Source organism: Rhamphochromis longiceps, linkage group LG10 (genome assembly GCF_057381845.1).
Source record: "Rhamphochromis longiceps isolate RC_006_pf linkage group LG10, R_longiceps_female_GT1.1, whole genome shotgun sequence".
NCBI lineage: Eukaryota > Metazoa > Chordata > Actinopteri > Cichliformes > Cichlidae > Rhamphochromis > Rhamphochromis longiceps.
In genome coordinates this window covers 19,925,373-19,991,045 of record NC_140566.1, presented here as the reverse complement: position 1 = coordinate 19,991,045, position 65,673 = coordinate 19,925,373, and the positions used below count along the sequence as shown (strand labels likewise).

At 41.0% G+C, this 65,673-nt stretch overlaps 1 protein-coding gene and 2 pseudogenes across 1 annotated transcript; 1 reads left to right on the top strand and 2 right to left on the bottom strand.

Moving 5' to 3' along the window:
* The first annotated feature begins 3,587 nt into the window (after window positions 1–3,587).
* On the top strand, window positions 3,588–4,947 carry LOC146660756 (olfactory receptor 1500-like; annotated as a pseudogene).
* Window positions 4,948–15,468: 10,521 nt separating this feature from the next.
* Window positions 15,469–16,562, bottom strand: LOC146660755 (zinc finger BED domain-containing protein 4-like; annotated as a pseudogene).
* Window positions 16,563–28,048: 11,486 nt separating this feature from the next.
* ubl3a (ubiquitin-like 3a) lies at window positions 28,049–65,211 on the bottom strand. Its single transcript, XM_085420807.1, has 5 exons — window positions 64,470–65,211; window positions 36,339–36,447; window positions 33,426–33,512; window positions 31,036–31,113; window positions 28,049–29,381 (listed from the first exon to the last, which is right to left on the bottom strand). The coding sequence occupies exons 1-5, from the start codon at window positions 64,494–64,496 to the stop codon at window positions 29,329–29,331; spliced, it is 354 nt and encodes a 117-aa protein (XP_085276933.1). The 5' UTR covers window positions 64,497–65,211; the 3' UTR covers window positions 28,049–29,328.
* Between the last annotated feature and the right edge of the window lie 462 nt (window positions 65,212–65,673).

The following is a 65,673-nucleotide window of genomic DNA, read 5'->3' as shown; positions in this document are numbered from 1 at the left end:
GAAAGAACCATTTCTGATCTGGACTGATCACCAGAACCTGATCCATATTCGTTCTGCCAAGCAGCTCAACCCAAGGCAGGCCCGTTGGGCCTTATTCTTCGAACCGTACAACTTCCACCTCGCCTACCGCCCTGGCTCCAAGAACACCAAGGCAGACGCCCTCTCCCGGCAGTTCACCCAGGACGACTTCACGCCAGACCCTGGACCTATCCTACCGTCTCATTGTTTCGCTGCCCCCCTGCGGTGGCCCTTGGAGGACTCTATCCGGGACGCCCTGACCGCCGAACCGCCTCCGCCGGAGACCCCAGCTGGGCGGCTCTATGTGCCATCCCGGTGCCGTCAGGAGGCCTTGCTCTGGGCTCACTCCTCCCCGCTCTCTGGTCACCCAGGGCCCGACAGAACCCTCCAGCTCCTCCGTCGTGCCTTCTGGTGGCCCTCCATGACTCGGGACGTCCGGGACTTCGTTTCCGCCTGTGACACCTGTGCTCGGGCCAAGTCCTCCACCCAGCCACCCGCTGGCGACCTTCACCCTCTCCCGGTGCCGAGACGTCCCTGGTCCCATGTCGGCCTTGACTTTGTTACCGGCCTTCCATCTGTAGGCGGTCTTGACACCATCCTCACCTTTGTGGACCGGTTTTCTAAGACGGTGCACCTGGTCGCCCTGGCCGGCCTCCCCTCCGCCAAACGGACGGCCGAGCTCCTCCTGGACCATGTCGTCCGGCTTCACGGATTCCCCAAGGACCTAGTCTCCGATCGGGGGCCACAGTTCACCGCCAGGTTCTGGAAGGCCTTCTGCCGCCTGATCGGAGCGTCTCCCAGTCTCTCGTCCGGCTATCACCCTCAGACCAATGGGCAGGTTGAACGGACCAACCAACAGCTGGGGCGCTTCTTACGGTGCTTCGTCTCCGCCCAACCGTCGCTATGGCCTCGTTACCTGGTGTGGGCTGAGTTGTCTCATAACCTTCACATCTCTTCCGCCACCGGTCTCTCGCCCTTTGAGGTCTGTCATGGATTTCAACCTCCTATCTTCAGCCATCAGGAAGCGGAGGTCGACGTGCCGGCTGCTGAACGGATGGTCCGCCGCTGTCGCCAGGCCTGGATCAAGGCGCGGGCTGCCATTTCCCGGGCCAACGCTCTGTACACCCGGCAGCATCGTCGCCGCCACCGCCCGGGTCACCCCTTCCGGCCGGGGGACCGCGTCTGGCTCTCCTCTAAGCACCTACGGCTGCGCGGCGAGTCCAAGAAACTCGCTCCCCGGTTCGTCGGCCCGTACGAAGTCACCGCCCGGCTCAACCCCGTGGCTTACCGTCTCCGGCTTCCGCCCGCCATGAAGGTCCATCCGGTTTTCCACGTCTCGCAGCTTAAGCGGCACATCGCTTCCCCACTGGCGCCCCCCTCCCGGGCCCCGCCCCCGCCCAGGATCGTCGATGGGGGTCCTGTCTACACTGTCCGTCGGATCTTGGACTCCCGTCCCCGGGGACGGGGGGTCCAGTATTTGGTGGACTGGGCTGGCTACGGCCCTGATGAGCGCTCCTGGGTGCCGTCCCGCTTCATCTTGGATCCTTCCCTCGTCTCGGATTTCCGTCGCCGCCGTCCTGGCCCGTCGGGTGCCGGTCCTCGGGGGGGGGGGTCCTGTCAGCCGGTGATCGGCTGTGATCAGCTGATCACGGGGCCGGGGTTAAAAGAGAGACGCCACCCACCTGTTCGCCGCTCAGACATCAGTATCCTCGTGTCACGAGCTCCGAAACTCTGCGACATCAGTCTCCGCCTGATCCAGCAACTGTGAGTTACAACCCCTTTCAATCCTTTTCCTCTTCCCGGCTCCGCTCGCTCTCTGTCTGTAACGACCGTTCCGAAGCCACGCTTCGTGCTCAGGTCATTACTAGAATAACTGCGTGTCTGCTCCAAACCCACCGCTAGCCTTCGCCGCGCTTGGGTCTAGCCAGCACGCCACACGGGCACGCCGAATTACTGTGTGCGATCCGCCCGGCCGTGACAACTATGCTGATTACCTGTTCCTCGGTGCTGACGTCACCGTCCTCTGTTGTCGGGCTGTAGTTAGCACTAGCCACCTGGCTAACCTTGAAACGGGCATAGGACTCTTTCAGCTCATTGGTAAATGCAGAATCGACATTAATTGTCGTGGTGTCCCTGACTTTGTAATCTGCGATGTTGCGCAGTCTATGCCGCATGCTCTGTGTGTCACCATGGTGGAAGTGAGACTCCACGCACTCCCGATACCTGTGTTTGGCATCCCTCACCACTATACAAAGCCACTTTTTAGGCGCTCATATTGCCAGTGGCGAGACCAGCATTGTATGTGGCTGTCCTGGTGTTCACTGCAGTGCGAATCAATCCGTCCACCACGGTTTCTGGTTTGGGAGTATCTTGACTCTTACAGTAAGGATGATCTCCCCTGCTACAATGCTAATGAAGCTAACTGCTACTTCCGTAAACTCGCTAATGTCATTGATAACATGTCCTGGTCTACGTGTTTAAATGCTTTCTGTAGCGTAGCTTCTGATTGGGCAGACCAGCATTTCACCTCCCTCGTGACTACTCATCAATATGTATGTTTTGTTTATACTAAGGAATGAGGAAATGGGGTTGTGGTCAGATTTGGATGTGAAACAGTTTTGTTGCCCTACTTGTATGGCGTATAGCAATGGCCCAAAATTCTTTCTCCCCTCATCGGACACGTAATGTGTTGGTAAAAGTTCGGCATAACTTCTCTGAGGTTTGCTTTATTAAAGTCTCTTGCCACAATGAGGGCTGTACCTGGATCTTGGTTTTGAAACGCACTCAGCATATCATGTAGTTTAGACAAAGCCATACTTGTGTCCACCGTGGGGTGGGATAGGCGGTGGCCAAGGTGAACTCACGACACAGGTAAAAGGGGTGATACTTAATTGTCAAGTATTCCAAATGAGGCGAGCAGTCACTGGAGACAGTAGAAATGCTCCTGGCATTGCACTAATTTCTGTTTACCATGAGAACCACCCCTCCACCTTTGGTTTTGTTCAACTCTCCCATTCTGTCCGTACAGAACACTGAGAATCAGTCCAACAGATTTATGGCATGGTCTGGCACAGATGGGGGTCAGCCCTGTCTCAGTGAAGTACAGAATGTTACAATCCCTCAGGAAAGTAACTCTGGCCCTTATGTTGTTCAGCTTTTACCTACATGACTTTGAAAAGAAGATGTCGCTGGACTCTGCAAATGGTTGTTTTTGTAAAATGAGGTCTGCAAAGCCAGACTGAAAATGATCAAGATTCCTTTATTGCTGCTGCTTGGCCACAACCTTTTCTAAAACCTTAGCAAGTAGCAGTAAATATGAATTATGAGACTGGCATGTAGCTATCGAGAAGAGAAGAGGCAGACTTATTTAATTTTTTTCAAATGGGCCGATAGAAACATTTGTGAACCCAGGCCTGCTTACAGCTGACACAAGGGAAAAGAGCACTGCTATAAGTATCAGAGCACAATGTTGCTCTGCTTCTATTTGTAGATAGCCTTCACAAAATAGAGGCTCCCTAAACAAACGATAAAACACACAGAATTATAGAAGATTAACAGAAGCTCTTTACATGGCATTGATTAACTCAGCTGCTGAGAACAACATCACCTTTGTGCGACCTGCATATTTTATTATAAGTGGTTTTATTGGCATACCTAATATTAGATATTATTTTGTCTTTCTGTGTTTTATTTACATTCTTGCAGTGGTGGGAAACACATTAGTGATGATTGTAATAACATTGGATCACATGTTGAGAAGTCCAAAATATATTGCTGTTTTTAACCTTGCATTTACAGACCTGTTAAGTAGCTCTGCTTTGATGCCAAAGGTTCTTGACATTTTTCTGTTAAACCATTATTATATTTCCTACAATGACTGCTTGACTTTCATGTTTTTCTGCTCTACTTTTTATGCGATGCAAACTTTTAATCTGGTTGTATTGTCCTTTGACAGAGTCATGGCTATCATGTACCCGCTGCACTATCAAATGAGAGTGAGCCACAAGCTCATTTTATCTTTGATCGCTTTTTTTCTGGCTTCTTGCCATAACTCTTGTACTCATTGTAGTTGGCCTTCTCACAAGACTTTCTTTTTGTAAGTCTGTTGTTATTCAGAGCTATTTCTGTGATCATGGTCCTATGTATCGTCTTGGCTGCAATGATATTACCCCCAATCGTGCAATTGCTGGTTTGGCACCAGAGAAAAGGACATTAAAGAAACTGATGGACATTATGAACAATGCTGGGCATCCTCTGCACACGGCCATAAACAACCAGAAGAGTCTGTTCAGTGACAGGTTGCTTCTCCCCAAGACAAGAACTAACAGACTTAAAAACTCCTTTGTCCCACACGCCATCAAACTGTTTAACTCCTCTCTGGAGGGGAGAGGGAGGGGAAACAGGAGGACAAAGGAGGGGGGAACAACTAAGCTGTAGTGCCTCTGCACCTCACTGTACAATACCTTGTGCAATACTTTTTGTAAATAGTCAACAGTGCAATAGACTCAATACTTGAAATGTGCAATTCACTTGTATTTTTATTTTTTTATTCCTATTTATTCTATTTATCCCCTTTGTATATTTTATTTATATTTGTCTCTGTATTTATATATGTGTGTGTGTGTGTGTGTGTGTGTGTGTGTGTGTGTGTGTGTGTGTGTGTGTGTGTGTGTGTGTGTGTGTGTGTGTGTGTGTGTGTGTATATATATATATATATAACAGTTCTGTAACTGTAACTTTGGTCGTTGCTGTGCTTTTTTTGGAAGTCGAATTTCCCAGAGGAACCCACCCGAGGGATTAATAAAGTTCTATCTTATCTCTTATCTTATCTTATCTTAATTCTTCGGTTTCCACTGGCATTTATCGTAGGAAGTTACTGCTTTATTGGCTATTCTTTGTCAAAAATTTCTACATTTAGGGAAAGAGTGAAAGCTGTCAAAACCTGCACAGGTCACCTTTCATTAGTGGCAATTTATTTCCTTCCATTTACTGTAAGTGTCACAGAAATGGCTTATGTATAAAGAAGTTTAATAGATGGTTCCAGCAGTTAAAATGTTCTTGCTTGTACGTTTCTGTGGCCAATATTGTAAGGGTGTGTTTATCTTGTCACAAAGAACAAGTTTTGTTACACCGCTATTATCGCGAGGTTTGGGCGTGATAGTATAGGCTGTGAGCCCACGTTTAATAATCACGCTAAGGAGTTCAGCGAGCTCTCTGCAAAGGCCTGGTTAGTCTACCAGCGGTACAAGGTATTTGTCATTGCCATAACTGTATTGTGATATTGTGAAAATTTGTAATGTATGGTGTTCTAATTATTTTATGTTTTAATTTAGAATGCACAAGACTGTAAAGCTATTCTTCTAGGACCTCCGAAGTGGCAGGCGGCCACGAGGTAATTTTCGTTGTTAAAGCACAAGTGTTAATTTTGATAGACTGAAGCGCTTAAAGTCTTTGTGTTTTATGTTTGTAGTTTTCACGGCGTTCAATAAATGCAGCCAAGCGCCCGTCTTGAAGAAGCCGTGCCTGTGTTGTCATTTCGGAGTTACATTTACATTTGTGTATATCTTTGGGAGTATAATACATCCAAATGCTAGAATCATAAGCCTTTCTATTAGCACTGTATTGCCTCCCATGTTAAACCCGATTATCTATGTTCTTCAGACACAGGAGATCAAAGAGTCATTAAAGAAGTTGTTACAAACTAGAGCGCAGTTTAGAATTGCAGAAAAATACTGATAAGGATTTAGGATTCGAAATGATAAAGTATTCCAATATCCTTCAGTACCACTCTACACATCAAATTTTGAATTTCTGGGTATTACAATATGTGCCATTTAAAGGAGCAGTCCCCAACCCCCGGGCCACGAAAGTTGAAGCTCGGGTGTGAAATTTATGGTTTTCGGGTTTTTTATCGTTAACCCAGTTTTCCTGGTTCTTTCCCCGTGTTGTAGTTGTGTGTCTTATTTTGAAAGGAATATTTACACCTTACCATAGCAACCAGATAGCATTAAGGGGCAGAGAGGTGGACGTTTCTCTCAATGTTGTTGGCGCAGTTCAGGAGGATGCTGCTAATAAAGTTACACAATTACACAGTGAATTTCACGTTTATTATTATATTTACAAAGTACCACAAATTTTGTCTTGGTTGTATCATTTTATTTTGTTGTATTTATCTGTGACACCTTAAAGAAGTCCAGACGCTTTTCTCTCCAAGCTCTTTAGACTACCATGACCTGGATGACAGTTTTCGGCTGATGTAAACCACAGGTTGTTCGATCCCCTTGCTGGGTCGAAACAACTGTCAGCCCTTTGCTCAAGGAATCAGTCTACAGAATGAAAGGGCGATCCAAATAGAACTCTATGAGTGTGGTGTAACCGGGCAGAGGGAGAACACATCTGCAAACTACGGTTGCAATCCAGCAACATCTGCTCTCTGGGCTGGTGTGAGATGGTTCTCACAAAGGAGCGAGGATGGAATAGTTAAATATGTTAACTCAGGCCTGAACTCATCTTGATACCAGGCCTCACGAGAAGTAAGCAGAAGTTGTTGATTTACCAGTCAGTCTGCATTCTTACCCTTGCCTACGGTCACAAGCTCTAGATAATGACCAAAAGAATGAGGTCATGGCTACAAATGGCAGAAATTAATCTGCTTTGAAGGGTGGCTGTGGTCTTCCTGAGAGAGAGAGAGAGAGAGAGAGAGAGAGAGAGAAAACCTTGATAATGTCTTCTGGGAATCTCCTACTGCGAGAAGGCCCCAGGGCAGACCGAGGACTTGCTGGAGAGATTACATCTCTCGGCTACCTTGGGAAAGACTGTCCCCGCAGATGTGCTGGAAGTGGTGATATCCATGAAAGATGAATGGATGGTTTGCAACAAGATTATAACATGATAAAATGTGGACCAAGTGAGCCGTACAAATACTTTCTGGATGCACTGTAATCTTTTGCACCAACACATCTGCTTCCTATATGGACTTTTCTTTTGCACTTTTTACTAATATATACATGAAGCAAAGATCAAACGATATATGATTCAACGCACAAATGACTGGTCTATGTATACACACTGTCAGGGCTCTGTGTGCGGGCAGGTGGAAATGTGGAACCAAATGCAGGACTCCGAGACAAAATGTAACTGAAAACCACAGCTTTTATTGCTGGCATGAAACAAAAACAGAAACCAAACCATGAAACCAAACAGGAACACACAGGCAGGATCTGAGGGTATGACGCGACAATGAGCACAGGAAAACACAGGGCTAATATACACAGGGTGGTAAACATTTTTCATGACATTGGATTTACAGCCAGAGGATGTCATATTCCACACAGACAGATGAGGCAAATTCACAGGTTACTTAAACTAAATTAACTTCTGACTTGAAAAGTGTTGATAATGATATTTTATACTCAGAAGGACAAACGGAGGTGGTGAACACACAGTTTCCTCAATACAATTACATGAAAGTGTAGTGTTAGGAGCACTTAACCAATCGGAATTATGGTGATTGGATAGTAAGTTTACTGGCAGGAAAGTGGCTTATTTTACAAAAAAAGTTCATACATTTTCCCCATAGTATATGTTTATGTTAAATGCATACAATGCTGATTAAAAGCTGTGATGCGTGTATGTGTGTGTGTTTACCTGTTTGCACTGCACGGGAGTTTAGTATTAAAAGCATTATTAAAATGCATGAGCTCTTTAAGCCCTTTAGTCAGTAAGATTGAAAAAACCTACTATATTAATAAAGTTTAGCTTACTTCAAGCCAGTAAGGAGAGCTGGCAAAAATGCTGTGTGAGTTGACAGATTTATCACAATTCTCTTATTGAGACATTGGCGAATCTGACAGATTATTATTAGTATTTCATTAAATTGATGTTTAAACAACAGTTTTAGTCTTTTCTACCTACTGCCGCAATAGCATTTAACCTTAATCTGTCTGCTAATTTGCCGTATGGTCAACAGATTAAACTAGAAATCTACATTTAGAGAATTGTTGGCTTTCTCTAAGAGCAACATGACAAAATTAGAGCTGTCAGCGTTAATCTCGTTAAAATGACGTTAACACCTTAACCGCATTAATGCGGCAAATCTCTGTTAGCGAGTTACCACGGATCGCCCTGTGCGTGGGGCTGCACGTCGTCAACACGTTAACGAGCTAACCGCATATTGCGTTGACACTGTGCATCCCCACGCCTTGCTTTACAGGAAACTGATGGGCAATATTTAGCATTTTTCATATTTTAGGATTATATACTGATGTATATAATCTGGAAATTGTGAAGCTGTTTGCAGTCAAGTCAAGAATAAAGTCTAAGAATCTTTATTTATTACCAATGAAAAACAGGGAAAGACAAAGGAACTAATCCTGATCCTTTCTCAGAGATCTGAGGGATATTTCAGGAACTGTGACTCAATTTTCCTAAATGGTTATTAGGCAGTGATTTCATGATTGCTGATCTCTTATCCTGAACATATCATACCACTTCCATGTCCTGAGTGCTAAGGCTAGTTAAAGTAGTTTGGGTGGGTAGTTCAGGGGCTGAGGGTATCTCAGTCAGAGGGACTTTTAGAGGCAAATATAAATAATTTTTTTTAGTTTTTTTTATTTTAAAAGGGTAAAATACTCCCAAACTTATGTTACTTGAGGCTAGTCAGTGTGGATTTCCTGATTCATCTGAGGCACCAGAACTTCCATTTTGTGCCAGAATACAAAACATAAAACTAATGGTTTGCTGGTTTAAGTAATGTCATCTAACACTAAAATTTGATTAGATGAAAACACAGAAAACACAGGTTACAACTTTGTTAACTTTGTTTTTTGTTTATTTTTTCATTCTGACTATTGCGACTGATTAGATCAATTACCAAAGAAAGAAAGAAAAGCACCAGGGTAGAAAAAACATTCACATACAGTACAGTTCTTATACAGCAATGCCAAAAAGAAAAAGAAAATACTCCAGAGACTATTAAATCTCCAGGGGCTCTAAATTCAAACTATTACACTGAATATTATCCAAAGGGACATATTAATAAGCTATTGTTGCCAAACAAAAGAAATTAGTTCCCTGGGTATATTAGAGATGTTCAGATAATCCCTCAGAGAGAAATAACAGACTGCTTTAGGCCTACAGGAAACTGATCTACATTCTGTAGCGTTGTGTTGTAATCAAAATGATTTCCAAGAAAACTGAAACAGCACTGTGGTTGTAACTTACACTTAGTTTCACAATATGTTGGACAGTGTTTGGAGTTTTGCCTCTACGCATCACCATAATAGATATTAAAACAGTCAAGATATGATTCAAATGGAGAGTTTAAGTTTTCATTTAAGAGGTTGTATGAAGTGTTACATTAACTTTTCAGGTATTGGAGGCATTTTTATGTACTCCTGCTTAGATTTAACCTGAATGAATGAGCTCCAGTCACTAGGAGTGCAACGATGTACAAAATTCACGGTTTGGTTTGTTACGATACTTTGGTGTCACGGTTCGATATTTTTTTGATACAAAAAAAATGTTCATGCCTTTTTTAAGTTATTCAAATTATAAATTATTTCTTTTAACTCAAAAGTATAGTTTCTAAATTAAATGTTGCTGAAACAACAAAATAAAAAATAAAAATTATCTGATGGAGAAATCACTCATCTGTGGAAAAGAGTTTATTACAGAGAAACTGCTCTTTCCAAAATAAAAGCTATTTTGTCGACAGCAATAAAAGTAACAATTGCCCTGTCTATCTCTTGCCCTCTTAGAATCATGTGCTAACGGCTGTCTAAATAACTTGGGTAAAGTTTGTAGCATGCGTGTTTATTGTTGTTTTTGTCTGCTTCCACTTGTCTTTGCATTAGCGTGATGTCAGCGTAAATGTGCAGTCATATTCGTTGTGTTCCGACCAATGTAATTGAGCATTGCGTGGCACATTCGACATACTGTTGTACTTTTGTCCACGACGTGCTGAAGTAGAGTCTTACTTAACATGAAAACCAAAACGGTTCCAAATGCCAGATCTGAATGACGGTGGATGAGGTTCAATTTTGGGTAGCGTTGAGGCAGTTGCCATGCTAACTTGAGTGAATGCATATGGGCGGCGCTCAGTGGATCTGCGCTCGACAATGCAGCCTAGGCGGAGTAATCAAACGCAGATCCACTGATCCCTCAACACAGACGGCATCATCAGAAGAAAAGTTGATCAAATAAATTAAAAATTTTATATTGTTCAATACATATGCGTACCGAACCCAAAGCACTGTATTGAACGGTTCAATACAGATACATGTATTGTTGCACCCCTACCAGTCACATATTGATTTATTTAATCAACTGTGGTGACGTAGAGACAAAACTGTGTGTATTTGTCTGATGAATTTTGGGCCTAATTATTGATCTGTGATTGACTCTTTCAGTGAGTTTGTTCACCAAATCACTTGGTATAATACAGTCCCTAGGCCTGAGTTGCCTGAATAATAAGTGAAAAGGCCCTAAAAGATTACAGGTTTACAGAATTAGCATGATCTTACTTTCCATCCTTACAAAGAGGTCTGTGAACTACTCTTCAGGCTGATCCCAGAGGAATCCCACCACAGTGCCACTGTATCTTCTCATTTTCCCCCCACAAGAGGCCTGATCTGTTTTTCTACTCCTAATAGGCTGTTCCTTGGAGGACAACACTGTTGTCTGCTAAACTTGTTATGACCAAACTGACTAATTGATCCTGAGAGGCTTCAGAGAAAAACACAAATATTTATCACACAGATGGCTCAACTTATAATTGTTCAAGAACTTTTTGTTTTTTCTAGTCATTTTAAAGGTGCATTCAGATGCTTCCATCACAGGGGTCTTTCTTACACATCTGACTATGACATTTTGGTTTTTGAGCTTATATCTTATTTATTATTTTTGTGGATTTTTGCTCTGGAACAGAAAAAAAGGCAGAATATAGCAGGTAGTGTTCTTTCTTAAAAGAGAATTTTCATTTAAATTCTTTTAAATAATAGAATTAGTGACTTTTAGATGAAAGCCCGTGCTTCTCTGCACAGGGTCTACAAGGCCTGCAGCAAAACACACAGTCTTGGTAATGTTCATTATGTGGCCTCATGTAGTGTCTTAATTTTGAAGCCAATCCTCACATTAAATCAAAACACATGAATTCCCTTCAGTTTATCTCATATAACTCACATAATATTATACTCACTGACTCAATGCTTTGTAAGGGTCACAATGATCAATCCACTTCTTCATTTTGGGTCCAAAGACCATGGGCTGGCGGGGGCCCTGCTGTAACAAAATGGGAATAAAATTCAGACTTTCCAATTACGCCAAAATGTGCAATACATCAGAGTTTTATATGGTTACACATTAAATCAAGATAAAAGGTGTGACACTTGACTCCACTGACCTTTACGTATTGTGATAGGCCTTGGTATAGGCCCCATTTGAAATATAGTCAACTGCCCCAAATAATTGATGGTAAATTACATTTTCAGAATCAGAATCAGAATCAGAAATACTTTATTAATCCCGAGGGAAATTAGGGTTACAGCAGGCAGCACGCTAATGGCGCATGCGCACTTACAAAGGAACCTTCTGACCAACTTTACACAAACATCACATTGGGCAGACATGTCAGAAGGTAGGCTGATAGGAAAAAACAACGAAAATCACAAGGGGCAAAGAACAGTATGAAAGAAGGGCTTATATGGCTTCTTTTACATGTAGCAGGCTGTCTTGATAAATAAATAACCTTTATAACTGCCACAATTTTGCCTTTAGGCCTAACTTCATTCTTCTTCATTAAACAAGGTGCTGTAAACAATCTTCGCAGATTTTGGACACATCATTTGCAGTTGCTGCAGATTTGTCAGGTGTGCATGTCCTGCGCACTTGCCAGAGATGCTTATTGGACTGTCATCTGGTGAAATCTGGTTTCTTGAACATGACTCTTTGGCATGTTCAAGAAAACAGTTTGAGATGATTTGAGCTTTGTGAGCTTTGGGTGGTACGAAGGGCCCCAAAGTGTGACAAGAAAATATCCCGGCACAATTACAGCACTAGCAGCCTGAACCATTGATACAAGGCAGAATAGATTCATGCTTTTATGTTGTTTAAAAAAAATTCTGACCCTACAATCCACATGTCAGAGCAGAAATTGAGACACTGAGAAATTGAGATGTTTTATAAACACATGTGCATAAGGACATTTATTTCAACTTTCACACTTATCAGGATCATTGCATAATTTGCAATTATGGTGTGATGATGACCTGGTTTGACCTCCAATGGAAAGAAAATGGTTCAGGCTGCTGGTGCTGTAATTGTCCCTTGAACCAAACATGTTGAAAAACAGCTGAAAGAAGCCTACACTCATAACAGACTTGTGTGCTTGATTTTTGTAGAGGGCCTGTCTGTGTGGCATACAAGAAATGGAAGATGTGTTAAAGATGATGAAGTAAAGAAAAAAGGAAAATAACGGTTGCCCTGAGGGTAGTGGGAGGGATGAGGACAGAGTGTGTTAGAAAACTGAGACAAAAATAATATCACAATGTAAAGTTTTTGTTTTAAATACCATAGAAATCATAAATTCTTAAATAAAAATGAAGAAACTGATGAACATTTAAGGCTGATAGCTGAACTCTTTTAAACCATGAAAGTAATTGTAGACTACAGTATGTTGAAAATTAAATTGAATTGTGCAGACTTATAAGCATATTTATGAAATGTGGTGTAATTGCTCAGTTTATGACCACTAGGGCTGGTCCATATTATAACGTTCATGGTAATACCGGTACAATGTTTGGCAACGATAAGAAAATAAAATATTACGATAGAATATGGGTAAAACGCGCATGCGCAGTGCTTTTGTTTTCATACGCACATGGCCAAAAAAGCAAGGCGGCAATGGAGAATGAGAAGGGGGAAAGGGGATTGTTGAGTGAAACGGATGAACCAGAATTGGTTTGTAAAAATGGTGCAACTTCAATGATGTGGAACTGCTTTGGTGTTTGTCTGTCAGATACCCACCAAAGCACATTTTTTTGTGGAAGATGCAAGCGGGCCGTCGTTATTGCCATATTTGTCGGACTAAGGTGCTCGTAAATCTGGGAGTAATCTGGGTCCAAAACGGTCTGAAAGGTCTGAAAATGGTAACTGGTAAATGGCCTGTATTTGTATACTGCTTTACTTAGTCCCTAAAGACCCCAAAGCACTTTACACATTCAGTCATCCACCGATTCACACACACATTCACACACTGGTGATGGCAAGCTACATTGTAGCCACAGCCGCCCTGGGGCGCACTGACAGAGGCGAGGCTGCCGGACACTGGCGCCACCGGGCCCTCTGACCACCACCAGTAGGCAACGGGTGAAGTATCTTGCCCAAGGACAGAATGACCAAGACTGTCGGAGCCAGGGCTCAAACCGATTGCAAGACGAACTGCCAACTCCTTAGCCACGATCGCCCCAAAACTGTCTAAATTCTTTCAACTTTAATAAAATGACCTGCTTTACCAGGTGTAACACGTAAGTTTAACATCCACGCATCCGTGAAAACAGAATTCATTACATTTAACGGAGTTAGAAGTTAGTAGGAAGTTAGCTCGCTAGTTTCGCTAGTTACCTAAGCATGATATACCATGTTCTGACGGAGAGATTTCTGAAAAAATTCAAACGTACGGCTCTGCTATCACTTCCAACATAAATGAAGACAGGAAACTAAACAGCAGTGACGTTTGTAGGGTTACTGAAGTTGGGCTAGGTGGTATATAATGATGACCAACTTGAACGCTAGCGAAACAGCTATGTTAGCATGACATAAACAGTGAAGCTGCAGGATGAACGCTAACACTTTTCCACTCGATAAAAGTTAGTGTGAGGGTTCCTGATGGTTAGAGACAAATGCAATTGCATGGCAGGGTGCTGTAAACGGACCAAACTTCAGTCAGAAGAACAACTGAGATAATCCATTCATAGTACGAAGTTAGTCATTAATATACTGCAACAACATGAGAATAGAGCAGCTGTGACAGAATACAGCATTTTAATGAATCAATGGTACAGACGTGGAGGAAGCAAGAAGAAAGAGTTGAATAAAGTTTGATTTAAGCTAAACAAAGCAGTCAGATAATGTGCCTTATAATCCCGTGCACCTTATGGTCCAAAACATACGCATACCTCTTTTTAACTTCAGTGGATATTATACATGGTTATGCTCAGGATATGTCAGCCCATTTCTACTGGAAATGCCTTTTGGTTAAACTTTCAGCAAGAAATTGCATTTGCACTTTTAATATTTTATATAGCTTTAATGCACATGAAAAACAGCTGCTTGTTTAAGTGAAAATAAATGGATGGGTTTTTTGCGCTAGTAAAGTTGTGGAGTTGTATTTTGTCTGGCATTAGTTATATCGTCAGCTATAATGTTATCGCAAATTTTCAAATATATATTGTGAGAAATATTTTTGGCCATATCACCCTGCTCTAATGACCACTGCAGATTGTTGAGCTTAATTATTTATTTAAAAAATGAACAGGGCCCACATTGACTTCTTGTGTACAGTACAGTGTGCATGCAAAATTCAAAACTGGAACAAAGTCGCGGGCTAACGTTAATATTTATTGAAATATATTTATTCCTCCAGATATAAGAATGAATCTTTTCTTATGGACTCAAACACGTTTTGCTGAAAAACTGAATATGGAACAAGCAAAGCTTAGTACTAAACAATATATATATTAGCTGTATAATATAGGGATGGCACGATTCCACTTTTTTATGTCCGATACCGATACCGATATCATAAATTTGGATATCTGCCGATACCGATATAAATCCGATATATCTATTTTTTAAACTGTTTTTGTATAAGTTCAAAGTCAAATTTAAAAAGACAAAACACTAAAGCTATTCTCTTATACTTGCATGCAAGAAAAAGACTGCACCCAAAATATTGCTCACTTCAACAATGCATATCTCTTTATTTAAACTTTAGCACTGTTTAGCTGTCACCACTATCAAAATATCCATCCTGAAAGTGCGCAACATAATGCAGAACTTTAAATGTCGAAGTATTTAAAGTAACATTCATCAAAATAAAAGTGCAACATAATGCAGAACTTTAAATGTCGAAGTATTTAAAGTAACATTCATCAAAATAAAAGTGCAACATTATGCTGAACTTTAAATGTCGAAGTATTTAAAGTAAAATTCAAGTAAATAAAAGTGCAACATAATGCAGAACTTTAAATGTCGAAGTATTTAAAGTAACATTCATCAAAATAAAAGTGCAACATTATGCAGAACTTTAAATCTTGAAGTATTTGAAGTAAAATTCAAGTAAATAAAAGTGCAACTTTATGCAAATTTCAAAACCCCTTTGGTACTGAAAAAAGGTGCAATTTTAGCAGAGCAAACAACATTCTTGTAATAATGCAGTTGTAACTTTTTTTTTCACTTTAACATGAGAGGTAGGTTCTTCTTCAGAAAGATCAACATTTCAACCTTCTCAGCTGTCAGCCTGCTTCTCCTTTCATTAATGATAATGGAGGCTGTACTGAAGAGTCTCTCACTCTCAATACTTGTGGTAGGTGCACAGAGAAATTTAGCTGCTGTAGAAACCAGAGTGGGAAATCTAAGTTTGTTGATTTGCCAGTACAGCAGTGGATTATCTGAGCATTGAATGGTCGGCTCACTAAGGTAAGTTTGCACTTCAATGCGTGCACTTGTCGTGGCTAACTGAGGAACAGGATCTTGAGTGTTTTCCTTCAGGATTTCATCAAAAACACTTTCAAGTCTTCTTTGCTGGCTCCAAGACTGCTGATGTCCCCTCTGCTGGCTCTGAGGAGTTTAATGTAGTTCTCAAAAACTCCATCTTCCTCACCTCTGCCATCAAAGCATCTTTAGCTTGTTTTGAGGTTTCTACACTCGTGAAGTACCTGAAATGAAAAAAGTCCAAACTTGAATATTAAACAATCATTAAATTTATCATTAGTATCATTCAGCAGTGTGATTAAACTATCATTCCTCATTCTTGCTATTTATTCCATGCCCATTATAAAGACCTCAACATACTTTGCTGTACTACTCTGAATCAGACAATACATGTTATAATGCGCAATGGTGGTGTCCTGACTGAATGACAAGTCTATCACAAGTAATCTAGAATGTCCTCACCATTTTCTGACACACTCTCTCTAATGCACTTACACACACACACACACACACACACACACACACACACACACACACACACACACACACACGCACACACACACACACACAAAACAAGTTGATCTGTTAAAATAACATGAGTGAAGCCTTACATACCTGTCTTTATATCTTGGATCCAGCAGTGTTGCAACTGTGTATAGTGGCTCGGATTCCACGTCTCTGAAGCGTCTGTTAACCGCTTCGAGAAGAGTGCCTTTCATTTTCTTTATTCCATCGTCGGCCTCATTTTCTTGGGAGAGCACGCGCTTAAGGACGCAGACAATAGGGATGACATCAGATGCAGATGAGGATGATGCGCTTACCTCCTTTGTTAACTCCTCAAAGGGAGCTAGAGCTGTCAGGACCTTTTCCAGTAACCCCCACTGCTGTGCACTAAGTGTGGCAGGCAGATCATACTCTGCAGAATATGCACACAAGGCTCGCTTCTGTTCTGTGAGGGTCTTGATCATATAATATGTGCTATTCCATCTTGTTCGCACATCTTGTATCAGACGTTTGGGTGACATGTTCAGCTCCATTTGAATGTCCTCCAAACGCGAATATGCCTGTGGTGAGTGTTTGAAGTGACCCACAATTTTTCTGCCCACTGTCACAGCATCACATACACCACGTTGTGCAAGCAGTCCCTCATTCACCACAAGTTGCAAACTGTGCGCGAAGCATCCCAAACTTGCAACACCTAGCCGGTCCATTGCCTTTTTTATATTGCTGGCATTGTCTCGCAAAACAACGTGGACTTTATTCTTCGGAATTTTCCACACATTTAACATTTCCTCCATAGCTGCAGCGATGGACTCTCCTGTGTGTGAACCACGAAACTCTTTGGCCTGCAACACTGCTTTTTGCATTGTAAAACTCGAGTCTATCCAGTGTACAGTCAGGCTTAGCAGGGACAACGGACAAACGTCCGAGCTCCAGATATCAGTCGTCATGCTTAACGTGGGAATTATTTCCAAACTTTCGGAGATGAACTTGCGCACCTGTTTGTACTTGCCTGGGATAGCTTCCTCCGAGATGAAATGCCGGTTTGGCAGCATGTAGCGAGGCTCTAAATGCTCAATTAAGCGTCGAAAACCATCATTTTCCACAACGGAAAGGGGCTGGTCATCAAGCACAACAAATTCAACTATTTTCTCCGTTATCAGCTTCGCTCTATTGCTTTCCGGAGGGAATTTCTCACGTCTCTGAATATTTTCCAAAAGCGTTTGTTGATATGGTACACTTTTCTGCTTAGCTTTGGAGGCCAGGCTAAATTCCGCGTACTCCTTTGCGTGGTGTTTCTGTAAGTGTTTAATCATGTTTGTGGTGTTAAAATTCCCCACACTGCTACCACCTCGCGAAACACTTGCATCGCATAAATTGCATTCGGCAGTCTTGCTTTTTTCGTCTTTTAGTTTGAAATAAGTCCACACTGATGACATGATGGCTCTGAGCTCTCCCACACGATAACCGCTCGATCACGTGACGCATACTGCTCTGACGTGCTAAGGTTATGCATGGTTATACCATGTTAGCGAGTTTTTGAGGTGCTTTTGTGATATTCACTGGATCGGATAAAAATTTTAAATTTCTCTCCGATATCCGATCCAGTAATTTACGTCAATATCGGACCGATACCGATACTGAATATCGGATCGGTCCATCTCTAGTATAATACCAGTAGGCCAGCTCTGATAGTAATTTGGTATGGCTTCGCGGGCCAAATGTACACTCAACAAAAATATAAACGCAACACCTTTGTTACTGCTCCCATTCCCCATGGGATGGACGTAGAGACCTAAAATTCATTCCAGATACACAATATAACCATCCCTCCCAAACAGTGGTCACAAATCAGTCCAAATGTGTGGTAGTGGGCACATCTGCCATATTGAGATAATCCATCCCACCTCACAGGTGTGCCACATCAGGATGCTGATCTGACATCATGAGTAGTGCACAGGTGTACCTCAGACTGCCCACAACAAAAGGCCACCCTGGAATGTGCAGTTTTTTGCGCTATTGGGGGTCTGGGGACCCAGAACCGGTCAGTATCTGGTGTGACCACCATTTGCCTCATGCAGTGCAACACATCGTCGCATGGAGTCTATCAGATTGTCAATTGTGGCCTGTGGAATGTTGGTCCACTCCACTTCAATGGCTGTGCGAGGTTGTTGGATATTCGTGGGAACTGGTACACGCTGTCGTATACGCCGGTCAAGCACATCCCGAACATGCTCAATGGGTGACATGTCCGGTGAGTATGCTGGCCATGCAAGAACTGGGACATTCTCAGCTGCCATCTGCCCTGAACAATGTGAACCATGATTCATCCGTGAAGCGCACACCTCTCCAACGTGCCAGACGCCATCGAATGTGAGCATTTGCCCACACAAGTCTGTTACGGCGACGAGCTGGAGTCAGGTCAAGATCCCGATGAGGACGACGGGCATGCAGTTGAGCGTCCCTGAGACGGTTTCTGACAGTTTGTGCAGAAATTGTTTGGTTGTGCAAACCAATTGTTCCAGCAGCTGTCTGGGTGGCTGGTCTCAGACGATCTTGGAGGTGAACCTTCTGGATGTGGAGGTCCTGGGCTGGTGTGGTTACACGAGGTCTGCGGTTGTGAGGCCGGTTGGATGTGCTGCCATATTCTCTGAAACGCCTGTGGAGACGGCTTATGGTTGAGAAATTTAACATTCAATGCACGGGCGACAGATCTGGTTGACATTCCTGCTGTCAGCATGCCAATTGCACGCTCCCTCATTGCTTGTGGCATCTGTGGCATTTTGCTGTGAGACAAAACTGCACATTCCAGGGTGGCCTTTTGTTGTGGGCAGTCTGAGGTACACCTGTGCACTACTCATGATGTCAGATCAGCATCCTGATGTGGCACACCTGTGAGGTGGGATGGATTATCTCAATATGGCAGATGTGCCCACTACCACACATTTGGACTGATTTGTGACCACTGTTTGGGAGGGATGGTTATATTGTGTATCTGGAATGAATTTTAGGTCTCTACGTCCATCCCATGGGGAATGGGAGCAGTAACAAAGGTGTTGCGTTTATATTTTTGTTGAGTGTAAGTAGGCTGCGGGCCAAATTTGGCCCGCGGGCCACAGTTTGACACCTATGCTCTAGATGCATTTTGGAGATTGATTGTCAGGACACTGACAAGACGACAGAGGATGGTGGAGACAGGGAAATAGAAACAACTGGCAACAAACCTCAGAGCCACAATAGTGGATTTATTTGATCTAGAAATGTGATCTAATTATCTCTGGCTGTTAAAATATTGGGGGAAAAAATGCCAGGATATGTTTTAAACATTTGTTTTGTTTTCCAGTTTTTTATTTCGTTGATTTTCTCTTAATACAGATACTTTGATATATGAAAAACATGTTTAACTCGAAGATTTACATCAACACAGTGTCCATCATAATAACATCTATAGTATAATATCAACTGTGTCCATAATCTTAAGGTATTATATGTGTTAGTATGTGTCTTGACAAGCCCAGTGCTAACCCAAACTCTATTTTTATGCAGAAGGATAATTCACGTATTCGGATTAATACCTATGATAACCTAAATCTCAGAAGGTCAGGGCCCACATATGAATTGTCTAACTCCATCTTCTCTAGTTACTTTTCTTATTCCATCTCCATTTTCCTCTAGGCCTCATCACATGTTAAAAGTAACGTGTTACTGTAATCCAATTACTTTTTCTAAGTAACAAGTAAAGTAAGGGATTACTATTGCAAAAAAGCAATTACATTACTGTTACTCTCCTGTAAGAAGGCTGCGTTACTGCGTTACTAAACCGTGATTTCGTTTGTGAAAGTGTCTGATGACAATGATGTGTGAGCAGTAACAGATGTTTGTGGATCAACAATGGGTAATATGGAGTGTGCGAGAGTATGACCGTGCAGCGTTTAAATGCGCACAAGACCGCTAAACAAACAAAACTGAACAAAAAATTCTTCAAACTTCATGTAATCGGCTAAAAAGGCTGGTTATCTTCCAGAGCTATTACTGACTCCAAACACCAAGTTTCACCACGCTCTGATCAAAATTCACTGAATGAGCCGCCCTACTTTGGCAAAACGTCTTACCGTAAATAGTTTATGCACATTTCTGCTGTCACAGAGTAATTCTAGCACAAATTTAAGTAGGTATGACGGTTTGCCATTTAATGTTGCCCATCAGAGTATGCTTGTAGCTAGGACTGGGCAATATGACCCAAAATTCTTATCTCGATATTCTTTAGCTGGGTGGCGATATACGATATATATATCTTGCTATTTGTTAAAGCCATAAAGTAAGAACAAAAAGAGAGCTGTGTCCCAAGAGCTAACGAGACACAGAAAGCAATGCAGACTAAACTCAAGACACGTAAACTTAACACAGAGACATCAGACATGGCAACAGGGAGGGAACATAGACACAGAACAGAAGGCGGTCAGAACACAAAACAGAAACCAAACCCTAAGAACAAGACAATCTTAAGAATTAATCTGAAACATAAAATAATAGTATTCAGAATCAAAATCACTAAGTCAACAGACTCAGGACCGTGACAAAAGTCGTCAGATATCCAGTTAGAATCATGCCAGAAGCTACCAAAGTGTCTGGTTGTGTCAGGGCTCTGTGTGCGGGCAGGTGGAGATGTGGATCCAAGTGCAGGACTCTCAGACGGAAATATAACTGAAAACCACAGCTTTATTGCTGGCACCAACAAAACAGAAACCAAAACATGAAAACACTAACTGGAACACACAGGCAGGATCTGAGGGTACGACGCAACACCGAGCATGGGAAAACACAGGGCTTAAATACACAGGGTAGTAATGAGGGAATGGGCAACAGAAGGGAGACACAGCTGGGGGAGATCAGGGCTAACGAGACGGGGGAGCTAAGCTGCACACACTAACATAAGACAAAGACTTCCACAATAAAACAGGAAACAAGAATTACTAAACCAGATGCAGACATGACACTGAGAGACAGACTAGACACTGAACAGAAACTGTAATACACATGAGAACCCAAAACCTAAGAACTGATCCCTCACCAAGAATAACAGAAACAGATCTATAATGATAATAATAAACAAAGCACCAGAACATCAGAAAACAATCCATAATGCAAAAATAAACCAAAACATAATAAACTCAAAATACTGGGTCCAACGGACCCAGAACCGTGACAGGTTGTGTGAGAGGGGGGCAGAGGCCTGTACAAGAACTGGACTCAAGTGCAGGATTGAGGTGCGGAAGCATAACAATTTAACTAAAAAGAAGCTTTTATTTACAATGACATTGGATTGAAAAGGCAAAACAAAACCTAGAACCTTGGCTTGATACCTAATATGATACTAGTAAGGGAATACTAGCATGGTGGCTTGAGGTATGTTACATAATGGGTGACTGGTGGAGTGGTGCTCAGGGGGCACACTGAAGAGTAAGAGAAAGAGTTAGTGGGTGCATGGATTGGGCCAGAGGTACAGTGGATACTGAGATGGAGTGGCTCACTTTAGCAGGTGAAGGCTAAGGCTTGGAGGGGGAGGTCTGAGTGACTGGCAGAGGAGCGTTAGATGTTCTGACCTGAGTTTTTAAGGATCTGCGTGAGTGGTGGTGGCAGGAGGGCAGGCAGGTTAGTGTGATTGGTAATTACTTCCTGGAGTGTGACTGAAATACTATGAGGGTTGTGATGAGAATCCAAGAGGTGAGTTTTAGTGGTGTTGTCGTGACGTAGCGAGCCAATGGAGCTAGGAGCAAAGGAGATAAGGTAAGCAAATAAGAACTTGGCTCTCGAGCTAAGAGTGTGAGCCTGTTACCAACCTAGGTGGGTTGATGAACTTGCAGTGAAATAATGGTGAAACTGGCCATAAATACCCTCCGCTGATTGCCACAAATTAAGTCCAGGTGAGCTGCCCAGGTGAGAGAATGGCAGGCTCGACCCGAGACAAGTAGAGGAGGCAGGGATCCACACAGGACACTCCCAGCTGCTCATATTGACCAAGACAGGACGATGCAAAAGTTGTTGAAGGACATCAAATATTAGTGAGGGTGCATGTATAATTTTCAGTCTGTTTGTGTACTTTTAGGCCTGCGTAGATTAGCGGAAATCCAAAATCATTTTTAATCATTCCACCCTGGAAAAATAACTGTTCAAAGAAATAATAAAACACCACAAATCAAATCAAATCAAATCAAATCACTTTTATTGTCACATCACATGTGCAGGTACATTGGTACAGCACATGTGAGTGAAATTCTTGTGTGCGAGCTTCACAAGCAACAGAGTTGTTCAAAATACAAAAATATAAACAAGCAAAATACAAGAATGGCTACATCTGAAACGAATAAATATATGTACAATATATAATAGTATATGCATTTCTGGATGTGTATACTAAATATTTTCCTACGTGTGTGTGTGTGTGTGTGTGTGTGTGTGTGTGTGTGTGTGTGTGTGTGTACACATATTTTACAAATTAAATAGAGTAAACAATAAATAAAATATATAAATATACAAAATATAAAAAATATACAATTACCATGACATTCAGCTCCATGGTGAGTGGATGTAAACTTTTGACCACAATCGTAACCATGACCTTTGGAGAGCTGAGTTTCACCTAACCTAAGGTGGTCTTTGATATTTACAGCTTGTATATTAGAATATTACAGGCTCTTTGCATTCACGCCTTTTATATTATTCATGAACTTCTATAAAAGTCTTTTCCCCTCTGGGCAGAAAGAAGATCTTTAGCTGCCACAGAAGTGCCATCTGTCGTCGACAACTTTCCTTTCTGCTTTACATTATTCTTCCAAATTTCTTCTTACCTGATAATAACCCTAAATATTTTATAGCCACCAATCTCTTTTCCAGTGTTTCCAAATGAGTCAGATAAATGGATTAATATTTGAGCTAAAAGAGCAACATGTCTATGAAGTATGTCCAGCAATAACCAAATCAAACATCAAAAGCAACATTATTATTGATTGTTCACTTCCATTGAAACACATTGAAACATTAACATGAAAAATGCATGACATGAATGTTACTGTGGCGACCTCTTGTGAGGGAAGGGAGTAACTGAAAATAGCTTTCTCTTTATTGCATGAATTTTACCTTTGTGATATATGGGTATGGAGGGCTTTGAATGCCAAAATGAATGAATAAAATAAATAATTATGTCATGGTCCTTAGTCTGACGACTCAGTGTTTTGTGTTTCTTTATATCATCCTATGTTCTTGTTTATTCTGTTATGTCTTTTGTTTAGGTTTGCTATGTGTTTGGGTTTTGTTTTATGCCTGCCTGTGTCTGTCCACGGTGTCTGCTTGTAAGTCTGTTAAGTTCAGGGTCTTGTCAGGTCCTCTGTGTCTGTTAGTTTCCTGTTTTATTCTGAAGGTCCTTGTCTCATGTGGGTGTGTTCAGTTTACGTTTCCCCTGTCTCGTCAGCTGTGGTTTGTTCCAGGTGTGTTCCCCTCCTGTCTCCCATCCTCTGATCACTGCTGTGTGCATTTAAGCCCTGTGTGTTCTCCTGCCTGTTGCCGGTTCGTCTGCGTTCATGTCCTCCGTCACCCTGAGTGGTTTCCCTGCGTCTCTCTGTCCCTTGCCGTCCCTCTCCCCGTCCGGTTATCATTTCAGGTTTGCTTTTTAGTTTTCCCAGTTTAGGTTACTCTGTTCTGTTTCTTGCGCATTAGTTCCACCTCCTTCAATAAAGCCTCCTCACTTCTGAAGTGCCTGCGTTTTGGGTCCTTAAATAATTCCACACGACTGCTGCCCCAGCCGTGACAAATTATCTATTAATTAAATGTGTCAATAATTAATGCATTCATTATATAAATAATGAATCAAATATGTCATTATTTCTTGCAATTGTAAATAAATAAATAATTTCTTAAATGTTTTAAATGATTTGACATTTAATTAATTATTTCTATATTTAATTCATGAATTAATTCAATTTTACTTAATTCGTGACCCACTTAATTAATTATTTAATTATGTATTAAATTCATTCATTCTGGCACTCGAGGCCCTCCAAAGACGGTATAGATGCAGTTGAGTTTTATTGTTAAACAACATAAGGTGAGTGTATAAATTTAAAGCAAATGGTAGTGAGAAAAAAAAGAAGTTACCAAAGTGTACCGTACAGCATGTTCATCAGAGCTGATCTTAAAACTCATCCACCAACCTATAGTTATTTATATATATAAACACACACACACACACACACACACACACACACACACACACACACACACACACAATAAATAAATACTCAAAGCTAACAGACGACATGTGCATTTATAGTGTGGAACGATGAGCTGTCATAGAAGTATTCTGCCAGAAGATGGCATCATCCTCAATCTTTACTGCAAACAGAATTCACCCGCTGAATTCAGGCAACTCCTGCCTTGCAACTCTGTTTGAAAGATCTTTTTCCATAATTTTATTTTTTCCCTTATAATCGATGTAAGCACAATAAAGGAATGCTGAGAGAAGCTTCATGAGAAGATATCACTGCACCAGGGTTTTAACCCTGTTGTTGTGGTCTGAAGTAAGCATGAGAGATATGTTTTATTAATGTTTACAGCCAAGCTCAACACTTAAATGTGGATTTGTATAGATCACAGATATTTAGCTCATACTGCAAATTATAAGGAGTTCTTACGGAGACTCAGATTTCCTTGGGAACACTGATTTGTATAAATACTGTTGGTGTATTGTTTGGAAGCAAAGCAGAAGTGATGCTGGCATGGTTAATGCCTCACACGCACACACAAACACACAGAGAGTGGTGCTTTTCACTACTGTAACCACAGCCCGCTCTGTCTGTACCCAGTCTCTTCGAGAAAGAATAGCTGTATTCATGTTAAATGTGGCCCGCGTTACTGTGACACAGCATGGCTGCAGGGAGGAGAGGAGGGACAAAAACTACACAGGACTCCACTGGTAACACAGAAACAGTCAGCATCTTCAGTTTGAATAGCTCTTTATGCTTCTCTTACACTGCACTGCTTTACACCTAGTGATATTCTCAGACACATATCTTTTATTTCTTTAACCACTGAGCAAATAACACATGTAACATATTTTGTTTGCTCAGTGTGTGGTTAGTAGACGAGTACATGACGTTTAACACGTTTGCAAAACTCTCCCAGGGCAGCAGGCTGGGTTGTTCTCTGTGCTGCTCCTCCTGCTGCACTTTGGTCTACTCGATGTTGAGCAAACTCGACAAGTGACTCAATGCCATCACGTTTTTGTTTTTTTTGTTTTACAAATCAGAGTTTATTCTTTCTCGCTGTGTACGACTGTATCGGTAACTTTGAGTAAACATTCTGACTTACTTGACGTGTTGAACACGAGAAACAACACAAACATTAATCAGGGGTTTTTATCCAGTGAGAAACTGTTGACTGTCACCTCACAGGAAGCATACTCCTGCACACAGACATGCTTAGTTGTTGCATCTGTAGTGTTTTTCTTTCAGTGTACCCATACTCATTTTTGAAGTGTCATAAGATGTACTGTAATACTTAATAATACTTAATATTTTGTACACAAAAAACTGCAGTACCCCTCACATTTTTAAACACCTGAGATTTTTAAACGCAGCAATAATTGCGCATCATTACTGCGTGTATCAACTATAAATATGTTATTATTCATATTTATAGCTGATACTTCATTTAAGCATTTAAGTTCATTTAACTAAAACAAGTAAAGGAGGAAACAACATTTCGATCCTGTGTGTGCGTCCTGAACAAATTGCAGAGTTGACAATAATGTTGAATTTGAAAATATTGCTTTATAGAGTGCATCAATAACTTATGCAGCAATCTTACACATCAGTTGAAAACGTCTTTGGATCATTTACTGAAACAACAACTTTCAGTAAAACAATAAAATTCTAGTGTCAGCGGCACTGCTATTATATTATTAGACTTTTTGCATCATTTTGAATAATCAGCTTTGTTATTACAAGAGTGTTTTTACAAATTTAAGTAAAATCTATTGAGTTTTTTTCTTATTTGTGTAGCACAGCCTTAAACACTTAAAACATCTCTACCACTGCTAAAATTGGTGGATTAACCTCCCACCTGATGTGTTTTTGTATATTTAATGAAGCCGTGCAAATTCTGTGCATCACAGCATACCGCAAGATGTTTCCCACATACTCACTTACTTTTTTTTCCCCAATGTGTACTGTGATAGTGTTGCTTCCTTGTTAGTTTGTACCGCCTGTCTGATTCCACCACCAGATTGTGATGATGTGTAATCTTGGTACACATTCATCTTTTCTACAGAGACATGAAAATAAGGAGCTTTCAGCTTCAGGAGGTCTAAAGTGATATCTTGATATGACTCAGAAAACAGATAAAATCATTCAGGCTCCCGCTACTGGTTTCTACTATTCTACATCATACAGTCATGTGAAAAAGTTTTCATAGCGCTCTATGGAGTCATCTGAAGTACACTCCTACTGCTTCCATAAGGATAAGTAGCAGCCAGCTGCTTCTAATTAAATGGACTTGTTTAATTGATCATCAGCAAGTGTGAGCACACCTATAAAAACAGAGGTTTGGACAGTTTGCAGATCTGGAGCATTCAGCTGTGTCTAAAGAATTCAGTTAGCACGTTAAACACTAAATTTCATGGCAGTACAATTAGAAAAATACTATGGGGCTTGTTTTTTTTGGCCAGTAGAAATGCTTTTCTCTCAAAAAACAAAAAACACAGCAAGATGGTTTAGGTTTGCAAAGCTGCATCTGGACAAACCAAAAGACTTTTGGAGCAATGTTCTTCAATGAAAATCAAACAGCATATCAGCACAAACACCTCGTACGAACTTTCAGCATGGTGGTGGAGCAGTCATGATTTGGGCTTGTGTTTATAGCCACAGGACCTGGATACTCTGCAGCTTCTCTGTTAACAGCACCATCATCCCAAATTTTACAGTTTTGTTAAATTATTGTGATATTGATGCTCAAAAGAGACTAAATGTGTTTTACTTGTTCCAAGAAGTTGAAGAATCTAAATTTAAGCCCACCTCTATTTACAACACTAACCTGTGAGTGATAGTTTCAAGGTGAAATTCAACATACCAGAGTCACTGTAACAAGAAAAACTCTTTTTAGAATAATTTGCTGAAGTTGTTAAGATGAAGATTGGAGTCCGGTGTCTTGTTCAGCCCTCTGGTTAAAGTCCCACAGACTGTGAGCTAAGATGCTGTTAGAATGATTAGTCAGTGGCGCTTAAAACATTACAGTTCACGTGCAATAAATCATGACAACGAGGTAGCGCACTTCAATAACTTTTATTTAGTTTACAGATGTATTCCATTTTGAAGTTTGCAGGGGGGGAGGGGAGAGCATTAGTGCTATTTACAATTGGTTTGAAAACATGTATCTCTGTACAGATTTGAACCCTGATCAATATAAACAATATTTTTTTAAGACCTAGTGCTGTTACAAAGCGATTCTTTAAAGCAAAAACAACAAAACCCCACAAAGAAACAGGATTATATTACTTTATAAACAAATGAAAAAGAAATGAATAATAAAAGAGAAAGAACAAAAGAAAGAAAACAAAAATCCATCAGTCCATAAATGATTAGGGAGGATTTGCTGCTGTTAAGCACAAGACATTGTCAGAGAGTGACTGTGAACTGGCTAGAAGCTAACCGTATACACAATCATAGACTAAACACCAATATAATGTATATCACCAAGATCTAAAGTCGTCATTTTCTATATAAGATTCATATTAAATATATTCTACACATGTTACCTTAGTTTGGAACATTACTTCCACTGGAAAAATATAAAATAAAACAAAGCTTTTTATACATTTGTTTTAATCTAATGAAGGAGCACATGCTTTAGTTGTGCAAACTGGACTTATTAATGCAGATTTAAGAGGCAAATTAAGACAAATAAGGACCCTTTTCCTTCTGAGTTAATGTCCGTGCTTACAAAGCAACTGTCTGAGAGATCCTTCACAATACTGCTATAAAAATAAAGGGAGGGGGGGGCACAGTGAGACAGCGACGGCGTGTCACGGAAAGAAAATTGGCATGATGTTTCATTAATCACAACACTAGTCGGTCGATAATATGAGTGGACTGTCAAAACACAGTCACCAAAAAAAAAAAAAAATCATGAACAAACAAATATCGAAAAACAAGACCTTAAAAAAATGGTTGTTTTCTATTTGTTTGCTTTTTAGGCTTCGTTTGGCTAAAATACAGCGGACTCAAAGGAGTGGGATGTGTCGCTCTCGACATAAAAAAAAGGGAATCGTTTCTCTCTTGCGACCTTTAAGGGCACATGCAGAGGAGGGCAGTAAAGAGGGCACAAACGTGTGTGTTATTATGTGTGTGTGTGCGTGTCATGTTTTGAGTTCTCTGATCAGGCACGTCTGCGCTTTGTCTGCCGCACTAAGGGGTATCACGCAAGCACGCGCGGCTCGATGTGGGGACAGGAAGTCGGAGCGTGCGCGTTTGTTGGTATGCTGATGAGCTGTTAGTGGTTAAAATTCTCAGCGGTCTGTATGAGAAAACAAGGCCACACGCACAAATTTGGGCACTGCATTACAATGACAACCGGCCAGAGTAAAGAGCCAGTTAGAAAGGTGACTTGTAAGAGACCGCCTGAGGATGGCTCGACAAGGTGTGTGTGTGTGTTTACTGCAAATGTGTGTGTGCATGCATGTGTATGGCAGAAGGCTTCAAAAGGATTTCATTAAGAAAGAAAGAAAAAAAACATGCAAATCCAGTTCCTTCTCATTTTCAGTTATGACAGCAAATCAAGTACAACAAAGGAATCAACTCTATCTTTAATCAATTTACTGCTCTCCAAGTCTGTCCTGGATCAGCCTGAGCCTGCTGTCCTTCTATGCATGTGTATGAGGGAGAAGGGGAAAAACAGAGAAAGTGCGAGTTTGTTTGTTTCGTTAAATGTCTCTATGAGTATTCGCAGCGTAGACAGGCTACAGGACAAGGTACAAGCTCATTAGGTCCAGGACATGGAGGGCGAGAACGGATGCAAAGGATGAAAGGGGGTGGCGATGGAGGTGTGTATTTACAGAATGACACAGCAGTTACTCTCCCCGGTCTTCTCTCTGTTCCTCTGACCTGGACACACAGCACACAAACGTCATGATTAAACAAACACCCACACAGCACTGTCACAGAGTTACTCAGCTCAATAGTCAGACATCACCTCAAAAGGACAGATTTAGAAACATACTGGTAGGCCAAGTTCAGATACAGCAACACTGCATGGAAATACTTTTGATATACTACAACCATATAACATATGTAGCTCATAAATGTTCTAAAGAAGGTCTAAATCTCCATCTCCTACAGCTGAGCAGCATTTTGGGATTTCATGAGACTGGATCTGTTGCTCAAACTCTTTGAGTTTGTTACATTTCCTAGTGGTACCTGAAGCAACATTGCCTCATTTTTTTTTTTTTTTTTAAATGTAGACTCTTGAAATCTACACTTACAGTGTTGTGTAAAAGTCTTAACCCATCTCTCATTTCTTTACATTTTGTTAAAATGGGAAATTGGTGCTGCAATTTACTGAAATGTGGAAATGCAGCATAAAAATCTTGAAAATCGAGATTTGGTATGACCACAGGCTTAACTTTCTTAGGCAGGATGATCCAACACTGCTTTAATAAGGTTGGGGAGGCCAATTCATGAGTGATAGTGCTCCTGACTTTGTGTTTTAATGCTTTTCCTGCTTTGGCAGTGTGTTTGGGATCATTGCCATGCTGAAAATGTATTAAATGTAGTAAGTCAGATGCTTTCCAGTTGGTACTTCATAGTGGATCAAAATCTGATGGCACTTTTCTAAGATCTCCAACACCACTGTCTGAAATATAGCCCCAAACCATGACACAGCCTCCACAGTCATCTAATTCTACAGATGCTTGGAGATAGTCACTGTTGTACCTCTCTCCTGACCTCCAACGTACATATTAATACCAATTTGAACTATAAAATGTCACATTTGTATTCATTACTCCATTGCCATTGGTTTTCAGTCAAGATCTTGTGCAGTTTGGCATATCTCAGCCTTTTCTCCCTGTTTCACTTTCTTAAAAACATCTGCCTAACAGCTCTTTGGGAATCAACTTGTTGGTGCAAACATGCTATTTTATGTCTCTCAGACTGTGTTGTCTTTGAGATTTTTCATAGATTCAACTAAAGAAACGCTGGCTCATTCTTTAAGGCTTGATAAACATAAAAAACATTTCTCTGAAAATGGTCAGGTACAAGGACTGGACTGAAAAAGCAACCAAACTTTAAAAAGCCTAGAGAACTGCTGCTCAAGAGCACTATAAAAAAAACATACAAGACCAGAAATTAAAAAAAGAGGGGCGACTCAGGTCTTTTGTACAATTCACATAAAGAGTACTTCAAATCTAACTTTGTAACTGTTTCTCCACATAACAAAAGTTCATTCAGATTCATTCTTCCTCACATGGGCTCACAGATACCCAGTATGAGAACTTGATGTCCATTTGAACTCTATTCGCTTGTCATAGTCATAAAAAAATGAAGCAAATCTTCTGGCATGATTTATATTAGCTATACTCTACACAGTGTGTTGTATCTTGGGGATACACTTCAAGGAGCCAATTATTTGCACTAGTGGCTGCTCCTAAAACAGAAGCCATGTGCAGAAATAAATAATGGCTGGGAGCGGAACATTTAACGTTGTTCAGCGTGTGAAAAGCCTCCTGAAAGGAAAAAGGGGAGACGGGGAGCTGGTTACCTTGGGAATTTGGCTCAGGCAAAGTCTCTCTGGCAACTAAATGCATCACTGTGGTCTTCCCCAAGGGCAGTTTGAGAGCTGAGAGAGGGAGAGAAGGAGGGAGAGGATGAAAAGGTTATTCAGTGCGCTACATTATATTTGCCTGCACAGTGTCACTCAGCAGAAGTATAACATGACTTTTTAACAGCTTTCTGAAACTGAGTGTAAATTATAGATTGGATAATGCTGAGCTACACATAGAGAAAATTAAATTGTCAAATTATGCGATTAAAGTGGGATTGCAGAATAATAATCACTTGAAATTGTTGGCAATCTGAATCCATATGTAACTGAATCATTTAAAACACTGTTCACAAGCGGCTCAAGGAGCGGCTAGTTTCTTGCTCTTGAATAAGACGACCCGGTTCCAAGTTTTATTGTTATTTGCAGATAATATTGCAACATAATTACCAGTAATAAAGGTGCAAATTAAACGATACTTAACACTAAAAAGGATTAATTAAAAAAGAAATGCACAAAATATCTGACACACGTGTAGAGTGTAGTATGTACATGCACATGTATACAGTGGATTCAAGTTCAACGGGATTAGTTAGCAGACAAAAGTGAGAAAACACAAATGTGGAGGTTGCAGAGCGCCCTCTGGTAGACATGCTATGTAACATGTTTGAAGGGTGTTTTTCCCCATTTCTTCTTTAGTTTTTAAATTTTAATTTACCAATACTGATATATTAGCTACTATAAGCCAATATATCTGCCCTGCCAACATATCAGTTGAGCTTTATTGTTTTTTTTTTTGGTTTTTTTTTTGTTTTGTTTTTTGCCTGTCCCTTTATTGGTAGGCATTCATGTTAGTATGAAAAATAATGGAAAGCAATGGCTATGAGGAAGGCAGGTGAAATATCAATAAAAAAACAACAACTTTGTAATACCGAATAGACCAAAACCAATAGATGAGCTGCTGGATACCCCTTAAAGAGATAATATAATCCAACTTGGCGCCTGCAGCCTGGGTCAAGAAGCCAAAAGGAGTAAAATCAGAGGTCGATCAGTGCGCTTGAAAGTAAATCAGCAACATCAGCAAGGAAAACGCAGCCAATAAGATTGTAAAATATTATTTTATTATTGTCTCACAGCACTCTAACGAACCTAAAAAACAAAAAAAACACAACCCACCCACACGCCTTGGAACAACCCTGCAGGAAGGTGAGGCACCACCGGATTTTGTATGAATGCAGCATAAATGCACGCTTCATCCTGTCTACTGACGCCACTCGGCCCTGCATGCGTGTGTGTGTAGCACAGCCTCGCCCTTGGCCACACAAACACACAGACCTGCTGCTCTTTTTAAAATCCATGACACAGACACCAGAGGAGAGAGATGGAAAAGGAGCACATTCAGTCTGAAATGGTGCCTCCAGGTTCATCTAAATGTTTCCATGAGACGCTGTGGTATGCCCTCGCCTTTGGTAGGTGTGTCAGAAGTGCTCGTCAGCAGTAGCAAGTTGAAAAGGTAGCGCTCACAACAGACTGCCATAGGTGCATAACATAACAGGTTGTTCAGTGCAACCCTGCTTCTGTTTAAATAAGAGTTTTGCTACCTCGTTGTTGGAGCTGGGCACAGTCTATTTCAATAGGTTTTTACAAAGTCCTCAGACTACACACACAGCTGTAATTGGCATGGGGTTAAACAACCACTGCCTAAAGGCTGGAGCCCAGAAATGTCGTGAATACACAAAATAAGAAGGAAAATTTGCAGGATCTCTCACCGCTTCGCATAAGTTCATATATAGTTATAACTTTTAAAACTACACACTGCTGTTAACATGTAATAGTTGGCAACTTGTGTGTGTGCTTTAAAATGTGTGTGTCTGTACTCAACAAGGATTCTGTGTTAATGTGCAAACATGCTAAAAGATAAGGGAATTATCAGATGGATGGCAGATAGAAGACTGCAAAAGGGTTAGGGTGCGCTGTAACACCGTTAACCACAAAGCACCAGTCAAGTCTAAATTGGGTTAGGCAGATAAAAAGCCTAAAAGCCAGAGAGAGTGAACTGGCCTTCCACAACAGAAGACGTCCTTTTCTGCCTTTCACTCTCGCTTCCTTTCTCTCTCTCCTTTGTACCACTTGAGGTCTCCTTTAAACGCCAGTCTTCCCTCTTTCCTGACCAGCCTCTTTCCCCTCTTTTTCCTCTATTTCCTCTCTCCTCCCTCTTTCCCTGTCAAAGCAAGCTTGTCCAGAGCACTGAGGTACCTCTGTTCTGTGACTCAGGAAAAGGATGAGAACAGCAAAGAACTTTCCAGCAGCGCACGGCTGTGATTTTGTGTGCATGTCTATGAGCGAATGAGCCATTTTCTCTGGGTGGTGTAGCTTCAGTGTTTTCTCACCTCCTAGTGTTACGTTGCCGTGTAGAAAACGTCCCTGGTAGATGAGCCTCAGGATGTTAGGACTGCTGACCTGCTCTTCCTCCCAGTCTGTAGGAAAGCAGAGAGAAAGGAGGAGACAGTTAAAGAGAAAGGAGCCCTGCTGGTTCATTTTTACCTCTTATTTTACTCGTTTTCCATGAAGTATTAATTTGACATTTCACAAGTACAATTTAATGTACTTCAAAAGCCACATTAAACAAGAATCCTAAAGCTGTGTATAAAAAGCTGTCGTGTCGGCGTGATGAAAATGCTGAACACAGTGTAGTGAAAAGAAATCAGTTGCTGCCTGGTAAAGAAAAAAAAAAAAAGAAGAACCACAGACAACCACACTGAAGATATTTTAAGACATTTAGGGCCTTTATTTTAAATCCTTAAAGGCAGAATGTATAATATTTGGGCTTTGCGGGATGCCCTACAGAACGTGAGAAAGAGCCGAGGCAAAAGAAGAAGACGAGGTGTGGCTCGGGAAGAGCTAAGGACAAAAGTGAACGCATTAAATGAGAGAGAAACGAGAGTGCGGAGTTGCGCAGCAACAGAGTCTGGCCACCAGATGTTTGTCTCTAGCTAAGCGCAGGGTGTTGTTGCTGACTGAGAGCCTGCTCCGGGTCTCTCAGGGTTCAGATGGGTTGTCTGGGAGGAACACAGGGTGCTCCCAACACTGACGGGATTGAACGGAAAACTTCTGTTGTCGAGGAGAATTTGAGTCCAACTGTGTAATTTGTAGTTTTTCATGCATCGTGGAGTTCTCTTAAACTGGAGTACATTAGCGGCACCGTGGGAAAAAGCTAGAGTTTTGAAGGTGACGTAAGGTGGGCAGTATCAAATGAATTCTAACCCTGGTGCACAGCAGCAGCGAGGCAAGTGGGTGTATTACAGAAAGGAAGCGGCTGCACTGTGATCCCACATTCCTGTATGCAATGATAATCAGGCTGAAAGGAGTTCATTCTAATTACCCTACACCAAAGATATGCACATTCCCCACACTGCTATATAGACCTGCATGTAAGCAATTAGCAGTTGGTCTGACAGCAATAAGTCTGATCAAGTAGTTTCTAAGTAAATTAACAAATATTTGTTTACAGTTAAATTGTTTAATTAGAGTTTTTACAGAGATTCGGTAGCTGTGCCTGCATAATGATAATATTTATTAAACACCACATATTAAATGCAAAAATGTTAAAGAATATAGAACTGTAAGTAAAACCAAAGCTGATGCTAAAATCTGACATGTATAAAGCAGATGTGAAAACCCAGATCTTTCTCATGTAAATCAAATAAATAATACAACTGTGTTATAAGCACCTTTGTAATGAGGTAAGAAAGAAAGTCAACTCTAATGCTAATTTTGCTGTTAACCTAAACCTTGAACTGTCCGTTAATCTTGTTTGCACATTACAAGCTAGAGCAGCTCCACAATCATCCACCGTCTTCGCTAGCTCGTTGCTGACTGTTTGGTGTCGAGCAGGTACATTTTCCACGTGTTATTTTTTAGTTTTTAAATGTCAAACATGAAAAAAAAACTTCCAATACTGAAAAAAGTGAACTGAAAAAGTACAACTGCAGGCTGGACAGGTAAACAATGATATTTTTCTTTTGCTACAGATTACTATTATAAGAATATATATTTAACCTGCTTTTTCACTTTTAAAAAAAGTCAATCAGCTTTGAAAATGTGGTTACTGTAAAAATAAGTTTGTAGATGTCTGTAAGAATTAATCAAATATATGAAAAGCTATATCTTAAAGAGGAAAGAGAGAAAAAACAAGTGTGCCCTGACTGCTTCCAGGAGTACCCTTGTACTGCTGTATGGATCATGAGTGCATTGCCACGTCCATAAAAACAAAAGTCTTGGCAGTTTGTTGGTGAGGTGTGTATTAACACAAAGCCACAATCTTCCCAGGAGGAGATGTCCCAGAAGGTTCACCCCAACGTCAGACCATGCAAAAAAAAAAAAAAAACTGTACAGAACCCGAGAGCTAAATCTCATACTCTACAGGCCTCAGATAGCATTTTAAATGTCAAAGTTCACAATAGTACAGTTTAAAAAGGCCGAACAAGTATGGTTTTGTTTGAAAGGGTAAACAGGAAAAAGCCTCTTCTCACTAAAAAGAACAGGGCAGCACAGACTAGCTTTGCAAAGCTGCCTCTAAATGAGTGGAGATGTTTGTCTACAATAGAATGCTCCGTGTTTGGTGAAAACCAAAAACACTATATCAGCACAACTACCCCATACCCTCTATCAAGCACAGTGGTGGAGGGCTTAAGAGGTAGGCTTATTCTGTAGCCACAGAACCCAGGTATCAGGTCATTGAGTCACTGAGTCAACCATGCACTCGTCTCTATACAAAAGTATTCTAGAGTCAAATGTTAGATCTGTCTGAAAGCTGCACCTTAGCTGAAATTGGGCCATGCAACAGGACGATGATTCCAAGCACAGCAGCCAATCTGTAACAGAATGGCTGAAAAAGGAAATAATCGAGGTGCTGCAATGGCCTAGTCAAAGTCCAGACCTCAAACTAATTAAAATGTTGACAACCTTAAAGAGAGATGTGCACGAATACCTTTAAAGCTCAACGTACTGAAGCAATGCTGTAAAGAAGAATGGGACTACAGTCAAGCAGAAAAATGATTTGTGTTATTGCTGCTAAACGTGGCTCTACAAGCTACTGAATCTTGGGGTGTGCTTAGTACAGTGAAAACCTTTTCACTGTACTGTAAGCGACTGCCTTAGACCACAATGATTTTATTCATAACGTAGGAACTTGTTATTGCTTTCATATTTATATTGCACATACATTTATAGCAGACTCATACCTCTGCATATCGATGCACATGTATCTGATGTGAATAGCAATACATAATTGAGCTACTCACCCATTGGCCAGTTGTCATAAACGTGTTTGGCGATATCTGCTGCAGAGTCGTTGGGAGAGAAGAGGAATTCTTTCGTCTTTCCACTGACCAAAATCAGCCGCAGGTTTATCTGCAACACAGGTAAAAGCAAAAAACAAAAAACAAAAAAACAGCATTAGTGAATGTGAGAAACAAAAAATGAAGACAGAGAAAAATGCACATTCAAACAAACAGCTGTCCCATATGTCAGATTATAGAGCTGGGTCAGGAAGCACACGGTTTCAAGTTAGTAATTTAATAGGAAACAGAAGAAGGATATGAAGACCCTGAGGAACATCCTTCCGTTGGATGAACTCCCATCAGTCTCTCCAACTTCCTCTTCAGCTTTCTCAATTCCCTCAAACTGTATTTCTTTGTCTTTGGTTCCCAAGTCTGAAATTGAATGGAAGTTTGTCTCTCGCTTACCATTCCTCATTTTTTTGTCCCTGTAGGTGTTTGAGCGAGACATTTTTCAGGCAACTAAAATTAAAGATTTTCTTAAACCTTTACCTGAAATTAGAAATGCTGTATCCATGTTTGTTTTGTACTGTAGTTTATGTAGTTAGTCACCTGTGTTTTTAATTACGTTTCCACAGTCATGTCATGTATGTATTTTTTAGGTTAATTTCCTGGATTTGTGTGTAGAATTTAACCCCTCCAATGTGCAATCACTGAGTAACTTTAGATTGATACTATTTATAAATCAGATTGTGAAGCACCTTAGTAACTTAAACACTACCACAGCACATGTTGACCTAAACATTTTGGTTTTAACAGTCTTAGTTATTGTTGTTGTTGTTTTAGTTGTTTTAATTGACTTATTTTATTTATTTATTTGTTTTTTCTCTATATTTTACTGCATCATTGCAGTGCATTTTATTTATTTTAGTGGCATTTTACATTGTTAAGCACTGCAAGCAGCATGGACTGTTTGGAAATGCACTATCTGAATAAACTTGACCTTGACTACCTAACTTCACTATTACTGAATACAAACTCTCATTATGTGTACTGGATAATTCGGCTGACACATTACAAAAATACATCCACTGAATTCTTCTGTACTGAAAAAAGTACATACTTGCAGTTTAACAGAGAGAGAAAAAAAAAAAACCCTCAGTGGTGATCTCTGCCCCGCGTAGAGACAAGGTCATTATTCACCAATGTGATTGTGCATCTAAAAAAAACCACATAAATGAGAGGGACACACGTGTTTTGCTTCCAGCCACATGATTTTGTTTCTCTCACCTTAGATCACCAGCTCCCAGCGAGAAAATATACACAAGTGAACTGAACACACGTGGGGGTGTACATTTAGAACCGTTAATTTGCAGAGCAATTAAACTGCCGAGCACTAGGATGCAGATGAGAGGCCTGATATGTGTTTAGCAGTGGTACAGTGTGCCTTTAAGAGCAGAACTCAGTGGTGTGTGCTTGCCTTTGCTTACTGTATTTGTGTGGCTGGGCCCCTGTGTGCGCATGGCACGAGCACGTGTGTCATTGTTGTCAGTGTGTTTCCATGTGCCAAGTATCTGTTAGCCTTCTACACCACACCCCGTGTCCTACCAAACCCACTCTGCTGAGTGCCACACACACACACACACACACACACACACACACACACACACACACACACACACACACACACACACACACACACACACACACACACACACACACACACACACACGGAGCCGGGTGGAGTGATGTAACAGAGCTAACACCAAAGGATTGAAACTGAGATCTCTTTAAGTACGTAACCAAATCAGCTTATAGGTTTAAGCATGGACGAGCCATACAGAAGCATGTGTATATATATATGACATACACAAAACATCACGTACAATAAACATAATGAGCACAAACACAGGTAAATGTGCCTCTAAGAGATTAAATCAACTTAATAATGAGATAAGATAATTTCAAGCTTCAGTTGTGTGTGTGTGTTTTTTTTCATCTATTTGCAGGTGCACTGTGTACAAACACATGCATCCAGGCAAACAGACTCACACAAACACACCTTTAACGACTGGGAAACGCTAGAAATAATTCACTGCTGCTTCCGGCTGTGATTCACAAAATATACCTTTAACAACTTTGATGACACAGATCATAAAAGCATGAATTTGCATCAGCTTTTGAGCAGATGCCTGAAGGTAAACATGCACACTGTTCCATCTGTTTGATTGTTATAAACACAAACACCTGAACGTTACAGGCAAATGCATAAAAGAAGCAGAAATGAGCACAAAGTGAGATTCAAAGGAATCCCCTTTGCATACGAGAGGTTTTGCTCCTTCCTAGTAGAACACCTGGTAGTTACCATGGTGTCACCATGGCGACAGCCAGTGGTGAGCGGCTTAACCTGATAACACCTACAGGATAGCTTCACTTCAACCTCCCACCCCCAACCCCTGCCCATTTTCCATTGCTGTGTCACATCAAACCATCTTCCCATGCTTGCTGCAGTCTCTGCATCACCTCACTCACTCTGTCTCTTTCACTGACTCCATCAATCTCTGGCTCTGTACAGCGTACAGTGGAGAAATGTACAAGGCCGGAATAACAAGAAGAATTGAGCTAGCCTGGGTTAAACAAGGCAAACTAAGCCTTTCTTCTTATATATGTCAGCACAAGGGTGAATTTCTGCCTTTGCCTCTCTTCTCTGTCTCTTTTTCTTTGCTTTCTCTATTCTTACAAGTCTCTTTCTCTCAGTGTACTTCCTGGAAAATGCAAATTATTAGAAAAAATAAATGCATGACAGATGCAGATGTTTCCACTCCAACTGAGAATGTTTGAAATGGTTTGCGTATCAAAATTATGCAAAAATCTCATGCTATGGCCAGTGCAGCCGCCAGATTTCCACAGAACTGAAATTCCTGCAGGACTTGTGAACAATGTGCAAGCCACCTGGAACATCAGAGCATAAAATTAGAAGAAAAAAATCTTTACAAAAGACTCGTGTGCACTTCAGGGACATCAATGAAAAGTACCAGTCCTTGTGTTCTGGTGGCTCATGGTGGTGTAAGACCTTACATTGAGCTATGCTGCTACAGATGAATTTCTCCCCTTTTCCCTCTCTGTTCTAATTCTGATTTCACCTGAGTCGAGATCTCAGCTCTCCCTTGCCATTTTTCCCTTCCCTGCCCCCTTTTCCCAGAGGCTCACTTCGCCTTTCTCTCTTCCGTAAAAGGGCAAGGTAATGAGGTTGCACAGCCAGCTCAGGGAAGTATATTCAATTACAGTCTATTCTCTCTAACAAATACAATTGCTCCAGGTAAGGGGAGGAAAACAATTCATGCGTAATCACAGTACAAACACATATCTCCAGGCAGACTGCTAGTTACTCATGCATACAAATACTACATCCTAACCCACTGCCAGACGCACTCTGAAATGCCAGAAATTAGCACTGTGAACATTTCACTAGCTTGCAGAGCTTGTAGAGCTGCGAGAAGAAGAAGAAGTCATTTAGCAAGTGTTTGCAGAGCTTGCAAACACTTTCATGCCCTCCCGTTGGAGACGCGAAAGTGTGCAAGCTCCAGTAACAGAATGCGGAAGCATCCTTGCTCCTATTCCTGGCTGCTTCTGAAAATAACACAATAAAGAAACAGGTTACTTATGTGGAAAATTGGTGACACAGCTTTTTGCCTGTCGAGCCTCTCTGCTCCACTGCAGACCAGACATTCACAAAGTCTAACACTAATGTGACCCGGCTGCCAACAAATGCCATGCCGTAAACATGTGAGCAAGCAAGCCCTCTTAGCTAAACACCGTTTGCACACGGAGGAGAGCAGGAAACTCAATGCCATCTATAATTATTCCTCCCTGAGCGCCGCTCTCAACTCTTTCTCAAGGCACTGTTGTGTGTGCATATGCACGCATGTGTCTGTGTGTATGTTTACAAGTGCATTAAAGAGTATTGCTGCTCTTTAGACCCTCTGCAGCAGTCAACAAATTACAGAGTGGGAAGCCATCCTGTGGGAATATATTAGAGCAGCTTTATATGTAGTCTGCGCAATAAGGTTAGCTGCTGCTGTCAGAGCGGATTCATAACTGCATGAATGAATTTAAGAGAGGACATGGGTGATTAACCCGGCTGTGGTCTGTTTAAAGCGAGGCAGCTGGATCCAGCAGCCAGCTCGCTTTGACTTGCCCGTTAAATCTGGAGAAAATTCGGCTGTAAACCTGAGAAATGTAGCTGCACAGCACTTTAAATACTAATGAATTCTACGTCAGTGATTTCACAGACAATTGCGGAGAGGTCACTTTTCTTTCTGTCACTGCTCTCTGGCTGTAAATATTAAATGCTACAGAATAGGCCATGTTCTGGTAACCTGTAACACATTTGTTGCATTTTTTAAAATGACTTAAAGACGTGTGAAAAAGAAACAGCGTTGCAAGCTCTCAGTAATTTTCCAAAGACACAAAAAAGAACCACAATGTTAGTCTCCATTATCGTATAAATTATGCGCAGGAGCCTTTATTTTCTTTAATTAAAAACACGCTGAAAAGGGATAGCGCTTTTAGAAAATCACTGTGCATATTGGAAGTGCTGGTTAAATGCGTGTATTAAAAGCCGCGAGCTTCATCTGCGCGCATGTGCAAACTGTAAGCGAGCGCATGGGAAAGCAAACTCTTTCGATTTGTCAGAGAGCCTCATTTTGAGTTTGACATAATTCAATATTCTACACAGAGGTATTTTATCGCTTGCACGAGTTCCCTCTGTTACGTTCACACATACACACAAACGCAGTCGTTACGTAACAGTGGCTGACTTATAAATGTGTGATACAAAAAAGCAAAGATTTGTAATCTTTGAGTCTCTGTGGGCATGTGTGCGTCTAGCAGCGTTCGGGGGGGGGGGGGTAATGCTCTAATCACATTAAACGTTAGCTTTTGCAAGCTTATCTTTCTTTCCTCCCTAAAATGTGCTACCTCTAATCTTTGTTTTCAGACCTGAAACGTTGCAAACTGAAGTTTAGCAGTTTCAAGCAGGATCCTTGAAATTATGCTGAATTTCAAGGATCCTGCCCTCGGTTGTGGGCAAAAGACCTGCAACTGACAAATAAAGGCTATCTCATCTCTCATCAAAGGGTGTGCCAGGCAACAGATTGGTGAACCAGCTTGTTAGGTGCACCAATAGCCAGGCCAACTTTACTTCTTTATCTTTTAATGAATGGGTGACATGCAATGACTTCTCCCCACTAAGGGAGGTGGATAAATTGCGATAAACAAATGTGGCTTTATTAAAAATAAAAACAATATGTGAAACAACAGGAGATGTGGGCGTCTTTTGTGTTTTGCATTAACCAGTGTCAATGAACTTCTTTGCTAGTGATGCGATAAAAACAATAAAAACTGTGGCGTAATCGTGACTGGATATTTAATAGACTAACTGACTGCATTTTAACAAAATGTTTCCCTGGCAAAGCAATGATGATGTGTTTAAGTGAAAAGGTGAAATAATTAGGCTCAGGGACAGAGAAGAAATATGGATTAACATAATTTTTAAGAAATATTTTTAAGAAACAGTGCAACACTCATGCACATTCATACAGACATGACTGTGCAGATGATAAATTTGGATATCAGCATGTTCACTGTAGGAAAAGAGAGCAGAAGGACCTTTACCCAGTTGAAATGTTTATTATTAACTTTGCTATCTTTATAGACCACATATCTACAATTGCTGGTGTGTCATGCTTTGTTTTGACATGGCTTTCCAACAAACACTAGATAGGTATTGTTTCCATGAAACAGAGAGAGGTCAGACGAAAGACAGTGGTGCTAAGGTTAAAGAAAGATAATTTGACAAGAATATACACTTTGAAAATAAATTAAGCCAAGAAGAAGTCATTATCGTTACATGTTTACATCATGCCAACAAGATGCAAACAAACTGGCAGAAAGGGGCCGAGGGAGAATCTTTCAAGCAGTTGCCAGACTGAGAGGAAACCTAATCTTCCTCCAAACTTTTAATGTTAAGAGAAATTGTCGTCTTTGCTCTTGCAACAAGAAAGCTCCAGCAAAGCAGTCTGGCTGGTCAAAATTTATTCCAACACTGCTGATTGTGCCTACAGTAGGGCTGAACGATTATGGAAAATAATCTAATTGCGATTTTTTGCCCCAATATTGCGATTGCGATGCGATATGCGATTATTTTTTAAGGTCTTTGTCTTCTGTATTATTAAACAAAGACAAGCAATACATCATATAGTATGGCCAATACTATATTACATTAATTTTAAACTGTTCTTTCCTGGAAGACAGACCTCTGTTATGATGACATGAGGTGATGCATGAATTGATGACTGACATTTTTATTTAACTTCTTCAATCACAACAGTATATTTGAACATACACAATAGTTTATTTTTAGCTTACAAACATCTGAGCATAAAGTGCTGACAAGGAACCCTGGTGTAAACATTAAAATGAAAGTCAGTACAATGTGCAGATTGCAGAAATATACATAAACAAAATCAGTGGCTTTACCACACTCAGTTTTTCGACATCTGTGAACTACTAGACAGTCATTCAATTAAAAAATAATATTAAATAAATAAAACTAATAAATAAAAAATACACACATCTTACTGATCTCTGCAGTCAGTAACATTACACATAAAGTGCAAACATAATAGCAATTGTATAAACACACACACAAACACGCCTTTAAAGTTTAAAGGCGTGAAATTGGACGGTCTAGTTCTGATTAGCGTCACCGCTGTCTCGGTGGAGTTTAATAAACTCGGCCGTCTGCTTCTTGCTATCTAAAATATAACCAGACACTGGCGTAAATTCTCGACTGTCTCATACTTCTGTTTAATAAGTTTTCTGTTTGACGTTTAGTCAGCTGTGTGAAAACCAAGGAGGAACCCACCCGGGGGATTAATAAAGTTTTATTTTATCTAATCTAATAACTTTAATCTCAGCCAAACCGATTTACTCACGAACAAACAAAACACTGAAAAAAGCCCAACAATAACATTTTTAGGTTGTCTAAGTGACTTATATATTACGTTTAACCCGAGCAGCGAAACTCCGCGGTGATCTGAAAATGATGTGCCGGGAGTTGTGCCGTTCTCGGCCGCATCAGTAACCCTCGAGCTCCCGGCTAGCTGTCGAGCTGGTGGGTAGCAGACGCCTCTGAAAACGTCGAAGCACTTTTGCAAATATGGGATATCTTGATAAACCGAGCAGATATTTGATGTTTACACAACTACTTTCTCGCCTGAAAATATGTTAAAAGTTTATTTTGTGACCCAGAAAGATTAGTATGAGTAATTTTAAAACTTAGTAGCGGCCGCCATTGCTGGAAACTGGAGTTTGGCTGGGCCGCGCTATGAATTCTGGGATATGGTAGTAATTTGGACAGCCTTCGGCGCGTCACTGTGACGTAATCGGTCTACAAATGCGGCCTCAGGAGGATGCAGCCCATGAATTTGGACATGTCCAGAGTATAATCGCAGCCTTTGCGGTTAGAAAATTGCACTTGATCATGTCGCGATATTATCGCAAATGCGATATATCGTTCAGCCCTAGCCTACAGCCATGCTATGATGGCTGCTATGTCAACACTTGTGGTAAACAGGGGCCTTGTTAGTCATCTGTGCTATTTTGTTCTGTTTTTCTGGATATATGTGAGCTCCTCTCTGTGATCATGTAATCAGTGTACAAAATAATAAAAACACCATCTGACTGAAGTCCTTGCAGACTCGAAGCTGGAAGTTAAATGTGGCACATGCACTTAGTTTTGTGGTGCTCCTCTTCTGTGTTCGAACGACAAAAATACTGACCAGGATGCACGCGAGCTACAAAACGCAGTCAAGTTTGTACCTATTTAATACATAGGAGAGTTGGTTCTCTATGGTTCTTGAAGCTTGCTCTGTTTCTTTTCTCACGTTGTATTGACAAAAGTATATGGACATTACACCTACAGGAGCTGCTCGGCCCATATCCATACCAATAGGCGCTCCTGGTGCGCAATTTCTGTCCTGATGTTAATGCCAGAGGAGGTTTGGGGCTCTGCAGTTAGTCAGGAGCGCATCAGTGACTTTTACAGATGCTCAGCGACCTTGTAACTTTATGTGGTCTGCCACTTTGAAGCCGAGTTGTTGTGGCTTCCTCTTTGCAATAACACCACTTACAGCTGATCGAATATCTGAATATCTAGGACAGAAGAAATTTCACAAACTAACATGCTGCAGCAGCTGCATCCTGTTACAGTATCACAGTACCAGGGAGCGCTTTAGAACGACCCATTCTTTCACAAATGTTTGCAAAGGCACGCTGCATGGACAGGTGCTACCTACCTGAATTCACAGTTTAAGATCAGTGTCCTAAACCTTTCGCCCTTTTAGTGTACTCGAAGCTCATGCTTTATGGTTCTTGAAGCTTGCTCTGTTTCTTTTCTCACATTTGTTTAGGTAATTTGCATATTTGTGGTCTTGAATACTGAATGCAGTAAGAACAGAGAAAGAAACCTTGACAGTGTTCAGCCTTGCTTGCATTTCCTGTTTTAAATGGAATTTTCAGACCTCGCTTTATTTTTATTTTTTCCCACTGTAGCACAACCACAGGAAGGAAACAACAGGGCAACAGGTGTTTATTTTTATTTATAAATAAACAGGTGTTTATTTATTTAATGACCCTGACGGTGCTGAGTTTTATTTTGCTGTTATTAGTTAGAATAGAATAATTTTGGTTATTTTTTCCTTTTGTGTCCCGATTGCTCCTTTAGCTACATTTTGCAAGAACACATGTTTAGCACTGCTGCTGTGAAATAAATTCATCTTTTGATGAACAGGGGACTTGTGATTTATCCTCTGTTATTTATCCTTTCAGAGACTCTTATCCTCACAGTTTTTCAAACAGCAACTAGCATTTCCCCTCCCCTGTTATATGTCTCCACAGACCAGTCAAGATGCAGTTTACCTCTGTGTTACATTTGACAGTTTAATGTAGCTGTTCCTCATCTCAGTAGAGGAACTATGGGTCGTAGATTTTGTTAGCTGTGCAGCTGTGCTGTAAAGTCCCGTCAGCCACTCTTCTGATTTCTGATATAGATGCAAAATATATTAAAAATATATTTAAAAAATCATTTGACTTGTTCTTGTTTTGCTTTGTGTCTTCTGTGTTTTTGAAAAATTTAATGTGGGAAAATAAAAAAGAACGGTTCCACAACAGCCCTGGTTTCTCATGTGACCCCCAATCCTGATCTGTACTTTCACCATAACTTCAAGGTGTACCCCAAAGATTATTGTGGACCAATCAGTATCCAACCTTGCTTGTTTCAAAAATAAACTCAGTTTCCGAGTTACGTTGTTGAATGTAATAAAAGAGGTGTTTCCACTGAAAATTATGGTGTCTTGGGTATGAAAAGGGAGCTATCTTGTCATAATCCCACCCATTTTGTTTTCCTCAAGACAATGTGGGAAGGGCTGTACCCAGTGACAAGACCAGCTTATCACAGGACTAGCAGAGGGAGACAGACAACCATTCATACTCACTCGCTTCACTTATGGACAATTTAAAATTACCAGGTAACTTAACCCTGTGCATGTTTTGGACTGTGGGAGTGTGCCCACACAGACACCTGGAGAACATGGAAACTCCCCACAGAAAAAACCCATTTGACTGGATTCAAACCCAGGACCTTCCAGTGCTGCCCTCATCTTTCCATAATTAACATATAGAATCCAAACATATGGACAAGAAATTTCATCATCCTTCACCTCTGAACAACACAATCAAATCTCTTCATCCTTGACTCAAACTGTGTGCCAGATGCACAGAAATACCTGAAATACATTGTGTTAAAAAGAATGAGATTGAAGTGAGGTCTCACAGAGACCTTGACCTTTAACAGTCAAAGTCTAAAGAGTTACTTTATGAATCCAAACACATACATGCACTAAATGTGAAGAATTCCCTTAAGGAAAGCATTTTAGGACATCCGGAGCCATGAACAGCTATGCCATTTTTAAAAAGCATCATATATGTTCTCAAATCTTAACATAAATGAACATGATAACAAGCTGATAATTAAGTGTTTAGAAAATCATACATCTCCCTGCCTCAATATAGGCAGAAGCTTGTTCAGTGACCATAAAACACCGCCCTATTTCCTGTTGGACTCTATTAGGGGACATTAATCATTAAATAGAGTATCTACTGTAAGAGCGATTTTAAAAGCACCACAGACCTTTATCAGATGCCCTTTCTTAGGCTGCTTCCTAACTTCCTGTAGTATAGGCAGCTAATGGCTGCATTACAGTACTAATAGCATTGTAATAGTGTGCTTTCTTTCCTTCGCAGCATCCTCAAACTTTCTACAGCAGTTTGATTGGGCAAAGTAAAGACACCCTCTGCTTAGAGATCATCTGCAAAGGCTAAAAATTCATAAAGGTTATTCCATGATCATTGTATAACACTGAAGGCCTTTCTTCCCTGACTTTAGCGCTGACCTTGTGGTTTGGATTTGCATCTATGGAGCTTCACTACACCTCCAGGTTTTGAATCCAAGGGTAATCCAATCCAAGAGAGATGAAAACTCGCTTTTTCGGCAGCTCCCACTACTACCAGTCACATGTCTGATTACACAGTTGCCCCATCATGCCTCGCATCTCTCTCCAAGCCCTTGTCCCTTTGTAGTGTCATTCAAAAAGACCCATCCTTTGACATGACGACGTCCTCATCATAGCCAGAATCTGCTCTGCTCCTCTTTCTTTTTTTTCTCTGTCCCTCTCCTTCCTGTCACAAGCAAGATCAGCCGTTTCCTGTGCTGTACCTGACAGCCTTTAATCCATCAGCTGCTTCTCTTCTCTCCAGAAACAGGCAGGGCCTTCTTTTCATGCTGTCATCATACTCCTCCCAGCCTTCTCTGAAAACCTGCTTTGCTCGACACACACACACACACACACACACACACACACACACACACACACACACACACACACACACACACGGCTACATTCCTCTCTCTCTTATAGGCACCAGCTACATTCCTCTCTCTCTTATAAGCACCAGGTAGGTGCCTTTGTTCACACATTCCTTCTATGCTTTCTCTGTGTGTTCGGAGCTGTCACACAAAGGTTTACTTCTTGCGGCTTTCTCCTGCGTCCCGTGTGACTGTTAAGGACTTCACACTTTAAAAATGGCTGTTCAACACACCAGGAACAAATGAATTAGCATGACAAATGTGCACAACGCTATAACCGAAAGGCAGTGAGTTACCTGCAGATAGCCCACACTCTAACAGGCTACTGTATGCTGAATGTGAAGCAGAGAGGTCAAAGAGATCTTTATCCAACAATGATATAAGAGTCAGAAAATGTTATGGTGATGGTGTAAGAGCTGACAGACAGGACCATGCACCTGATTTATCAGCCAGGGTTCAAAATTTCCCTGTTTATAGTTTACTTTTGGTAAAAAGATTCAAAGAAAACAGCTTCATAACCAGCTGTATCAACTGATTATAAAGACAACATGGTTTCTACTGTAGTGAGGCTGAGGGTACAGGATGGCTGTTATATGCAGGTCAAAGGTCACTTCATGCTCTTTCCACAATGAAATACACCATGTTGATTTTTTTAAAAACAATAATAAAAGTGTTTTAATTAAAAGTGCGCAACACACCTCGGGGTTAAAAAATTGCGTGGAAAAATTTTACGCATTTAATAAACAGAAGAACGGAGGAGACTGTGAAGGGCGGTACGCAGAAACATTAATGAGAGAAAAACGATGACTGTTTCACAGAAATATCCGAACAGTATTTTCAGTGTCACTTCCCAGTGTCTGTGAGCATCTGTAACAGTTTAGGGCTCTGTAACAGCCCTATCCTCACCCTTCATCCAGGGGAGGCTCCACTGTCATCATCTCAACAGGGAAAACAAAACTCCACTAAATACTTTTAGAAAGAAATGTAGGAAAAAAAGACAAAAAACACAAACAAGTTGTCAACTGGAAGAAATTTTAAAGCTACAAGAGAGAAAAAGAGGTTTGCAGAGTCCTGTATCCCACAACATTACCAATATGCAGGTCCGATGCAGTGATGACAATGACAAGTCAGAAGCCACAGCATACATAGGAACCCCTGACACTTATAGTACTGAGGAAATGAGACAGTGTCACAGCAAAGACAGAGAGGCCCAAAGCAGGATCAACAAAGGTGAAATAGAGGCAGTAAGAAGAGGAAGCATGATGGTGAACAATGAGATAAAAAGGACTTTCATGTATCCACCACTAAAGCATATGCACACACATGAACATACAAACATTTGTGTGCGCATTCAAAATGACTGCTGTGGGAGCTGGCGACGCTCCGGTTTTAAAAATGTGGGCAGAGATGTCAAATTACTCTTGTACGCTTCAATCGATTCTTCTCTGATCCACCTGTGAACCTCTCGACTATCCATTTCTCACTTTGTGGGTAAATTTGAGGCAAAGTGTGACAGAAAAAAAAGAGATTACAAGGTACAATGTTTGATAAAGTGATAAAAAAATATATATCACTGGTTGCGCAAAGCTGTGATGAAATTATGCTTTGCGTGGCTGAGAAAGAAGTTGAAAATGATGCGTCCGGAACTGATAAAGAGTTCACCAAGACATTTGTTTGCCCACGTGTACGACTCGCTCCCGCGTGTTGGGTTAATACACATCACCTATTTCTGAAGTGCTTCTGCATGAAAGCAAAAAGAAACTGAGAGCTATTTATAACTTTCCTCCGGAAAAAGGCTATACGGTAGGTGCAATGCATGCTTCATCACGAAACCTCAGAAACCTCTCTTCATAAATCTTGCTCTTATTGGGTTTTTTTAAATACTGTCTCTGTTACTCTCCTTGTATAAAGGATTGCATTTCTAGGAAATCTATATCTATAAAAACATGCATCTTTTTTCTCTCCTACATGAACTGCATTCAATTTGCACAACTTATTTCTTTCTTGAAATGTGGGCTTTTGGAACAACTAACCACCTCTAACTTCAGTCTTATCTTACCCAAAGAAACCACAACCTTAACCCTCTTAACAGGTATACGCACAGTTTCCTATCCTCTGAATGTCAAGTGAATTCCTCTAAAAGTTACAGTGTACTGCCTTATTGTCTTTTTCTTGGAAACCGTTGCTGAAGAGGCTCAAAAAAAAAAAGCAACAACAACAACAAAAACTATCAACTTGTTCACCAATTAATGCTGACAGAAAAAAAAATTTCAAGGTTAGTGTTTGTAATAAACACCATGAACAGAAGTATAAAGATTTTAAGGTACAGAATTACAAAAAACAAAACAGCAGTAATAATAATAATATAATAAATGGCTTAGTGAGCAAGAAACTAACTTATCTAGCCTCTATTAACTGTAAATTTTATTGGAAATTGAGATTTCTGTCTTTTTTTATTCCACAGCAGGTTGCAGTGTTATAGCATCACACTCAGTTCACATTGAAATGCACAGAATTCAAGACAAGCAACACATTGCTGCAGAAGTGATGACGCAATATCACAACTACACAGTCACATTCAACTACAGCGCAGCCCACCTAGACCCTTATTTGTTTGTTTGTCAGTGCAGCTATGTCACGTCGTAACTGACGGTAACTGACGACTAAGCTAACGACTCTTGTTTACATCGCAGTCAAAAAATAAAAGGTTGAAGCTAAAACTTTAAGAGCAGTCTCAGATATGAGCTGTGTGTGGGTTACTATTTGCCTTTTGTGCTCTACTGTAACCTAAACTGGTGTAGGTAATGAGTAAATGGTCACAATGCAAGTACATTAGGAAACACTGACACCATAGCACGAAAAACAGCACGGAAAACACTGGGTGTTGTCTCCTTGTTTTGGCTCCCACTAAGGTTTTTCAGGGTTTTGTTATCAGTCAACAACTCTCAAGGTGTGCTTAAAGAACAAAACCAACATTTGTGTGTGTGTGTTTCCTTTTTTTTTTTTTGCATTCAGTGTAACTGAAAGCTACAGGTGTTGAAACTGCCTGGAACAACAGACTCTAGGGACATGTATGACTTACATTATCTTTTACATGTATACTATAATGTGTGTGTATACATGGTTGTCTTGTTTTGAATCAGCACTGGATTCTGTTTGGATTTTTTCCTTTCTTTCACTCTAATTTTCTACACATGCAGGCGTGTCGCTTCTAGAGTGTGAAAATTTGGAGGATTAAGTGAACAAAATAAAAGGAAATGGCCATCAACAGATTTATTGGCATTCCTCCTTGCAAAAATCTTTTTGGCGGTATTTGCAGGCAGCAGATTAATGCAAATCAGTCTTGTCTTGAAATTAAAAGTGCATGTTTATGAAGTAAAGGCTTAGCGGGAGTGTTAAAGACCAACTGATATAACATGTGAGGGGGGGACAACAGAGTCGAGAGTAGAAACGGCCCAGAGACAGCAGTTATATCCACGACACTGCATTTTCTTTTCTCCTTCAGAAACAAGCACTGCCCTGTAGTCACGACTCACGTGATGCCGAGTGTGTGTAGAGGAGAAACTGTGTGTCTGTGTGGATGTGTCTGTGTGTATGTCTGTGTATGTGTGTGGGTCTGTGTGTTGGAGGGGAAGAGAGGGAGGCACACACAGAGACATAGCTGGCAAGCTAAAATGCCCTCTGTGCAGGAATTCACCAGATGGTACTGGACAGAAACCAGGGCTATGACACACACACACACACACACACACACACACACACACACACACACACACACACACACACACAGTACATTATCTGAGCCTATTTGAGAATGAGAATTAAAGAAAGTTATTAAATTCTGACACAAGATTATGCAGTAAGAAACCAAAGAATTATTAAAATGAGCCTAAAGCAAAATTTAACTTGAGGTCATCCGGCTGTTTGCAATTAAAAACAGACTATTAGGCAATCACAATATTAACAATGCAACTAGCACTAAGCCTCATAAAGCGAGACAACAGACAGAGGAGTGCAAGATTAGGCACATTAGAGATTTCACCATACCATACAATCCTGTATAACATAATGCAATCTAATGAAATGGCCTTACAACAAATCAATGGCTCTGCGATGAATGTTATCTCCATGATGCTCATTTGCTGTTTGGGGAAATATCTACATTTATGTCTTGTTTCATTTCTTGAGAAGGGCCGTGGTGTTGTTGTGTTAAATAACACTGCATCGGATGTTACAATAGCTCACCGGGTTGAGAAGGGGGGCCCAGAGGCCATAAGGCTATTGCAGAGGCGTCTCTTCCCCGGCTCTGTCTCCCAGCTTTCCTCGCCACTCTCAAATGCCCTGTCATAATAAAGACTAAAAGTCCCCCCCCTTCCCGCCCATTAACATGATGCATTTACTTGCATCACCCACACAATAGCCTAAACGTTCCAAACTTCCAAAAACCTCAACAGAAATCTCCTACAACTTCAATTAAGTGATAATAAAAAATGTATTAGTTATCTGATCAAAACAAACATAAATTTAGCACGTCTTTGTGTCTGCAGAATATAAGACATGCACCGGCAGTTTTCATCATTGTTTATTTATTTTTTCATTGTTCTGGTTAAGGCTTTTAGCCTCCGATTATGCTCGTTTGTACACAACAGGAAAAAGGAAGCCTCTGTGGGGAGACAGTGGAGGCAAGCAGTTACACAAGCAACAACAGGAAGGCACAGGATAGCGACAGAGGGGGGAGGGGATTCATGAGGTTTCATATTGTTCCAATACGATACAGACGCCCGAGTGAGGTTAAGGGATGTTGTGCTGCTTCTGTAATGTAAGCAGAATTGAGATGATGGCACACACGTGTCACAATAAAGGAATCTGCGTCACACATAACCACCTGAGATGACAGAAGTGGCTGAAGATGCAGAAGTTTGGTTAACCATTTCAGAACGAAGCACAGCACGCTTTCACAAACAAGGGTGCTTTTTATACAATGTTGTGACCTTTAGATTAAAAATTAAACAGGATTACTGTGCCTCTCAGCCTTAATGGTTCGTCTGAGCTTTAAACTCCACTGTACCAACATCAGCTGACTGAGGAATCTGTGCTAAATGAAAGCCAGCTAAACTTAGCTGAAATGTGCCAGCTTTATATATACAGACACACACAAGCATCTGAGCTTCCAAATGCCACTAGCCTCAAACACTAATTTAGGGCCCACTGACTGGTTCTGTAACTGTATATCTGGCACACGGGAGCCACTTCACAGAGATGTGTAATTAGCCTAAATCATGGTTGATATCTGATGTCTTCTATGTAAGTCAAAGTTCTGCCATTTCCCCCCGACATAAACGGTTGTTCCTTATTACCAGAAACTGAGAAAAACAGTTCAAAAGCCTTCAGTCACGTCAGTTCAAGGTCTAATGCTTCATTGCTGCTAGCTAGTTTAGATAAGAACACACACAGACACACAAGTGTGCACACACAAAAGCCCTGCCAGGATCATTAGAGATCTTCATCGAGCGCTCCATAGCATCTAACATGCAATGACAAATTTGTGCAAGACACCATGAAGGCCAAACATACCCTCTCTCTATTCCCCATATCAACCAGCATGCATGCACACAAACACACACGCACTCTCCCTTTTTAACTCTATGACCTCTGCCTCTTGATTCCTCATTGCCCATTTCCACCACCTGTGTCTATGTGAATATATTAAAACCAGAAAGACAGGAGAAAGACTCTGATTATGTTACTCTTTAATTTGACATCATTACAACCCAAAACGAGCCAAAAACACACCCTGCCAATTTTCTGTTACATCCTGTTCGGCATAAGCTTGACATTACTTCAGTATTAAGAACACATCCCGTACACAAACACACAGGAGTTTCTTAGTAGGCTCGGTGCGAGGACTCACACAGCAAACTGAAGTTGCACGGAGGGGATTTTCAGCGGCTGAGGCAAAAAAAAAAAAAGCCGGAATGCTGGTGTGACCGTTCTCAAAGTGGCAAAACGGAAATAAAGTTGGATTTGATTCTGGCCAAATATTTTCTTCTAGCTACAGCCGCTCAATTTTTTCTTTCCTGTGTTTATAATCACACAAATATCATGTTCTGAAACTCTTCTGAGCTTAGGATTTTCAAATAACATAACAAAGTGACTGTTTAATAAATGAATCAATTATCAAACAATCACAGCAGCAGAAACGCTTACAGAAACAATTATCAGCTGTTGCCTCTTCTAGCTATGATACAATTAAGACAAGTCAAAGCATGGCATGGTGCTCATCATCTGATGATTGCAGACAATAAACATGATATCATCTCCTTTTCAGAGAAAGCCATTACCTTATCATTAACTGTGCTATATGTAACTATCTAACCCTGTTCTCTACCTACCAGCAGACTGACCATGTCACTGTTGTGCCAGATCTCGGTGTTTTTCAGAAGCTGGTGATGGGATGGGTCTGCTCTACAGGGGATACCCTACAACCTGGAGGACCACTCTAACCAGCACCTCTACGACACCGTGAACTAGGTGACTGCCAAACAGCCACTACAGCTGCAGTAAAAGATGATGATGCTGAAGTCCACATCTAAACTCACAGCTAATCATGAGACCTAAATCTGTTGGGTGAATCGTGACTCATATCTTGGATCTTGGTCATACCACATAAAATCATCTTCATCCTCATAATCATGATGTGGCTAAACTGCCCTCCCCAAGCTGCTTCTGAATGACACTAGGCTGGGTTGATTTAAAAAAAAAGAACAAGAAGCTGTGTCAGACTTTTTACATTTTGAAAACACAGAGAGGAAAATCTATGACTGACAACCACAACGGAGTACAAGTCTAGTTTCAAAGACATGTGTTTGATGACCTGAGGTCAGCGGATCCTTTTGGAACATCCAGTCAATGAGGCTTAACCTTTGGATGACTGCTCCATGGCTCACACCTCCCCTGTTTGGGGCCCAAAGAGTTTCAACGCTGACCCTCTAATTCTCTCGGTACGTGCTGTCTGTCTGAGTGCTCTGGCACAGGGTGTCTGAATATCAGGACAGATTTAAGCACTGATGTAGAAACGGCAGCCTGTCCAGAAATGTATGAGAAAGAGGGCTATTTGATTCATGCCCGGTTCTATTCAATTCAATTTATTGTCATCACACAAAGCCGAGCCAGTGCAATGAAATTTGCAGCATCAATCAGGGCAGCACAACGACACGACAAGTGCACAGATTGAGACCTTCGCTGGCTCAAATAGAAGGAAGATCAATACAATGTTCTCCATAGAATTACCATACGATAACATGCATGCGAGTATAGGGTAAGATAAACAGCAGATTAACGAGTTTATTAGTAACCTGTTATTACTGATAAAGTGGCAGAGCATGGCAGTCTCTGATCCAGTCATTGTGTTGTTCCATAACATGAACAGCGCAGACACACACATATACATAGAGCCTGTCCTGGCACAGCGAAGCTTTAATATAAATGTCCCCTCAGCTGGAAATTGTTTCCAGCGTAGCTGAAAGACCGCTTTTATTGAGCTAGTTAAACACCCCCACCCCATCCCCCTTTTCTCCTACACACAACCAGCACACACGCTCCTTTTTTATACTCGACATAATACTTCTAAAGAAACACAAGGTATTTTTCTGCATTTGTAAGCCTTTTTTTAGATTTACTTAAATTATACACCGAAAAAACAACAGTGTCACAGTTTTAAGTAAAGTCCTCATCGTGTAATGTCGTTTGAATGACATTAAATATAAAGCATGACATTATAAGAGGACCCAAAAGTCTGCAAATGTAGTTAATGCCTGGTGTAAACCTGAAATAAATGCATTACTCATTTAGAATGAACATGTTTGTGCAGAATTTTCATCAGCGGGGGGGGGGGGGATGGAAAAATACAAAAGCGTCCAGTTTGCATTAATGATTCACATTAGTTCACATTGCCGGTTGGGGAAAAAAATGACAATGAGCAGCATATTTAATGACGCTATCATACCCCCTTTGCACAAGTGCCTCGGGTGGTTGAGAAAACGATATAAATGAACAAAAGGTTTTCACTCGGTCTCCTTTTGGAAAACAAGACTTTCTATGTAAAGGACATTATAATGAGCTTTTGTTAGACTGCTCATCTTCCTTTTCACGTCTAACTCTGTGGCCCTTTCTCAACTCGTGTTTCTCTTCCTCTTTTCATCTTCTTAATTCAGCCGGCTGAAGCATGAATTTAATTCCTTTAGTATTAGGTGGCAGCTCAGCTTCTCCTTATCTCTCTTTTACAGTTAAGCTGCTGTTTTCTTAGACGTTAACTTAAAATACATTGTGGTCCTGTCTTTGATTATATTTCTGGGTTTATGGCGATTTAAAACAGATGAAGAACAGTGTTGGGATTGTGCATTTGGGTGTTTTTCTGCCAGAGATATATTTGCGCCATCATGGGATGGGCCTTTAGCTACGTCAAGTTGGGAGATTTACAATTTACAGGAAACATAATTGAATGTATTGGTGACATTTGCGTGATTATAGACTCACAGTGTCTTTTTGTATGGCTAGCCAGTGACATAAGGCGTTAAATGATACAGTGCCAGCAGCACAGGAACAGCATCATTACATGCAAACAGCGGCTTTTTGAAGCCAGTCCAGTTTGTCCTGGGATCTGGAGCAAAGGTGAGCTGGTGTGGGTGTTACTCCACCGGCAACACCAACAGCAAATACGTCACATTTAACAGCAAGAAGAGGTTGTGCGTTCGCTGCTTCCTTCATGCAAATATGCACATGCTCACATTTGTCAAAAAATAAACATGCACATCGACATTAAAAGCAGCTGCAAGCGCACGGGGATTCATTTGTTGAGTGTGCGAGCGCTTGTGTACGACTTACATTCATACCCCCTTATTTAAGTCATGCTTGGACTGAACCATTTGGCACAAAAGCCTAAGAGTGTCCTCGGGTTACTTTTGTCCTGAGGTGTTTTGTGTCCAGCATCTACTACTAAGAACATTTCTGTTTTGGAAGAGCTCAATGCCAAGAAATCACAGTTGTCACATCACTATTATTGCTCCAAGGACACAAACATTTACAACTACAACCTGAATTTTAAACAGTTTTGTATTTTCAACTGAGTGTAGTTATAGCCGTTTAAATTCACTTTAGCTTTTGTCATTTAAAAATGTTCTGTTTTAGTTTCAGTGTTAGTTAGTAACTGCATGCAACAGCTGCCTGTCTACTATTAAGACTATTAAGAGGATCAGAATCAGACGAGTAGACCAGTTTCATCTTGAATTACCAGCCCCCACTCGCCCCCAAAATGATGAAGCAGTTCAACGCATTCCTCAGCCTGTGCAAAGCCATACCTGCCAACACCAACTGCTGAAAAGGGGAGGGTTTTCTAACGTAATACGTGCTTATCCCAACACAAGCACAATCTGTCTTTTTCCTTGTAATTCCTTGGGGTGACTTAAACAACTATTCCCTCTTTTAATAAAATCTGTGACAATCCTGAAATTCAAAAATAGGAAAAAAAAACTTTAACTTTATTATAAGGATCCAAACGAGGAAGTAACACTTTATTTATACTCCACAGTATTTGATTGTGGAGTTAATGTTTAAAAGCACCTGTAACAGCACAGAGGCTGAAGGGAAACCTAAATTCTGCAGAAAACAAATTGATTATCATTATTGATGTTTACTGTTTTTGCTTTGGGGAACTTAAATATCAATGAGATTGCTTTTTTATAAGTGGAGTTTTTTTATTCCTCCACAGCTGCTCCATATGTTACTCATTCTTCAACCATAATGTTTTACTTTGGTTTGGAGCAGCCAAGAAAAAAGAAACAAAAAAAGCAGGTTAATCATCAACTGTATATAAAAGATGGCCCCCAGCTTCCAGGTCAGAAAAGTCTGCATTCTTTCCAAAGGCCAGTCCTTTTTTATGTTCAGTTTGTCAATTATTTTCCCACAGGGAGAATAACAGTTTATAAAGGATGGCATGGAAAAGGATGGGTGGGCAATGTCCAACAACTGCAGGTCCTCTAGGTGTCACTTGAGGCTGGCTCCAAAAGACACCCAATCCCCAAAATGAATAACTTAACAGCATTAGAAAGCATGGTTATGGCCTGGTCCAAAAACAGTTTGAACCTTTATGGACAGTCTATGGACAAGTCAACTCCCTGGATAAATTCAGGGCATGGCTAAATTGTTTTGACAGGTATCCCAATAATGGCACCGGATTAGTGTCTGCTAGGCTTCATCCACATCCTTCCAGTAACTAAACTGGACCTGTTCACTCTGTGTGTGTGCTGTTGGAGCATTTTTAAAGTATTATCCGTCTAATTTTCTTCCTTGTTTTCTACTACAGACCAGCCTATACGTTTGTGCTTTAATTTTGGTGACTGATATTCAGTATTTATTAGTCTGTCCCTTACCACTAATTAGCTGATATGTGCATATCTGCACTGGACAGTTACAGTTTATCAATGCAGCTTGCTAACCAAAGCTTGTCACCTTTATCACTCCACCCATAAGACAACGTCCGGCGTCAACCCCCCCCCCAAAAAAAAAACAAAAAAGAACAAGGCGTCCCCCAAAGCACTAAAGGTTAGATTTCAAAATGCAGAGTTAGAAGTCAGTGATCATGTTATCGATGCTACATCCATCTTTTATACTGCATACTGCATGCAAGTCCATCAGTGCATCATTTACGTACAGTCTATGGTTGAGCTGAATGTAAACACGGTGTTCACTTACAGCACTACACTAACTCTCCAAGCACGATACCATACATGTATAGAAGAAAACTTGCAGCTTCTTAAAAGGTTATGTTCATGAGGTTCTAAAAATTCCTATTTTTTACATTAACAAGGACAACACTGCTTAATAGAACAACACGTCAAAGGAAACAGACAAGCTGGGAGAAAGAGATCAGGGAGAACTAACAAGTACGTAGCACTACATATTTGCAGCACATTCACAGGATGCACATGCCCAGACACAGGCCACAATGAAGAACATGCAGACAAACGTAAGCAAAAAACAGTTACATAACCAATCGATAGATGACAGCTTCTCAGTTGGACTTCCTGTTGGTGTTGTTGACATGCATCAATGCAATAAAATTACCTCTATACAGAGGACTGCTGGGGATATACATTGACAAGAGCTTTTCTAATATCATTAACTGTAAATACAGCTTTGAAGAGCAATACAGTCCATTTTGCAGCGACAAAGCATCCCCTCACAAATTAACTATAAATACAGCCACACAGTCCACAAACAGATCATAAAAAACTTGACAACTCTTTTTCTTTTCCAATCCCATCAATCAAAATATCGGCTAAATGTATTTGGTTCATTTATGTTTGTTAAAATATTTATATATATATTTTAGCTGCTGTATCTATTCGAATCTCCTGACTGGCTTGAAATTAATAGGAATCAGGCACACAGCTCCTGCACCTTCAGAACTACCATTAGAACTTTCCATGGCTCTGCGAGGCCTGCATGTGACGATGCCAGAGTCAATATGTCAACTGCTGCACGGGGGCAAGATGACGTAATCCTGATCTGTGACTCAAGACCGGCAGTACATGGCATTGGTAGCACACACATATCCAACGACATGCTTTCTCCAACTGGCGCTGTCAGGCTTCAGTCATGTTCTCGCTCCCTCTGAAAGTGTCAATCAAAGCCTTGTTAGCATCTCCAGCCTGAAGCTGACAACGCCTGCGGATCTGTCACTGTGGCATACGTCCTGAGCTAAGCTCTAGCTGGAATCAGAACATCAGAACCGGTAGTGTTGTTTTCTGCAGCAAGGATTCCCCACCCATTGTTTCTTTCATTCCTCATCTGCCACCAACACACAGTGGCCTCTGACCCTGACCTTTGACTTCTTTTGTGTGTGTGCGTGCGTGTGTGTGTGTGTGTACCCAAACAAGTCACTGCGCTGTTTTCGAAACCACACACAGAGTAGATTTATCCAGTCCTAATACCACTAAACAAATCTGATATACAGCATTTCTTTTGCTTTAAATATAGTCACAGTGGCGCAATCAAAACAACTGGATCGACAATAAGGATTTAGCCATGAATCAATTAATCAAGTCATCATAAGTCAATAGACAGAACAAAGAAAAAAATTAACAATAAGTGGAAAAAAAAGTCTGTTTTAAGTTGAGATTTGCTCAATGACATCCACACACTGCTGTACCAACTTCAATGTCTCCATCAAACCACATCAGCAGCATTTCCAGGCAAAAGACAGAAGACTTCATTGACTTAATAACAGTAATTATTGACTAGGAGCTCACACTGATGTTGTTGTTTTTTTTGTTTGTTTGTTTCAATGATTAAGTTGTAATGAAGCTAGGTCCTCCACGCCAAAACGAGCCAGTTTGGGTGGTTTGGCATTTAATAAGAATGCCTCCCGGGTGGGCGGCTTCCTCAGAATGCTTTCTGGGAACGCCCAGCTGGGAGGAAGCCCAGGGGAAGACTCAGGAGGAACCGGAAAATGCTGCTTAGCCTACTGCCACCTCAGTCCAACTCCCGAGAGTTAGAACTGTACTGTACCACATGGTTTGTTTTGAGTCAGAGCTGCGATCACCTCCTCCAACACAAATTAACATGTTCTCGCCAGTCCACAAATGACGGGGTGTCTGAATACTACACTCGTTGTGTGTGAGTGAGTATGTGTGATCACAGTCTTTATTTCTTCATATCATCTCATAGCAGGATCGCATGTGTTCCTGTAGTAGTAACCTCGTCCAACCGGGAAGAAGGACCAAACAGTTAAATTCATTTAAAATTTGCAGGAGCAGTTGATACAAAACTGTGTCGATCAAACAGCTAATTCCTAAATGACTGCTTATTTGATAAAATAGCTGGAAAATGTCCGCAAGTTCTTAAGGACCAAGTGGATGATTTCAAAAAGCTGCATTTTTGCTTTAAAATAGCAGCTAGCTAAATGGCTAATTCGCTGACTTGTGGAAGCACCCTTTACTGACCCAGTCACCAAAACTCCTCTGTATCACTGACAAAAATCTGAGATGTGTCGATATGATTAAGAGGTCTGCAAACAGGTTAAACCAAAACTTGCTGTTGTTAATGGTTTAAAACAAGCATTAGCATACAAATGCTGCTGTTTCATGGTCTGTTACAAGTCTATGTAAGCTGAAGCTCCCCGTCTTGCCTGTTAAGCTGGGACATATCGAAAGCAGCGATGTCTGAAATTCACTCTGCTCTGTGGGCCTTTCACTCTCATCTGTGGTGTATTCATTCAGCTGGGCTTATCTGAAAAAGGGCGCTGCTATCTTCTCCTCTTCCCGCTACTCTCTCCGTCTCTCGTCTCGTCTTGTTGCCACAACACATACCTGCAGTGCACAAAGACCTATCCTTCTACATACTTTCACGCAGACACACACCCAGACTCAGATTCAAGCGTCTCACTGTTGCCATGGGGACTATTTCAACCCTGTCAGCACTTCTAAGATCTGCCCGGAGAGAGGCAATTTGCCCCTCTTCCCATGCTTCGCAGTCTTTCTATCTACCCATCCTCCCCTCCTCCTGCTCCTCCTCCTCTTCTTCTTCTTCTTCTCCCATTCGAAGATGGGAAAAAAATCCCATCCTCCATTCTCGAGAGGCATGACTATTGCTTCTCCTATTCTTTCTGTCAGATTCATTCACCCTCAGTGTTTGGCACCAGCAATCTCCTCTCCTCCTACTCTCACTCCCACTCTATACAGCCTTTATGAGGCTGTGTGTATACACTTGCTTCTTCCTCAGGCTGAGTGAACATTGAGGTGGGGGGCTTGGGGAGAATGTGCATCTGCTGCTGATTTCAGCCACACAGGATCAGCTAAGTGCTGAGAGCTGAGATTTTCCCCCCAAATTTCCGTGGGGAACCCAAGGGGCCAGTTTGATGTATCGACTGAGCCACACCACAAAAGGGAAGATTAGAAAACCTGAAGTGTCTTACTCATGTGGCGAATCTGACCTTTATGTTTCTTCTTCAGGCATTTTAATAGCGTAAGCCTGGAGCAGGCATAAAAAAAAATGATTTAAAAAAGGGGGAAAGGATTACTACTTTGGAGAAGTGAAAAGAATATTATTACTCTACCTCTTAAGAAATGAACTTTATGGCCGGCACTGCCGATAAATGATGTAATAATAATGTGATACTTCCCCAACGGGGGAAATTCTCAGAGAACAAATCAGGCAGAGCCATAAACCAGCTGGCAGGGATTCACTGAGTTGCTTGAAGACAATTTAGCAGGAGGCTTGTGGCTCAAAACCAAAGTTCACTGGCTGAACGATGCTCTTGTGCTACCATAAAAAAATTAAAATAATAATATCCACACCCACAGCCAAGGTGACATAATATTTTAGTATTCAGCTTCCAGTACTTCACAGGTCAAAAGATGAAAGATCCGGCTCATAATTATGTCTGTAATCTGTGAGAATATCTCGCCATTAGCTACACTTTGAGATGCTCTAACACACATATACACAGTGGACGTCTCATTTACTTCCTCAGAGCATTATCCAAATATCCCGACAACATTATGGACCTGCAGCTAAGGGGATCAGCTGAACTTGGACAGGCCGGAGCAGGGCCACAGCTGGGATAGCTGATCTCCCGGAGGGGCCATATTACACGGTTTATCCTTTCTATACATAGACCTGTAAGTATTCTTAGTGCCACCACACGCTGGCAGCAAAGATAACAGCCATAAAACTGTCATGCCCACGGGAAGGGAAGCATTACGTCAAAGACCCAAACCCAGCTAAATGCACTTTGTGATGCTTTTAATTTTTGACAGTGGGGAGACAGGAAGCTGACGTAAATCCTTATGAGGAGAGCTCATAATACACATGACAGCCAGTAAGCTAGTGTAAAACAAGTTAAGATGTCATAGTGACTGAAAGAGTTGCCTGCTGATGACCACTTTTTACTGCCTTTGTTTTAAGGTCTACATCAGTAGGTGTGACATGTCGCTGTATGACGCTGATTTTATAAACTCCAGGGTGCTTTCAGGCTTTCTGCGATGGCTCCAATCTGATAAAGGCATGAGGAACAGATCTGAGCGGGAAGTATCATCAAACTGGGAAATGCAGAGTAATCGCAATACGATAAATCACAGCAACATAATTAAAAGTATGTGTTCCCACAGGATCGTGCTGCTGGTTATTGCAGTTTCTGCTCATGTTTTACAAATGTTTGTGCATGCACTGCCTTCTTTTTCATGCGTTTGTGTGTGTTTTAAAATGTACTGATCTTTTTAAACTTCATCTAACGTTTTCCAGGATGCCATTGTCTTCCACGGCTCCCTCTGCAGCGTGAAGATGAATTTCTAAACTCTTGTAACTTTCTTGAGTAATGCATAACAACGAGACGGCCTACGTGAAGGAGATTAGGAATCTGGAGAACTGGTGCCAGAGGAACAACCTCCTTCTAAACGTCAGTAAGACAAAGGAGCTGATAGTGGACTTCAGCACTAAGCAGGAGAGGAACTACCAGACCCCCGTCATCAACGAGTGCCCAGTGGAGAGAGTGGACAGCTTCAAATACCTCGGAGTTCACATCACGCAGGACCTGTCATGGTCCTGTCACATCAACACCGTGGTGAAAAAGGCCCGTCAGCGTCTCTACCACCTCAGACGCTTGAGAGACTTCCAACTGCCCTCCAAGGTGCTCAGGAACTTTTACTCGTGCACCATAGAGAGCATCCTGGCGGGAAACATCTTAACCTGGTTCGGGAACAGCACCATGCAGGACAGACGAGCTCTACAGAGGGTTGTGCGATCAGCTGAGCGCACCATCCGCTCCGAGCTCCCTGACCTGCACTCAATCTACAGCAGGCGGTGCTGGACTAAGGCCAGGAAGATGGTGAAGGACCTCAGCCATCCCAACAACAGACTGTTCTCTCTGTTGAGGTCAGGAAAGCGATTCCGCTCCCTGAAGACCAACACAGAGAGACTGAGGAGGAGCTTCTTCCCGCAGGCGATACGGTCTCTCAATCACACCACCACACAGTACTGACCCACACATATGGTTCTTACACACACACTGGACTTTCTGGACATTGTTTTTGCACAACACTGGTCACTATATTCTTCATTTCCAGTTAATACTTGTACAGCTGCTGTTATTGTGTATATATTTATTTATATTTAGATTTCTTCATACATTCTTATATAGTTCTATATTGTGTATTGTGTATTTTGTTGTACAGTTATTTTATTTTCAACTTTAATTTATATATTTTATCTTATTCTTCCCAGTTAAATTTACCCTTCATTCTAATTTGTGTTGTACAGTTATTTCATTTTTAACCTTAATTTATATTTTATTCCTTCCTAGTTAAATTTACCCTTTTTAATTTTTCATATTTATTTCCTATCTTATTCATAGCCTTTCCTTTTTTTGTTTTCTTTAGGTCGCGAGCAGTTGTCCAAGCATTTCACTACATATCGTACTGTGTATGACTGTGTACGTGACAAATAAAATTTGAATTTGATTTGATTTGATGTGCAATTAACTCAACTTTTCTTTAGCCTCAGGATTTACGAAAGGGTGCCGACCAGAGCTCAAGTGGAGCAAATGATCAGTCCAGCAGTTTGCAATCTAAATATGTTCAATTCAGGTCTGAGGTTCTGATTTCTTCCAAAAGCTGGACCCAGGTAATGTTAAGCTTTGTGTCATGATCAAAACTGCCTGTTAACCTCCACAATCAACTTCTTTCTTCACATTTCCTAACTTTTTAAGTTCTCTCTGGATGCAACTGCCTCACCACAGCAAGATAATATGATGCATAAAAATGAAGGTACACTTGATGATGGATTGTAAATGGAGTATAAAGCTTCCAGAGCTTGCTAAAGGAGCTTCACACTTAGTCAATGGCAGCCTAAAACTTTTTACAACATGTACTTTTAAACAGTCAGCATGAAGAAAAGAAAAAAGTTAAACTTCCACATTTTATTTCCAGAGAACCTCTGGAGACCCAAATTTGATCAGCCATAAAGGGTCACACATACAGCTGAATTAATAAAAGCAGAAGTAGCGGTCGTGGGCAGGACACACTCAGACGCGTCTGCTTTCAAGTCCAAAGCCTGAGGAAATGAATGGGTGTGAATGTTAAAACAGCGGAGGAGCTGACAGGCATTTCTCTTACCATGTCCGCTGGGGTGCTGCCCGTCATCGTGAAGCTTCTCCCGGTACTCGGAGGTGTTCAAACGCACATACACACACTCACAATCTCCCTCGCAGGGCAGATGCCAATATTCCTTCTCTTTTTTTTCTTCCTTTTTCTCGCACTTGTAAAAAAGCTCCCCGCAGCTCTGACAAACGCGTCCTTGTGGTGTTTTAAAAGCAGGAATTTATTTTTTATTTTTTATTCCCGGCGACTCGCTCTTTCTATCTCTGTCTGTCTTTCTTTTTTTTTTCCCACAGTCACAACACTGAGGTAGCCGAGACGTGTGAAAATGCCTCTTCCTCTCTATTGCACAATCATTTCGTTAATGTCTCTCCCTCACAAATCACTGATTTGGGGAAATATACTTAAGATTAGAGGGGCAAACTGTCGACCCGAGGGCCTCCTTTGACCCTCAAACATCAACAATATCCCGATTCAGAAAAAACAGAGGTGCCTGCGACATGCGAAAAAACCAATACTGCTGGCACATCCGGACGCGGACCTTGTTCTCTCGGGGTGGAAAAAGAACAAAAAAACATCCGCAAGGTTAACGTCTGCCGTCCTCCGATAAACTCGGACACGTCCGCCGGTCGGCGTGAAAAGGCGAAACGGTGATATGAGCCGGTCCTGCTCTTTAAAACGCGGGTATGACCGCTGTTAGCGTTTCAGACTGCACTGCTGCACCTTTAGGACCCGTTCAGCTGTCATTCCGCTGCCTCGAGTCAGAGTAAAGCTAGCCAACGATTCAGAACTTCCGGTGTGGGTTTTCAAAATAAAAGAATGTAACCGCTTAAAGGCTTTTTGTGTGAAAGTTTTTCTTTGAAAAAATTGGGGAAAAAAATAATGTACAAATCATGACATTAGTCTAGCATGCTGGGGTTTCTATCTGTCTATCTATCTATTTATCTAGCTATCATTTCATTTTTTTTTCATATCATAGAACTTCCCACTTAAATTATGATTCTCAAACATTATGTGGTTGTCTCCTCCCACTAAAGTAAGTAATAATATTAATAAATATAAAACACATTAATTCATGAACAATAATAAAAAAATAAATAAAAGTATCTTATCTATCCATCACTACTAATCCTATTTTCTATTATTATAGTATATTATACTATTGTTTTAGTTGTTCACTGGTAATTTGTCTGATTACTCAGGAAAACTACTCATGTAAGCT

Coding starts and splice junctions, on each gene's coding strand:
- ubl3a (XM_085420807.1), bottom strand. CDS start 64,496: ATGACGGGCAGCACCCCAGCGGACATG. Junction 33,513..36,338: donor TTATGACAACTGGCCAATGG/GTGAGTAGCTCA, acceptor GCTTTCCTACAG/ACTGGGAGGAAGAGCAGGTC. Junction 29,382..31,035: donor GCCTGAGCCAAATTCCCAAG/GTAACCAGCTCC, acceptor CTGTGTGTCCAG/GTCAGAGGAACAGAGAGAAG.